This window comes from Talpa occidentalis, unplaced genomic scaffold (assembly GCF_014898055.3).
Source record: "Talpa occidentalis isolate TD23 unplaced genomic scaffold, MPIMG_talOcc4v2.1 talOcc4.4, whole genome shotgun sequence".
Lineage (NCBI taxonomy): Eukaryota > Metazoa > Chordata > Mammalia > Eulipotyphla > Talpidae > Talpa > Talpa occidentalis.
In genome coordinates this window covers 144,461,955-144,533,452 of record NW_023604295.1, presented here as the reverse complement: position 1 = coordinate 144,533,452, position 71,498 = coordinate 144,461,955, and the positions used below count along the sequence as shown (strand labels likewise).

Here is a 71,498-nt window from a genome sequence, read left to right as displayed (position 1 = left end):
TCCATAGGTCTGGTTTTATTGAGGCAGCACCCTGGGTCTGGCAGGAGCTAACGCTGGCTGTGCTAACCGTGGTTTTACACCATCAGGTTATTTCTTGCTCAAGGAACAACCCAGGTGTGGGAATCAGGCCCGTGACCCCTGGTGGTGTTGCTCTGCATTCGGTGGTGGAAAGGGAAATAATAGTGTGTTTTTTGAACGCCTGGACGAAGCTGACGCTCACAGCTTGGGTCGAAAGCAGCTGTCGGGCCGGGGCCGGCACAGGGGTAGAAAGGTGGCATCGGCGCCGGGAGGAGGGAGAGCCTGGTTTTGGCTTAGGGGGACATTCCTACCAGTGACCCTTTTCCATCCATCCCTGTCTGGGGTGATACTTAAGGTCAGGACAGCTTAAGTTGGTTATCCAAGGGTCTAAATCAGGAGTATTTCCTCTTTGCCCCCTCTCTGCTGTGTTGGGGTGAGACCACAGTTTGTCGGTTATTTAAATGACCGGTCAGTTTGTCCATCAAAGTCGCCTGACAGTGAGGAAAGATGACAGAGTTTTAAAGTATCGTTCAGTTTGTTAACGGGGATGATTTAGGTTTTCTGCTTCCGTTTTGGCAGGCTCTGCTTTGAAAGGTAGTTGATTCATTTCAATTAACTTTTGAAGTTCAATAAACCTGTTCACAAGGTTTTTTATTTCTGCAACATTGGGAGTGTTTCTAATGTCATCCTCTCCTTTTCTTAGGAAGTTATTTGAGGGTGTTCTCCAGCAACAAGGGGATAAACCAGGGAAGGAGAGACAGGAATAGTGTCTTTCCACCCTGAGGAGTGGATGGGAGAATTCTGGAGAGAGGCCTGTGGTAGGCGTTGAGTCACAGCCCCCAGGGAGCAGAGGACAGGGCGCTGTTCAGGGAATAAAAGGAGGGCGGGGACCAGGGATGGAGTATGGAAGCTTGGGGGGAAATGTGTCGATATACAGGCAGGGGAATGAAAATTCGAAATCGGAAGGGCTAACACCATGCAAGAAACACAAGGCAACAGAAAATGTGACATAATTTTAAGGAGTTAGGGGGACATGAAAATAGAAATTCTTCTTTCTCCTCCATGCTCAAGATGCGCCTTCAGGGGGCCCCGCGGCGTCCCGGGGGAGGCATCACTGTTAGCGTAACTGGCCGCACATGGGCCCGGCCTGGGCCGGCGTTTCCACGGGCAGTAATAAATGCTTGCTTTCCCCCTGAGTGGGCTGATTATGGACGGGGAACGCTCGGTTGCCGGACAGAAGTGAGGTTCAGCTACTAAGCGTTTCTCCCCCAGTGTCCCGCCCCCCGCCCCGTTCCCTTCGGCTTCAGTTCGCCTGGAGATCACGGATCTTCTGCGTGGGCTCCTGCTACAGATATTTCCCCCCAACACAATCTCTTGGATCATTTCAGAGGATTTTTGCACTAGAGGAGAGGGAAGAAACCCCTGCCAAGTTTTTTCAGTGTCGCTTGCCTCTTTCCTGATGATGAAAGTAGCGCACGCTCCCCGCAGGAACAGGTGAAGCCACGTGGAATCACCTGGAGCCTCGGAGCGCCTGAAAGCAGGAGAGAACCGGCCCAGCCTCTGCTCTGTGGAGAGAGGGGAGCCTTGGGGTTCTCACCGGCCAGGACTGAGAAATGGAAAAGAACCTCCTTTTCCCTCCTGTTTGCTAAATATTGAAAGACAAAGATGGGCCAGTCTGGGCCTGTCATGTGCCCAGGCGAGGCGGCCAGGCTCCGGGCTGGCATTGTCACTGAGGCTGCGATGATTTCATGTTCTCGAACACCTTTCTTTGGGCTGTGGCCACTCCGAGGGCACCCAGGAACCCCCGTGCGCAGGCCTGTCCCTTCATGCAGGGAGAGCACCTGCTGGGTAGTTAGACCTGCTGGAGACACGGTTGTGTGGATGTGCCTTGACTCAGCCAGTGCCTGGCTTGCCGTCAGCGTGGCCAGGAAACTGCAAAGCCCGATTGGGGCTTGATTCATACAAAAAACCCCACAAAAACACATGTCACTGGGGGGTCCTGTACCCCTTGAAGGTGTGTGGGGGGGTCAGGACTTGGCCCTGACCTTCCCACTGCCTGGGGCATTAAGTTTTCTTCCATGTTCGCCCTTGCACTTCTTGCTCCTCCTGCACCCCCTCTCTGTGTTGCAGCCCTGCTTCTGGGGCGTCTCGCGAAGTTGGTAACTGAGGGTCTGTCCGAGCCTCACTGGGGTCTTCCGCCAGGTCTCGTGTCTCCCCCACCTCCCTCCCTTCACACTGCGCCCCACTCTCCAGGTCTGTGGGTTTCCTTGGGAGGAACAGCCCATCCCAGGCCGGCTGAGTTACAGTGTCTCTGTCTTGTTTCACTTGATGGAAAAGAATTCCATGTGATGGTTGCTTCTGTCTGACAGCTTTGGGGCTACAACTTCCCGTCACTGGTCTACATAATGCCAGGAAAATGGAATGACGCCCAGCACGACACGTTTGGGATAAACCACAGTAGACGTCTTCCCTCGCTGGTGGAGATGACCTTGTCTCTCTGCTTCTGCTCTGAGGACCAACACTAAAAACATCCTCACCTCTCTCTCTCTCTCTCTCTCTCTCTCTCTCTCTCTCTCTCTCTCTCTCTCTGTCGCCTCCGATGTCTTGAGGATAATTCTCCTGGCCTCCCTCTCAAGTTCCCAGACACCCACAAAATGCAAAAAAGGGCATTTTCTACAAAACAGTGATCTTGGACTGTTAACATTGAAAGTGGGGGTCGTAGCTTGCTAGAGGCCTCTGGATGGATTCAGACCTCAGCGTTTTCAGATAAACAAGGCGAGGGAGTGGCGCCCCATCTCGGCATCCCCGCTGTGAGGCGCAGGACTCCGGGCTTTAGATGAGTTGCTTTTCTCCCTCTGGTTGCTGAATTTTATCCCAAGAAAGCGGGACCGCCTGCCTAGGTGACGCCTTCAGTTGGTGAAAGTCAGTCTCAGAGTAACTTTGCTCCTGGGTGAGCAGCCAGTGAGGGGTGGAGAAGAACTCGGATCCTCGATTCCGGGTGAACAATCCCGCGGGCAAGTGAGACGGTTGCTGCTCAGCCCACGTTTAGAGCAAGGGAACTGAGTCATGGGCAGCTCAGGCAGGGAGCATCTCTTTCATTTGGGGAAAAAGTCCTGAAGTTATAAATCTGTGTAAACAGATGTGCCTATAATCTCACAAGCAGGCTTCTGAGCGGCAGCGACACAGGAAGCCAGAGTTGCTGCGTCTGAAACAGTCACGGTCATCGTCACCATTCGGGGACGGTCCAGTGCTTTGCTAGGATCAGTCTCTATATAGGGTCTTTTCCTTAGCATCAGATGGCAAACATCTGGCTTACTGCAGAGTTTTCATAAATATTTTAATAATTGCATAATGCTCCATCGTGTCACTGCGCGGGGTTAGCCCCCCTGTTCAGGACACGTTTCTAGTCTTCCGCTGCGCAAGGAGAGAAGATCTCCTGAAGGAAATGCAAGTTGGAAATGTGACCATGTGATCCCCATGGGAGGGGAGGCCCAGGCTCCCTGCCCACCTCGGGAAGGGGGAGCTGAGCGGGACCCTTTAGGGGAGGCGAAAAAGGATTTTGCGCTTTTCCTTCCAGGCTTGCCGGCCCCTCCTGCCCCTTTCCTGGGGGTCCCCACCAGAAGGTGCCTTGGGCTTGTGGCAAGCACTTGGGCCTCCGTAGCTCTGCTTTGTGTCAACCCTCTTTGGCTGGGCCTTTCCCCACGAGGGCCGGGTAACTCGGGGTGCTTCCCTTGGCAGCTATCTGCCTTCTCTGCTTTCTGTTGCACACTTTCTCAGGTGTGGAAGGTCTTACGCACGAAGAGTATGTTTTGTCTTGATGCAGCAGATGCAGACCCCATTTAGAGCAGGCAGGTTTGGGGTGCTGGGGTGTCCCTCGGCATGCCACTAACAACTAGATTAGTATCTGTGGGTTAATGTATGTCGGAGTCCTAGGCTGCACTTGTGTTAATAGAGAGGTAATACTTAGAAACGATTTATCAGACTGATTCAAACCTGACAATATGCTTTAAAAGTCTCGCGTACGCTGGAAGGCGGGCTCTCAGCATTCCCGTCTGACCGCAGGACTTTCCGGAGCACTGCTCTTTCTTCACCACTCTCGCCAGCCCCTTTGAGGCCCATGAAGGCCTTCCAGCCCCATTTTGTCAAACCATCCTTTGTGTGGGAGTCGCTGAGTTAACTTTAACACTGAGGTTCCTGGAGTCTGGGCTGGGGCTGGGCTGGCGCTCGGGGGCCTGCGTGCTCACCTGGAGCCCAGGTGCTCCAGCCACGGGTTGCTCATCCCCACCCCAGGGAGCACCAAGCGTCTGTTAACGGAGTCGTTTCCGCCAGGCAGGTGGCTGAGGGCCCGCTCCTCTGTTCCCCACGGACTATTTCTATGACATCTCAGCAGCAGGCAATGAACAAGTCTTTCCCCACAAAAATGTCACTTACTCTTCCCTGCAGTTCACGCTGTACCCCAGGATTAAGTTGCAAATGATACCAGAGATGCCTGGCTGCCTCCTCCGTGCCAGGTCTATGCTGAGAACATTTTTCTCTGAGTGCTTGCTATTAAAGGGGCAGGACAGCCCTTTATTCCGCACCATTAGCCATCATCCTTTTGTAATGATTGAACTCTCTTCACGCGTGGCTGACGCTCAGGCCAGGTGGGTCATGATGGCGCAGGAGCGGTGGGCAGTGTCCTGTGGGCCTGGGGACACGGCGGGGGTGTGTGACAGAGCCTGCATTAAGGACAACGGGGGCCAGTGTGGAGTCCTCAGCCAAACAGACGTGTCCATCTGGCGGAAGGAACAGCAGTGGGCAGTGAAACTCAACCTGCACCTCTGGATTTCACTAAGAATTTGGCCATGTGGGCTAAGACAGTGGCCTCCATAACATAAGCATCCAGTTACAGAAAGAACATGAGACTTGAATAGACCCTTCCCTGGAGAGAGGCAGGAGACAGACAGTAAGCACACGGAGGAGGCGCCCCATCACCCAGCATAAGGGAAATGCAAAACCCCAATGACGTAGCATTTTACACCCATCAATACGGCCGTGACCATCACTGTCGTAGGGAAAGCTCAAGTATTGGTGAGGATGTGGAGAAACTGGAAGCTTTTATTAGTGAGAGGCAAAATGCTCGGCCACCGTGGAACATGGTTTGAAAATTCCTCAGAAAGCTCAGGCTAGAACGCCACGTCGCCCAGCAACTCCGCCCCCAGGGGTGTACCTGGAAGGATTGAAGAGAGATGGGATCAGGTACCTGCTTGCCCATGCCCACGGCAGCCTGTTCACGCCAGGCGACGGAGACAACTCCATGTCCACAAGACACTGGCAGGTGCCGCCCGTTGAGTATCCTCAGTCGGGAGGGCTGCCCAGTGCCGCAGTGTGGAGGGGCCTCCCAAGCACGCCACGCGTGAGAAGCCGGCAGTGGGAGAGCATGTTGGACCCCACTGACGTGAGGTGTGCCGTGTCCTGAGATCCCTGGGGCTGGTTTGGGGCCGGGGGGCACAGGGGAGATTGAAAGCGAAAGGCACAGGCTAGTCAGCAAAGCTGGAAGTGATGCTTGCACGACTCTGACTCTAATAAAAACCCCTGAATTATACACGTTAATGGGTGCCTTGCACGGTCCGTGAATTACTTCAATAAAGCTGTTTTTAAAAAGACAATTACTATTGATACATTTGTAGCTGACACTCCAGATTCAGAGGGATGAAAGGGTTTAGGGTAATTGCTGATGTGGAATCTGCTTATGACAAAAGCAGCACAACAGAACGCTCTGAGAGAACCAGGGCAAGAGCAAGCTGTGGCTGCGCGTGGCCTGCGGGGTGAGAAACACGGCGGCTGGCGTTCCGTGGAGATGCACTCGCTTACTAGTAAGACAGGATGGAAATGGGAGATATTTTCATTTTGGCTGCAGGTACGTGCTCAGAGCTGCTCCGATGGCTTCACTACACATGCGCCGCAAGCACATTTCTGTGTGAGCCGCGTGTATAATTTTTGTACAACCCAATGTACATGCAAGTTCGTGCAAACGAGCTTGACGCTTCATAGGCCAAGCAAGTCGCTGACCACGTCTGGCCTCCTTCCTCAATGTCTGCTCTTACCCGCTTCACTTGCTTTGCGTGGAGAGCGCCCCGTGAGGGAGTAGCCCGCCTCTGACCACTGGCCGGTGCTGGGGCGTCCTCAGGGCGAGCCCCTCTGGCCGTGCATGGAACAGAAGAGCGGCGTTTCATTCCTTCTAGTCCCAGCTTCTGTTTCCTAAGGTCTGTCACAGTCGGGCCAAGCCCAAGAACCGGGTGATAAAAATTTACATCTTGAGACTTAGAACAGAGCTTAGGAGACCAGGGAAGAAAACTACAAGGGAAAAGCAATTTTTCAAGCGAAATCACTGTTCTGCACGATGGTTCGGTTGCACCGTCCAGCGGCAGAGCCGGCACATGCCAGGGGTCTGGGGCCGTGGCCCAGGAGCCCGAGGCCTGTGGCGCTGCGAGCCTGCGCTGGGGCCTCTGCCATCCCCGCGGGTATGAAGCTCTCATGACCTTGAGTATTAACTGACTAAATCTTCCCCATTATGATTTTTAAAAGACTTTATTTTTGGAGCAGTTTTAGGGTTACAACAAAACTGGGCAGAAAGTTCCCAAACACCCCCACACTCCCAGCTTCCCCCCGATCCACGCCTCCCACCAGGCCAGAGCATTTGTTATAATCAATGAACTTCCATAATCACCCCGAATCCAGTTGGCATTTGGGTTCACGCTTGGTGTGGTCCGTCCCGTGGGTTTGGACAACTGTGTGGTACCATGGAGCCCTTGGGACGGCTGCACGCGGCCCGATTTCGCATAAACATCCTCTGTCGGCCTGTTCACCCCTCCCCCGCCCCACCAGCCTTTGTGTTTTCCATCCTCCCGCCCCCTCCAGGCACCACGTTGTTGGAATCACACCGCAGCCGTCTCTCCAGCTTGGCTTTGTCCAGGGAGTGACGCGCGTGTTTCCTCCTGTCCATTTCTTTTTAGCATAGAATGACACCCAGTGTCCGCGTGTGCCACACCGTGGCAGCGATGGACACGGCTGTCCATGTGCCCGCATGTAGGTTTTTGTGTGAACGTAAGTTCAGCTCCTCTGTGAGCTGGATGGCGCGTCCTGCATGAAGGGGGTGTTTAGCTTTGTACGGAACCACCGACTGTCTTCCAAAGGGGCTGGGCCGCTCCGCGCTCCCAGGGCGCGTGGCTCAGTGGTTCCGCGTCCTCCCGGGGTGGGCTGGGTCCGCCTTCCGGCTTCTGCGGGTAGAGGGGTCTTCCCTGTGCAGCCCCCTCCTGGCATGTGACGTTGAGTTTCTCTTCAGATGCGGGTTTGCCGTCTGTCGTCTTCCTCAGGGAGGCGGCTCTTAGACCTTTCGCTTGATCCTGACCGGGTGGTTTTCTTTTCGATGCGTTTCAGGCGGTCTTTGGCTGCCCGGGGGCGCCGGCCTGTGTCCCGTGCCTTGTGACTATCTCCTCCCGGTCGGCGGCTGTCGGGCCTCTTGCCCTGTCTTCCCCGGGCAGAAGCCGCGCGTGCTAAGGATCCCGGCTCCCCACGTCCTTCCTCGCCGGCCAGCCCCTCGCTGGCCAGCTCTCTCTGGGACGCCGTCACGCAGGTTCTCCTGTGTCACCTGCTAGGTGTTTCGTGGTTTTCATTTGTCTGTGACCCATTTTTGAGTTACTTTGGGGGGCGCATCTATCCAGCCCCTCCTGCTGTAGATTGCTGGGCATTTTTGAGAAGAAAAACTCACGTTTTAAGGAGTGTCGCGTCTCCTTCCATGGGCCTTTGCAAAGTCCAACCGTGCACAGAATTCTTGAACGGTTTCCAGGCGCACTTGGAGGGAGGCTCTTTCTGGGGCCCCGTGGCGGCCAGGAGCCCTTCGCGTGGAAACGGCGGGCTTCAGCCAGGCCCGAACCTGTTCTCCCGCTGATCTGATTTTCTCGCCTTTGCCCCACGGGCAGCGGCCGGGCACTGCTGGGCGTTGGTCGCCGACAGCTCAGGGCACAGCGAGCCGAGCTGGAGAAGCTGCGGCTGGTTGCGTTTGGCCCGCAGCGCCCGGGGTCCGGCCGGGAGCGCAGGGACGGGCCCTAAAGTGTGTCTGGAAGGGGGAACACAAAAAAGCGGCAGCTACTGAGCAGGGGGCAGCGGTGACTCAGAGTTTTATGGCTCCTTCTCGGTGAGTCACTGCACAAGCAATTGGCTCCCAGGGATGGTGAGGGCGGTTTGGGGAGCGGGGCCTGTAGGTCAAGCCGCACCCTGCTCTGCACCAGACACCGGCCGCGGCAGGCGGGTCAGGCTGGGTCCCCTTCTCTGAGGAGGTGGGGTCTGGGCCAGCAGGCCAGGGTTGTGGCTCAAGCTCCCTGGGGCCCTGGGGATGGCGATGAGCACCACGGACGTGACTGGAGGCTCCTCCCTGCCTCAGCCTCCCCTGGGTCTGCTCCCCCTGTCTCCAGGAGGCCCCCCACACCCCTTCTAGACTGGGGCTTTTCCAGTGAACGTCTCCCTTCATGACTAATTCCGGGGAACTAGACACTGGCTGGGCACCAGGCATGGGGTGCTCAGGGGAGCAGGGGGCACCAGACGTTTCTTACAAAGAGCCTGGAGGGAGATGCGGCCGTTCTGACGTCAGGATCGTTTTTTAGCATCGTGGCAAATAAGCTCAAGGTCCCAGGAGCTAAGGACATGCATTTCGTCGTGTCTGCTGTGCCATGGGTGTTTGGAGTGTCTTAGTCTTGCACTGACACCCGTTACGGGTGATGACCCCAACCCTGGGGTGGTCGTCGACCTGTGTCCGCCAGTCCCGTGTCAGGAGGGTGGACCTTCAGGATCCGGATCTCAGCTGATGGGCCTGCGGGTGCCCGAGTGGCAGCTGAGGGTGGGGTCAGTCGAGGAGACTGACTCTTGCCACTGATCCTTATACCTGTGGAGTTTTGTAAGAGGTGCGTGTTTATCCTCCTAAAACACCTTTTTTTTTTAAAAGTTGGGGGGGACAAGGTCAAGTCTGTGTGCCATGAGCCCCCCATATCCCCTCACGAGCACCCGCCAGGCGCAGGGAGAGGTCGAAGGACAGGGAAAGGGCTGGGGTGTCTGCTGTGAACATTGCCTGGGAGTTAAACGTGGAATAAAGGCAACCGTGCGCGTGTGCGCAGCCACGATGGGGGCTCCACGCCAGACGGCCCGTGGCCCCAGGCCCCCCACCTCCCCCGGGCACGTGCAGGGCAGGGGCACGGCGCCCGCGTGCTCAGGGGTGGCGTGGACAGTGGGAGCAGAGGCCACAGGGGGCTAAGGGGGCCCTGCAGAGGGACTAGCCGGGAGCCGGTGCCTGGGAGGACAGGAGGGCAGAGGATGGTGGGGAGCCGGGGGAGCCGGGGAGGGAGAACCCCAGGTGCTTCCAGCCGAGAGAAAGGCGAGAGCCTGGGGTGCTGAGACTAGCAGAGCGGAGCGGTGGGGGCCCCTCTGGGGCCGGATGCGGTTTGACCCATATCCTGTAGACCATGGGGTGCCCGTGTCACCCCGCAGCTTCCCACGCCGAGCTGTGTGTTTTGGGCAAGCGCCCTAGCTCTCGGTCTCAAAATTTCTCTTGTGAAATCAGAGTCACGAGAGGAGGCTGGGAGCGCCGAGCGTGGCACGCGTGGGAGCAGAGCCTGGCAGACGCGGCTGGTCGGCAGCACCCGCCGGCTGCTGCTGCGGCTCGGCCAGGCCGAGGGAGAAGCAGACAGAGCCGTTGGAAGGAGCAGAGGTGGCGTGAGGCTAGAACGTGGTCACGTGGTCACGGGGCAACAAGGCAGGCGGTGCTAGAGAAAACCTGAGGGACGAGCTGGTAGTCGCTGCGGATGTGGTGGGAGTAGGGGGAGGCGAGGCGAGGGGCAAAGCCCAGCGCAACCTCAGACCAGACCCAGACCTCAGGCCCATGGCTGGGAGCTGTGGAGCCATTAGCAGAAAGAGGGTCAGAGGCGACGCTGCTGCAGGGATGAGGCGCCAAGCTTCATTTTAGGTGACTTCGAGGTGACTGTGCACCCCTACCCTAGAAATGCCAAGTGCGCCATTGGAAAGGGGTGACTGGAGCTGGCGGTGGGGGCAGGGGGGGCGCTAAGAGCGTCACGAAGTGCCTCCGAGCAGGGTGGCTGTGGTGCCTGCAGGGGGGTGGGATCATCTGTGTGGGGTGACAGAAGCTTGAGAGGGGACGTGGAAGGCTCCCCATCTATCCTGGACTTTGGAGTTTAATGTGGACATTTGCTAGAAACTGTAGTTAAACATTTAAAATAAAAGCGTCCTGACTTAAGATCTTTTATTTTTTTAATAGATTTATTTATTTATACAAGCACTGGGTACAGTCAGAAGCGCGGGAGGGTGAGAGAATTCACCAGAGCCAGAGTGGGGAGCAGAACAGGCAGACTGACGAAATCCACTGCTGAGGGAGCAGCGGGCGTGACAGGAGAGGTCTGCTGAGCCATGTGGGACCCTCGCTGGCCGGCGGGGATCGAACCTGCGCTGCAGAGGCTGCGGACAGCTTCACAGCGCTGTACTCAACTGTGTGTGCTACCAGGGGAGGCCCCTATATTGAATTCTTTAGTTCAGTCATTGAAGTTTTCATCTCTGGGACTTCTAGTTTTTCTTTTTTTTTTTTGGAGGGGGGGCAGTGTTTATATTTGTTGAGCTTTTTTGTCCTTACATTGTTTTCCTAATTTTGTTTAATTATCTGTGCTTTTGCAGTTCACTGAACTTTATTAAGAGGATCATTCTGAACTCCTTGACAGCAGATCTCTGTTTAGGGTCAGTTAAGAGTTTTATTAGTCTTCTTTGGTGGTGACATGTCTACTTGGTGTTCTGCGATCCTGATTCATTATGTTGGTATCTGTGGGGCCCATTTTCCTGGCTTTACTTGCTTCCCTTTGGCAGAGGCAGTTCTTCGCCAGGCAGCTCAGTTTGGGTCTCTGCTGTTGTTGATGCTCTTTGGGCAGGTGGGGCTTGCTAGCTAGGTCTGTTTGGGGTTAAAGGCGCTGTCCAAGCTCTGAGGCTGGGGGTCCGCACCTTCTGCTTGAGTGTTGTGGGGCTACGCAGCTTCCAGGTGCCCCTGTCAAATGTGTTTAGGAGGGGCTGGGAACTACACCCGGCAGTGGGAAGGGCTATGACTCAGCTCCCCTGCCCGGGCAGGGTCATAACAGTCTCCAGGGCCAGCAAATCTCATTTGAGGACTCAAACTGGGCAGAATCTTCATCAGACCAAGTTCCTTGGCGACGCTGTGCCACACCTTGGCTCAGCAGTTGAGAAGTCTGCTGCGTGGGACTGCTTGGGTCCTGCAGGTAGGAACTTGGTCAGCTGAGGGCTAAGCACTGGCTGTTGCAAGCCCCTCCCTGCTTCTCTGTCCCTGTCAGGTTCCCAGTGTCAAGTCCCACAAATCCCCTGCAATGCCTGTAGGAGAAGACCAGAGTAGGGGCTCCCAGGAAGTGGCCCACAATCCAGAGGCAGCTCGATGCTCACCTGCCCTCTTCTCCCACTGGAGGAGTGAACTGGACAGACTGAGGGAGACCGGGCGGGGTGGGCAGTGCCAGCCTGGGGCGGGGTCGATGTGGCCATCATGTATTGGTTCTCATCTTTCTAACGAGGTCCGTATTGGTCTCTGTTGTTTCATCCAAGTGTCTCTATTGGGCCTCTTCAGAGACTAAGCCTGCAGACCCCAGCTGCTGAGGTGGGAATGGGGCATCGAGTACGGAGGCCTCGAAGGGCCCGTTCCCAGGCGTAGAACAATTTTCACGAGTCCTCCTTATTCTGACTATGTGTCTTCCCATGGATGGCGCTGTCAGCTCCTGGGGCTTTGTAAGTTTCTGTGGCGTAAATCGGTATCGATTGTGTCAGCCGTAAAAATAAAAAGATGCACTATTTTAACTTTAAAGTGAGTTTATTCAGGAATAACAAGAATGGCAACTCGGGGCTGGCAAACCATGGCGAACACATAGGTGAACTCACGCCGGGAAGGCTGCTTCAATGAGAGTTCATTGGAGAAAAGTGGGAGTTGAGGGTTTTATGGCGTCTCATTGGCTGAACTGTTGCTGGCCAGGGGGAAACTGTCTGGCGGTGTCTGCAAGCAATGCCCAGCGCTAGCGCAGGAGAGCTTCCCCTGCTGGTGCTCCAGCTCCTGTGAAATGAGGTTGCCTTTAATTTATTTCCACTGCTCTGAACCTTCTCCACTGCCCAGCCTCAGCTGCTAAGTGAGGTGCACCTGTCTCTCTGCTTTATGGCTTCCAAGATCTTATCACTTCTATCACTTCTTTTGTTCTTCCTGTCCTTGTGGATTTATGTGAGCTGTTCTTTAATGTCCCCTTTAGTCTTGTGTGAGCTTTGGGTGAGAACAAAACTAGATGTGTTTAAACCCAGAAGCTTCCATGCTTTCCTAGAACAGTAGCTTGAGTTACTTGGTTTGTTCTATCTTGAAATAGATTGATTGCCTGGGTTGTCTTCATGTTGCTGCTGCCCCCAAGTTCTTAGGGCCCAGGCCATGCTGTGGTGGTCACCACAGCCAGCCCAGGTGTGTACCAGGTCATTGCTGTGTTCCTCCAACAATGAAATGCCCTAGAGACATGTCTCGGAGCACAACCCTGTGGTTAAGCGCTGTGGCCGTTCTTGGGTGTTGCTCTTGGCTGTATTTTTGCATCGCGTAATGTTTCGAAGAAGAGCTCGTTGGTGCTTGTGCCAAGAACTGGTTGGCGGCAGGTGGGCTGGCGAGCATGCAGCGTCTGCTAGGAAACACAAATTCAAGGAAAAAAAAAAAATCCTTTTCCAACTCAACTGCCAGCCCCTCTATTTTAGAAACCCTGGTGCCACCATAGCTCACCGGTATTAGTCTTTGAACCTGCAAGTTGGCAAACGCAGCCTTTCTACCCAGCTTATCACTGGCACTGGGGCCTTGGCTAATTAGTTGTTTGGGGTTTGGTTTTATGAAACGCAGCCATAATACCACCTCAGAGCATTGTTGGGTGGCACTACCAGGTCTGCACGCTCAACAGATACCACTTCCCTCTCGCCCCAGTGTGCCTCTTCTTCTCTCCCCTTATGTGCTGCCCAGCACCCAAACATACAGTGCTGCAAAACTGTGCTAAGCTAGACAGAGGCAAAGCTGAGTGCCAGGCCAGCCCTTCCCGGGTGAGGGGTTGGCAATGCTAAGCCTGAGGCAGGGGCCCCTGGGCCAAGCCCTGTGCAGGGCCTCCCCTGGTGAAGGGCTCTGCCTGCAGGCAGTCACGCCGGCAGAGAGAAGGCAGCTCACCTCTAACCTCAGAAGGAGCTGCTCACGCTCCAGGGCCTCAGTGGGCTGAGCCTGACGATGATGGGGCCTTGCGGTCTCGTTCATGGTCGGGCTGCTGCCTTGAGCGGAAAAGGCCCAGCAGCCAGGCTGCTCCTCCCCCAGCCCGGAAGTGGGTTAGGACAGGAGACTTGGGGACGTAGAAGGGGCACAGAAGCCGGCGTGGACGAGTGCTTGTGCCCACCGTAAAGCTCTTCCAGCTGTCATGTCAGTAGCTGCCGTGGCAATGGGGCAGACCAGAAGGAGCCTCGAGGGGCCTGCTGGACTGCGGTGCCTGCTGACCAGACCATTAAGTAGTTATTAAAGAGGACGGAGGAGGTCTGCGCGTGCTGACTGGGGAAGATGCACCTGTTTTATTTGGAGTGAAAAAGTTGGCGAAGCAGCAGGGCCGGTGACGAGTCCCCGCAGACCCGGTCGCAGGCGTGCGTAGGGAGGGAAGGTTCACTGGCGCGGGCCACGCTGTCTCTGGTGGTGGGGTTTTAGGTTGTTTTATTTAAGTTTGTTAAAATGAGCACATGAGTTCTCAGACCCGGCGATGAAATGGTCAAAAAAGCACCCCCTCGATGGGCTTGCTGGCCCCCACTACCTGCGGCTGGGGACGGAGGTGAGTTGTGAGGAGGAAGACGGTGCAGACGCACCGCGCCACACCTGCTAGCCTTGTCTTTAAATGGTGCGAACAAAGGGGATGCGGGCTGGGCTCCTGGGGCCCTATCCTGTGCGCGGGGGGTCACTCCAGGGGTGTTCTGGCTGGCTCGGCCCCATCTGCGACCTCAGGCTCAGGATGAGGACGGCAGCCCTGTGTCCTCTGCTTATTGGGGGAGAACCTCATTCAGCTTCAGGACTGGGGTGAGGGGCCCCTAGGGACGGCGTAGGGCGGCTAAGCCAGACTGGCTTTCTGAACCCAGAGAGCCAGACAGACGACGGTGACTGGGCCGCTGGAGACGCGCAAGCTCCTGGCAGTGGCACGGGGAAGTCTGGGCCGACACTGTCGTCCTTTAAAATAGACATCCCAGGTGGACCTGCCTTACACTTTCACAAGGGCCTTATTTTACATAATGCGGTTGGGCCCATTTGAGTAAACAGGACAGAGGAGAAAACAGGCCCAGAGCCCATGGGGTAGCTACGCTCCTGCTGCTGCTGGGGGCCGGCACGCCTCGTTCTCTGCTCCCGCCAGTTCCGGCGCCAACAGCCCGCGCGGCGTACGCTCAGTTTCATACTTTGACTTTTAGAGAAAAGCAGCGTAATCGAGCAGCTTATTCCCTAAACTGCGCTCCTGGAAAGCCGTGTTGTGCCCAGCGAGCCCAGATGGAAGCTGCAGGCACGGACCGGAAACCCCAACCTGTAAGGCCGCAGCACCAGCACTGATTCACAGGTGGGGGAAAAACCCTTACATGGTCTTCCTGTGTGTTGACTATTTTACAATCTTTGCAGGATGCCCGGGCACTGAGGGCACAGGCGTGCTGAGTGTCACGCAGGCACTGACCGGGCCTGGGCCGCGTCTCCAGAGACCACTGGGAAGGGATGAGATAGGCCTGTGAACAGGCGACCTTCCCTATTTTTAAGGCTGGGTTCACATTTTTCTTTTTGAATAAAAGATTTATACAAGATCTGGGTTCTCATTCTTTTTAAAAAAGATTTATTTATACATAGAACTGGGGTACAGTCAGGTGCGGGAATTCAGACGGTGGGGGGCACAATGGGCAGGCGAGCCGAGGGCGCTGTTGGGGGGAGCGGTGGATGAGGCGGGTCTGCTGCGCCATATGGGAATCCCATGTGGGAATCTCCCTGGCTGGCCGGGGATCGAACCGGCGCTGCGGAGGCTGCGGGCGGCTTCACAGCGCAGCGCTCAGCCCACTGCGCCACCGGGGAGGCCCCCTCTTTTTGTTTTCATTTGACTTGCCTTAGCTCTCTCCAATAGCCCAAACCAAGCGCAGGTGAATGGTGTCTGGAAGCAAATACTGACTCGCGGCCAGAGAACCACAACACGCGGGCGTCAGACTCTGCCTTGCGGGCCGGTGCTGCCCACACCATTTTGCAGTGGTCCAGGGCGGGCAGCAGAAACAGAAGAAATGGGAAATGGGCGTGTGTCAAGGCCCCGCGTGGGTGGGCTCCTGCAGGGGAAAGGCCGCTTCACGCCTGAACAAAGCCTGGCGCCTCAACTCTCCCCACCTCCGTCAGTTACTTCCAGCATCAGCACAGGGACCTGAAAGGGCGTTTCTGTAACGCATGCTGGGAGGCACGTGCGGTTACAGCCAGAGTCTAAGCTGACTACCTGCCCCACGGTATACAAATAAAGAACTCCGAAGTTTACGCCTCAGATGACAACAGCCATGAATTATGGTGTCCAAATGGGCTGATTAACTTGCATTTGTCACTGTAGGCCTCGTGCAGAACATGGAAACTGGGTAATGACTGTGGCCTCAAGCTGCAGCGGTGCCCGAGGACATGGCAGGGGAGGCGGCCTGGAGGCAGGTCCCTGTCTCCTGGCCAGGCAGCGGGGTGGGCACTTGGCGAGGCTCAGCCTCTGCGAGTACACAGGAGCCCCCGTCTCTCTTCGCCGGTGGGAAAATGCAGCCAGGTGGCCGTGCGGGCGTTACTGCAGCGTCTTGACCATGTACGGGCCTTGTAGCCTGTAGCCAATCTTTCTGTAGTAGTTCCTGGTGCCGACCCCTGTGAAGCAGCGAGAGAGAGTAAGAAAAGCGCTAGGCATAGCTTCAGGAGCCCCCAGGGCAACGGACATGCCCCGCATCACCTGGACTAGCACCTGGAGGTCTGTTGCGGGGACAGCCTTACGGAAATGAGCTCTGACCCGGCCCATCTCCAGAAGTGGACCGGCTGTGTCAGAGCTGCCTGACGTGTGGGAACCCCCACACCGGGGGTCAGCGGTGGGCGTTGCTTTGGGAAGTCCAGTGCTTCCCCCTTCCCCCTCCCCATCGGTGGGTGTGGGTGCTAGTCTGTGCCCCTTTGCAGCATCACCTTGCTCGTTGCTGTCTTCCTAGTGTGGTCAATTTCATGCTCAGGAAACATTTACCAAATACATCCGTTTAGAGGCAAAAAGTTTCGGCATGGCATCAGACAACTGTTAGCTTGCTCAAATCTAGTCCAATTCCTTGGCTCAAACACTTACAATGTAGGAATAAGATTTCACCTTATTTTACCACTTACCGCCTTCGAAAATTTTAAAGTTTTAAGAAAACAGAACTGAAGCTGCCACAGTGGGTAACAGCAGCACCGTGTGTTAACAGACCACGGGAGGAGCCATTCCCTCTTAATGCCAGGACTGCTGGTGCCCGGTCTCACCGCCCCCTGGACTGGTGGCTCTACGGCTTGGGGCAGAGCAGGGAAGACGGGCACCTCCATCCCACGGCAGACACGCCACTCACATTCGTTCTGGGAGATCTGCTCTCAGTGCTCGGCCATAAGCATTTTTTCTGCCATAAAAGATGTAATAACTGGTTGGCAGTTTGGTTTATATCTAATTTAGCTCCTTAGGATACAAGTAAAATCAGTTATGTCTAAATTAGCTCAAGAGTTGGTAATTAACGCTGCAGACGATCGTGAATCACCAGCTGCTTGACCTGCAGGCGGGGGCCGCCCGTCCTGGTGGCCGGCGCCAGCCGCCCTCACTCCCCGCGCACGCTCCCAGGAAGTGCGGCTGCCACGGCTGACCAAGTCATTCTGTGGCCTTGTCACTCACTCCTCCAGGTCGCTCTGTCTGCTCATCGCTGTAGCGGCCATTCTGAGGGTGGAGACACCGCACCTGAAGTCCCGCGTCAGCGGACGCTAAACTGTCAACCTGTTTATCTTTTACAGCAACACTTATGGCCAAGAAGGCAGTGAAACGTCTGTAGCAAAGAACTTATGGCAAAACTACCTAGCGCCATCCCGATGTCCCCACACAGGAAATCAGTCGCAGAACGGACACCCCGGCACTGCCACACGACTGAAGGCCGCACAGCGCTGAGCGCCCACCTGAGGACACAGGCACTCGCACCACACCCCGTGCCCCCCTGCACACCACACCCCACCCCTCCCTGAGCACCTGGGCTGAAGGAGCGGGTGGAGGCAGCGCGCCTCAGGAGTGACCCGCTGCTGCCTGTGCTCAGGAGGCCTGAGGCACCGTGGCCAGCCAGAGAGCGAGGCCCGGGGCAGTTTCTCCCGCCCGCCTGGTGCAGTAACAGGAGCCCCAAGAGGGAAAGCTGTGTGTCATGGAGAAGGGCGTTTGCCCTCTAGTGCTTGAGCGAAGAGGCTGGCGTCCAGACTGATGAAGCCGTGCCCCCCGTGCGTCTCTCCGCGCCCCTTGGGTCCGGGTCCGGGGACAGGCCGCAGGAGCACGAGCGTTCGGAACCGGCCCCCTGGGCTGGGCAAGCGCGCAGCCTGCTCTCCCGGCGTAGCAGGGCCTCCCGACAGTCCCCCGTCACAGTAACTTTCCTCTTGCTAGCCAGCCAAGAAAAAGCAATTATCCTTCAGCTGACGTCAGCCAGCCTCCTGGCCTGACGTGGGCTGCTGCCTCACAGACCTCAACGTAAGCTGCTCCTGCCCTTGAGGAGGGAGGCATTGGGCCCTAGGAGGGGCCCAGCACGCCACCTGACCACCGTGATGCTGCCAGGTGCTGGGGGGCAGGAGTCACGTGTGCTCAGCAGCCGGCCTCGGGGTGCTGCAGGGGGAGAGGGAGGGGGAGCAGTCCAAAAGCCTGCTTTGTTGTATCCTCCAAGTTACTAGCCCACAACAGCGTTTACCTGTATCACAAGGGCCTTTAAATTGGACTGAGTATTGTTCCCCTTACCGTCTGACCGGCTCTGATGCAGGAAGATAACAGGAATATTGTGATTGGCGCCTGGAGTCACAGCCTGAGGTTCATGGCTGGTGAGCGGTCCTGCCTCTGGCCTAGGACATACACCTTTTCGGGGAAATAAACGTTTTGTATGGCCATGAAGTTTAGATATTGAAGTTGTTAAAAATGGGTGATGCTGCAGTCACAGGACGTTGAGGCCACTGCTGCCTCCACCAGGACAGAGGAGCAGAGGGCTCGGCCCATTCCAACCAGGACCCCGCTTATTGCTCCAAGGGGCTGCTGTGAGCTGGCCCGGCTGGGATTACAGCTTTTTTCAGATCCATTTTTGCTGCAATGTCCTCCAGCCCCTCCCTGTGGACAAAAATGCCTGCTTTCTGAGCCCCTCTGACCCCCCCACCCCGAAAACATGAGTCACTGAGCTTAAGGAGCTTGCTTCTCTAAATACTGAGGAAAAAATGAAATCACCCGAAACACAGAGGCCAACCTCCCCCAGTCACTGGCTACAGGAGCAGGTTAATTACGGATTTGCTCGATGCTCTTTAATGAAAGTGAGGGGCAAAATCAAAACCTTTAAAAGGTTAATTAAACATGAAAATGGAACAACCCGAGATGTTTCTGGTTCTGTTTTAGAAAACACGGAGGGAGGAAGATGGCCGTAAGAGTGAACGAGTCGATGTGGTCCCGAACTGGCTGCAAAACCGCCCCTTCCTTCTCTGCGTCCCCGACAGCCCCTTCTACAAGGGGAGTGCAACGCGGTGAAGCCTAAGAATGCTGGGGGTGCACTTTCTCTTTAAAAGAGAAAATAAGAGCAGGAAATGAGCCTGAACTGCACCTGCCTTGTGATCCTGACTAACTCTGTCTGGGAGGAAAAACAAACAACTTTAGGGCCGAGTGATACAAAGTGTAAGCTGCAGGAGGACGAGGCCACTTGCATTTCCCTATGTGCCAGTCACTGCACGCCCCAGTGGGACCTGGTCCCGAGTCAAGGTCACACAGCCAAGAGGTAGAGGAAGGCTGCTGGGCACCTCGAGGTGCATGGAGCCTGTCCAAGGGGCTGCGGCTGAGCTCTGCTCCTCAGTCTAGTTTTAAGCCTCAAGTCTGCCGGGGGGGACATCACGCCTGATAACCTACCGCCCGGCCCGAGCCAGTGCCGCGGCGCCTCTCAGTGCACTAGATGGGCCCGAAACAGGGCCTTGCGTTCCTAGTCCACTAGAGGCTCAGGAAGAAACAAGGCACAAAAGGGGGTGATGACACTGGCAGACAATGAAAGCTCCCCCCCCACCCCAGGTGAGAACTACTGGGGAGATGCTTCTCATTAACAAGCTGATGCAGCAGTCACCTGTGACAGTGACAAGAACTACAGCACACGGCTTAGAAAAAAGCAGCAACCAAGATGGAAACTAGATCCTAGAAGGAGGGAGGTGTGCTGGGAATGGGCAAGCTTACAGAAAGGTGGCCCTGGCAGCCTAAGTGAGCAGGATCCACCTTCCAGCAAAACACAGTTATGAGAACTGCCAGAGACTGCGAACAGCTATGACTCTCGGCGCTGAGGCGGGTCCGTGAGCCTCCCCTCCTGGCTGCGCCTGCTGGTCCCGAAGGGGAGCCGAGGTCCGCAGAGGCCAGGGAGACAGTGCCCGTGGACACGGCCTCCAGCAGCAGAGAACCTGTGGGACGTGCCCTCACCTCACCCCTAACTCAGAGGGGTGCCATGGGCACCTCACCGAAGCTGCCCCCGAGCCTGAGGGACTGAAATCAGAGGCTGCCAAGGCACGGCCCCGTCACAACAATCTCCATTCTGGGTTGTCTCTGGTGGGGTTGGCGCTGACGTGCAGGGGGCACTGCGCAGCCCAGCTCACCAACCAGATAAACCTTCAGCCTGTCCCTGGACAACCGCGCTCTTGGATACCCGGCAAAGGAAGCAGAGCCCCTCCGCGGAGGAAGCGACATATTAGGTGCTGGCAGTTTCCCTGGGCGCAAATGCACTTGCAAAATGCCCGGCAAATAAAAAACATGGGAACACACCGAGACAGACCTGCCAAGACACAAGAGGGCAGGGACATCGGATTAGCTATCGTTTGATGAAGATGGCAGAGCTGGGTTGAAACTTCACAATGCCTGAACGCCACGGGACGCTGAGCATGACGTTCTGGAGCTGAGTAAGAACGCCGCCGTCAGGGGATGAGTTCAGCGGTGGGCGAGACCGACGCGGGAAACTGCAGGGTCAGGCAGGGGAACCAGGACGCCTGGAGGACAGGCGGGACCTCTGCCTAACTGCACACCCAGGAGGCGGGGAGGGGAGAGAAGCGGGGCAGAGTCAGCCTGTGAGGGACAGGCTGAAAATTACTCGGAATTAACCAAAAAGCAACTCAGTGATTAAAGAAGCCCAATGAAACGTAAGCAATTCAAGCACAGGAAACGCACACCTAGCAGCAGCACGCTAAAACCAGGAGAAACAAAGGATAAAAAAATATGCTAACAGATGGAGCGAGCGCGCCTCACAGACCGACCCCTGGCGGCTTAACCACGTGCCGCGCCAGAGGCAGCAAAGTCAGCTTCCAGACGCTGAAAGAATATCGACAAACTCAGAATCCTGTGCCCAGTGAAAACCTCCTTCGTGAAAGAAGCCAGGACATTTTCTACAACCCCAACTGGAATCATCTGCTAAATTCTAATCACATTACTAAATTCTTCTGGCACAAAATAACACCAATGCCCACAAACCGTACAACCCTGCCGATGGCGAGGCAGATACATGGACACATGACGTCGCGGGGCCTGAGCGCCAGCCAAGGACGGAGGGCACAGAGGGCAAAACACTGAACACCGAGCGCACGGCAGCAGTGCTGGCAACGGCTACGTCTTGAGGATTTCACAAAACACATGCTTCGGAAGAGGAGGTTTCAATGGCCAATGACATGAGCGGTAGTGGACTCTGTCAGCCACCAGGAAAGAGAAATGAAAACTCTGAAGAAATACTACATACGCCTCACACTTGACTGGAGCTCACTTCCCTGGAGGGCTTAGCGCGGAGCGTGCGCTCCTGGCATCTAGCAGAGCCGCCGGGGCTTCTGGTCCACGAAGGTGTTTGCTCCAGCGCCCCAAAATACACATAGAAGAACACTCGAAGCTCAAGCTAGAAACTGCCCGAATATTTAGCAAGAGTAACAGAAAAACTGAGCTACGTGCACATCCTACGTGTCAGGGTGAATGAATGAACACAGCCACGCGCAATGTGACGCGACCTCACACACATTACACACAAGTAGCCAGAATTAAAAATACACTAAAATTATTCCATTTATCTAAAATGAAAAACAAAACTAAACTATACACTTAAGGGCTGTATAACTAAGTAGTGGAAAGAAAACCACGGGCGCGCTCGCAGCAGCCTGCTGAGGGGTGGAGCGGGGGGGGCGGAGGGGACTGTAGTTGGGAAGGGTCGACGGTAAGATTACAGGTAAACTTAAGTAATATCAACTACGTGAAGCCAGTTTAAGCGGGGAACTCATGTTTCATGTATATGGAAAGCAAATAAAACCTGGGTTTTGTGATTCCAACTAAATAAAGATGAACTTAATGTAAGAATTAACGGTTTAACTCGCCAGGTGTGTGTCGAGCAGACTAGGAGCCTGGAGAGTTAGTGTTTCATCTCCTGGAATTCTTCAAGGAAAGAAAAACTCTGGCCTAATAACGTAAATGTTTTTGTTTGAAGCAGGAAACAGGCCCAGAAATCGGAGGCGCCCCCTGCTCCTACGTGCCACCTGCCAGGGCACCAGGCTGGCCTGCACCACAGCTAAGCCCATACCACAGGGCAAAAGCCAAACAAGAAAATACACTCAATCTATCCTTTGAAACTCTGATCTTTGCTATTTCTAGTTAGATGCAAGAGATTGAGATTATTCATGATCACTGAAAAGTGAAATATGTAACATTAAGCCGTGTTTAAATTACTTTTGGGTTCAACTAATCAGTCGCTCATTGAGCGCTCCATCTATGCCTTCAGCGTTGACAGAGGCACTGTATTCACCAGTTTCGCTCATTTGCTACTGAAATGACACTTTATTACATCTCATTGATCCTCGAAGCGAGAGGGTAACAGCTAGCTCTTCAACAGCGCACGACGACATGAGTGGAGAGGGATTTTTGAAAATGACCCTAACTCAACCTTTAAGAATGCCTTTTCCTGTTCTATTAGGAAAAAAAAAGGTTACTCTCATCATCTTAGTTCTTCAAAGTACTGGGTCAGTACAAACTATTAAAATAGCACAAAGCACATTATTCTCCATCACCTCGGAGAGACAGAGAATAGCTTGGGAGAGGCACAAGATCCAACCTGCTACCCAGCAGCCTACTCCGCACCAGGACAACAACAAAGCTGCACCAAGATAATACAGGGACAAGGACTGCTGCAGGGAGACAGGATGTAAGTAGAAGCTACTGTGGTGAGTTACACGGGATGTGCTGGTGGGTTTTCTCAAGCGCTTAGATTTTGCTCCTGACAGAGTCTGATGGAGGAGCGTCCCCAGCATGTGGCGTACAGTGGCGTGGCTGGTGCAGAAACAGGCGGCGTCACACAGGTCACGCTCACCCCTTTGCTCAGGTCCCAGATCGTTAGTTTGTTTCAACAGATAGGCCATAGGACAATTTTTAATAAACTTACAAAGTATGAAAATAACTACAAAGGAGAGGGAAGACTCCTCGCTAAGATCAGAAATGATAGTGCAGGCACCATGCTGCTGTCACAGAACACTGAGCAACGCTACGTGTATGCATAGCCCACGCGCGATAACCTGGTCGAAATGGAAATTCCTAGAAAAACAAACTATAAAACTGACTCAAGAAGAAACAGTCTAGACCGCCCCAAAACAAGTAAGGAGGCTGAATCAATCAAAAGAAAAACCCAGAACCAGATGACTCTAAACACCGGGTAGCTATCACCAGTAAGGAATTATATCAGTCCTCCTCAAACACATCCAAGAGCTTGAAGAGGGACACTTTCCAGCTCCTTCTATGAGGCCAGCAATACTAAGATACAGGAGCCAGATACAGCTCTGAGGACACGACAGCCCACTGTCCCGTATGAAAAGACACGGGAAAAATACCTGCATGTCTCGTCATGGTCTCGTATCCAGAACATACATTAAGAATTCCCACAACTCAACACCAAAAGATAAACAACCTATTCAGAAGTGAGCACGGGACTGGAGGAGGCGCGGCAGACCAGCCTTGGTGTTGCTAAGAAGGGCAGCGTCAGGGTTTCCCCGCGTTGCTCAGGTCTCTGCTCACCCAAAGGGGAAGAACCTGCCCCAACCTGCCTGCTGCCCCCAGACCTAAGGAAGAATGCCTTTATCTCGGTCCCTGGGCAGACTGTCAAGTACTGAGGGGAAAACAGGCTAACTGTATGGAAGTCAGGCTGGTAAGGACCGAGCACTACAACACACTAGGACGACTTCCTGATCAAGGTCTCTTGGGAGGTTTCCTTCCTCAGAAAAGAGCCTGTGAGGTGACTAACTTTACAGCGAAGGTGGCCATTTCCCTTGATGCCCCTGGACCTCCCGGGGCAGTCCTAGGCCACAGCAGTGCATGGGCCTTGCAGGCTTAAGCACCCACCAATATCCGCAAGCCAGGAGGAACAGGGGGCGCCACGAATGTGAGCAAGGGGCCACCAGCGGCCGCCCCTGACATCGAGTGCTCACCTTTCTGGGACACAAGGAGGCTCAACGGCACCTGCCAAATGCTGTTCCTTGGGGCCAATAAGCCGCTGCCAGCCATTAGCACCAGCTTCTGCCAGGACACGGCACCCAGATTCCACTGCCCATGAGAGCCACGTGGTGGAAACCGGCTCATGGCTTCTCTGGGACTATCTGGAACGTGTGTCAGGTTAACACAGACAAGTGATGCTCAGGGAGGGCGGGGCCAGCCTGGGTTGCGAGGGCCTGCTCGCCGGGGCCCCACCCATCCACAAACACCAAGTCAAGTCGTGAAGAGCTGCAGGGCCCGCCAGCCAAAAACTCACCTGCTCCCTAGCAAAAGCAAATTCCGTGTCATCCATGCTAGTCTGACTAATGATGCAGAAATTAATGTCCTTATAATAAAGCCATACTGTTGTTACCTTTAAAAAGACATTAATAATAACAACAAACCGCACAAGACTCACAATGGAAGCAGGCGCACACGGAACCAGGCAGCATGCACTTAACCAGGGGTGATTTACTATAAGGATAAATCACTGGAGGAGGAACCGTAAGAGCAAAGAGCCTTCCCCTCCTGAGCGACCGTCAGCACCAGCACTGGTGCGCGGCGTGGCGTGCATCTGGGGGCTTCCTGCGCCCCGGCATTAGATGAGCCACAAAGAGGAAAAGCTCTCCGGGCAGCCTGTTAAGGACTATGACTCCATGAAATGCACCCTCCTTTTCAACTAGATCATAATACAAAGAACACAATCACCTTCACCTGAAGCTAAGGGAGAGGCATGTAACTCAGGGCACAGAAGAAATTTCTGGGGCCCAGGGAGAGAATCGGCCTTCTGTGGTTTCATGAAACTAACCCATTATTTTCTGCCACGGAGGTTTTACTCATCAGGGCTGGTGGTGCCAAAACCGCTCGCTCCAGCCCCAGGCAGCGCTGGACGTGAGCATGGGCTCCTTGATTTCTGTCACTCGCAGGGGCTGTGGCTTTAGTGCGCACAGCTGAGCATCGTGCTTAGCAGGACTCCATCTCCAGGGACTCTACCCCCTGCGTTTGAAGTCCTCCCTGCTCCCCCTCTGCCTTTAATAGGCTTAAATAAAACGGCCCTGGGTGTCTGACTTCAGTGATTTCTGTCATCAACCATTCAGACATTTTCCTCATTTCTCACCCTCATTGTGTGATCTCTCAGCCTTGTACAATTCTTGGCCAATGGCCATATTAATTTTCTACTTGAAAGAACACAAATAGAATACTGCTTATGACGAAGGTAGTGGGGCGCTTGGGGAGTAGCTGCTCGTCTTGGTGCATACCAATTAGCTTGGCAAACAGGAACAGTAACATGATTAGATCGGATACCTAGCCAGAATTGCCAAAAGTGGCATTAGGTGGCTTTTTAAATAGTGGCTATCAACAGTTACATTTGCCCTTTTGGAAACGGAACGGGCATTGTGACACAGAGATCTCCAGTTTCCATGGTGATTATTAGTGACAGCATCTCAAATGTTGTGGTTAGGTTCCGTGGTACAATCGCTTGCACTTTACCCCATAAGAGAGGGAGGACAAACAGCTTCATCTTATTATTTTTAAAGAAAAGAATGCTAATTATCCCAGAGGATAAACACCCTGGCGTGTAAGTAAATATGATTGTTAATCTTAAACAGATTTGTGGTGACAGAAGCTACATAAGTTGGTAAGAGATACTGAAGCACTTGGACTCAATAGGGACTAATTAATAGCTTAGATACTTAGCAGGAATTAATAGCCTACACATTATTTTACAAGCTGGTTTGCTCATTTTTACATGCAGAAAAAGAGTATTTTCTTACACTGAAGCAAATTAATCCTGAATTGAGAAACAGGCTAGGTGGGGGGAAAAACGTATCTTCCAGTGCAGTTCGAGATGGCCTCCAGGCGAACACTTGTTAGTCCCACATGCACACCCTCCTGCCACCCACAGGGCGGTGCCTTGGGCTCCCATCGGCCTGCTCAGCCCTAGTCCCCTGCACACAGGACATGCTGAGAACACTAGGTGACTCTGATGGTGGGTGGTGATGCTAAGCATTTCACTTTTTGCTCTAATTTTTACATCTAGAGTTGCTTAACTGTAAAACACATAATTTACATGTAAGATAATTCCATGTATTTCAACAATACAGAATGAATAAATGTAAGCCTCTAAGAAAATGCTTCATTGGAATCTGATAGGTATTTTAAATTTTCTCATAAAGATGTAAAAGTAATCTCAAAAAAGATATATCAGCTCTAAAATATACAGTATATATAGCTCTAAGTATACTGAGGTAACAGATAATCAATTTATAATTAATCAATTTATAATCAATTTATAATTAATCTAAGTATACTGAGGTAACAGATAATCAATTTGTTTAATAAAGAAAAACAGAATACATGCAGTCTTTCTGACAAGTGATTTAAATCAGATCTACTGTGTAGTTAATATTGTTAGAGGGAGAATCAAGGATTGTAAATCCAGCTAATGGAAAAAATGTGCAGGTAAGATGAAGGGAAGTCATAATGGATCAGAATGTAATTAAAAAAATTCTACTTATGTGCACTGCTCTGACAGTCGGAGTAACCCGAGTGATAAATGACCTCTCTCTCCCTCAAGCCACTCAGCTGGCAGGACCGAATACATAGGCCACATTGTGTGACTTACACAAAAACTACAGACCAGAACAAGGACAGATTTACAAACCGAGGACAAGGTCACAGAACCACCAGGTGAGACTCAAGCTAATGCACATCCACAAGGCATGGACTCTATTAAATGTCCACCCTAAAATGAGACTGGGGTCAGTCACGGATGAAATTAAAGGGTCTCTTAACATGGCTTCTGGAGAGAAACAAGTTCAAATGCAATCAGAAAAACACAAAGAAGAAAGGGGCAGAATTCTGGAGTGCTAGAACTGTGAAAGATTACCCAATACACTTGTTTTTGGTAAAGAAATACAGGCCCGCCGAGAACAAGCAAACCACCTAAGATCCCAGGGAGGGCTACTGTCACAGCAGGAGTGCAATCTGCACCCCCCACCCCCAGGGTCTCTTGCTCGTCCATCTAGGAAAGAACAACCAATCAGTGTGAAGATACACCAGGACTCTCACAAAGAGATTTTAATTCTGTCAACTTAGAATAAGTTGAAAAAAAAAAAAAAAAAGCACACACACCCTCTTGTACGCCAACCAGGAAGACTGGATGAAAATGAACGAACTTGAAAGGATAAGAACAATGGAAAAAACACGCTACAGTCAACACTTTGAATCTGCTCTCCTGGAGTCTAAATAATGGACATCTCAGATATCTGATGCAGAAACTGAATAGGTCAGGGACATATTGCTAAATTAGAGAAATAAAACGCATCATACATTGAGCAAATATTTTTGGTTTTCTCATTTGCACGGTGAGCAGATCTTGATTCAAACAAGAAGGTGGGGTGCTCGGCGGTCTCCCTGCAGCGAGCAGCGGTGGGGCTTACAGACCATGGTGCTAGAAGGTGACACGTCTGTCCCCCAGAGAAGCTGCCTGAGCTCCAGAAGTCGCTGCAGGGCTGACCCTGGAGGAATGCTCTGGCCACAGGAACAGCCAATAGAAACCCAGGAGCCCTGCTGGACCAGCTAACAAGGAGACAAGTTCTCTCATCATTTTGAGCAAATCTCCTCTTGCTTTACAATGTCTACAAGCAGGCCATCTGAAATCAGGCTATTATTTAAGATAATGATAAAAAGTGAGAAAGAAAAGAAGTTCTAAAAAATCTCCTGCTCCTAAAAAGCAGAACTGAGGCTCTTTGCAGTAACTGGATGTGGCCTCGGGCAAGTCAGGGGCTCTGCGTTATAAAGAGACCAATGTCAAAAAGGCAAATGAAACTGCAGAAGCTCTTCACTTTTAAAGTTGCCTCAGTTCCCACTGACAACAGAAACTCACGTGCGTGGTCTAAGAGATGGGCGTGGAGGCACTGCCAGGGTCACATGTGCAGCCTCCCCTTAGTGATCTGGGAAAGAATTCTAAACCTTCCCACTTAAAAAGCAGTCTGAAGCCAATCAGCGCAGGTCTCCCCAGGAGGCAGTTAGCAATGTGGGCGCTCAGGCCCCACCCCGGACCTAAGCAGGTGAAATCTGCCTCTGAAAGAACCTCTGGACACCTAAGCACGTTCCAGCTTAAGAAGAGCGATACTGAAAACGCTGGACTGCTCTCTGGCAAGAGTGTGCCCTGATGTTTCAGGGATCACAACCCTCCAAGATGCAGGTGCAGAATGAGTTCTGGGTGCTCTGGTCAGCCACAGGTTACAGTCCAGAGGTTGATGTTTTTCATGACCGATCTCAGTACTGCCAGGTGAGCCTCAGCCAGTTCCCTCTGCTATAGTGAGATTAAAACAGAGGGAAACACACAAAGCCAGCCCATGTTAAGAAATGCTTTATTACTGCCTGGCTAATGCCAAATGCCAGAGCCAGACTAAATGACTAAGTGAGCCTGGGCCGTTACATTTTCATAATTATAATCATTACAACCCGGGCAAGAGTACTGATTTATTGATTGGCAACAACTTACTGATTTTTTTAATTCTCATTTCAGTTTTCATTTTCAGAAAAGGTTATAAAAAAACAATCTGCCTTCAGAAATGCAGTAGTCTCAGGAGAAAACAAACAGCAAAGGGAACTTAGATCTGATCACTGTTTTGCCACGTCAGTTTCTTAGTGGGAATAGATAGCATTTTTGCATGGATGCAATTTACTAAAGGACAGAAGAAAAGGGTATACAGCAGAGCCTTGAATCACAGCATATCATCAATGTACCTTCATTATCTATGCAGATTATATGTCGAAGAGTTAAAAAGACAATCCTGGCCAAAGTGGAATGCGCGGCTGTCACCTGAAGGACCGGCCTTTATGATGCATCGTTTTGCTTCAAGTTGGTTTCCAACAACCTCTCACTGTGATAGGAAGGCTATTCCACTCATGCCAGACTTTCCTGCTCATGCGTGGTCCTCAACTATCTGATGTTCTGATGAGGAATGAAGACGCTTGCCAACAAGGGAAAGCTAGTCCTCAGCAACTAAGGGAGAACAAGATTCAAGCAGCAAGTAACTCTGCCTTTAAACATCTTGCTTGGACCAGCAAGGGAGGTTCTACTTTAAATCTCTGAACAACAGTATCAATTATCTCCACACTGGTTTACATTTTTCCTGGCTCAGTATCATCAAATTCCACTTTCCCACAGAGAGCAATTGGGCACAAAGCACCAAGGGGTCAACCATGATGACGAGTGTGACAGTGGGAAGGTGGGACAGAGGATGGGCCTGCCGCGCAGACATGGGGTGCTGGGAAAGCACCACCCCTCCCCCCTGCTCCGGGACTGCCTGCAGGGCAGGTCTGAGCACAGGCCCGCTGATTCCGCCCTGTCTACGCTTGGACAGTATCATCATAAAGAGGCACAAAAGCAGGGGAGACTGTTTCCACTGCGGTACCAAGTTAGAAATGTGACTGCATCATGGAATCTGCCCTCCCCAGTTACCTGAGATAACAGCAATTTTCCCAGATCCATGTTCATCTCTCGCTATCCTTTCTGCTTCTTCCATCAGCAGCATGCCAAATCCCTGCAAGGAGCAACGGGGAGGTGAAGAGGAAGTCACTCAGAGGGGCCCATGAAACAAGGCGGCTGCTATTTAGTAATGGTTAAGACTCAGTGAAATCAACATGCCACTCATGGGCATGCGGAAAAGAGAAGCCGGCCCACCGGACTGGAGTAAACTGCAGCAGACCAAGGGGAAAAGGAGCAACTTTGCAACAAAGGCTATGAGAGGTGCCTGCGGCTGGCACGCTCTGGTCACAGCCAGGGGGAGGTGCTCTCACTTCCTCCTCTTACACAAGTTCTAGGAGTCCCAGATTATAGAAAGGTGGCATATCTGATCTCTAATTTTTTTTTTAAGATTTATTTATTTATACAAGAACTGGGGTACAGGCCAGATGCGTGGGAGGGTGAGAGGATTCACCAGAGACAGAGTGGGGAGCAGAACAGGCAGACGGACTGAAAACACTGCTGAGGGGAGCAGCGGGCGAGACAGGAGAGGTCTGCCGTGCCATGTGAGTATCTCCACGGCCAGCGGGGATGGAACCGGCACTGCAGAGGTGCAGAAAGCTTCACAGCGCTGCACTCAACCACCCGCGCCACCAGGGAGGCCCTAATCTCTAATCTGGGATCTATCAGTCACCCCTTCAATTTCTAAAAGGCTTTGAAACCAGGCAATATTTCCAAATCACCGATTCTATAAGGTGTCCACTATCCACCATTAGTGGCTTTAACCCATTTCCCCTGAAATTTAAAAATGTGAGATATTTAACTAGGTTAGGGGGGTGTGCTGGGATAGCGCTCTGGCATATATGAGACAGCTTGCATTTGTGAAGTGCTGGAATATTTCCTAAATTTCACATCATCATCTCCTCTGAGTCCTTAAGAGTTGAGTCATGTGAAATTGCCAGCTTAACCATTTCTGACTTTCAAAACTGCAACTTTTTGGTTTAGTCTAGTATCATATTCCTCTCGCATCTAAGGTGTGTCTTCCCTGTCCCCTCATGCCCAAAAAGGTGCAACTTAGAGAGAAAACCTCTCTGAGCAACTAAAATACTGGCTCCTTTGCGTCGAAGCTTTCCTGTTCCTCTCCTCTGGTCCCCCTCCCCAGCCTTGTCCTCCTTCGGCAATTTCTTAATCACACGTCACGAGAGCGGGGACACAGGATACCTGATGCTGGAACTTAGTAGGGTCACGGCTGCTCACAGGGACGACACTTCCGTACACATGCAGCTCCCGGACGATGGACACGCCTCCCACCAACTCAAAGCGGAAAGTTTCCTCTGAACACTTCCGCAGCCGCAGGAGGCCGATCAAAATGTCCTGATCCGGGTCTTCATAGGACAAGAACGTCTCCCAGCCGCCATTCGCGACATAATCTCTCCTCACCAACTCTACCTATTTAATAAAAACCACCAAAGAAAAATTTTAATGACAGAACAAAGTTGACTTTTAAAATTATGTGTATGTAATTGGGCTAACAGCCACAATTAGGGATAAAGAATGAATCATCAAGAATTTGGAATTTTTTTAACTTGTCTTCTCTCAAAAATCACTGATTGAGAGTTCGCGCCTTCTTCATGGACTGTAGTAAAACAATTTTACAATTTCAAAAATATCAGAACTTCATTAACCTTCAGATTCTTACAGAGATATGGCTAAGTAAATACTTTCAATATATTTAAATCTTTGATCCTCTGCGAAGTCCCTAAATATGACAAATTATGTCCTATCTGTAGCGCCTGGGAGCACTGCTGAGCTCCAGAACTGTCAAGTGTTCAATGATGTCATTTCCCAGTCCTTAGCTCATCCTCTAAAACCTGCCTTTGGGGAGAAAAATGCTTTTGGTCATTTGTTCCTTGAAGAGATTTTGACAAAATATGGCTTTCCACAGAACCTTTAAAACATTTTATCCAGTAGTGGGATAAAAATAGAGAAATTCAGTCAGTGGAGAGTAGCTTTTCTGGGGGAAGCTTTTGTGGTATTAATCTACACAGGCTTTTGACTCTTCAGCTCATCATTCAGAGTGTCCCTATAGTTTGCATGAATTCACACAACATGTAACATGCAGACACACGGAAACTATAGACGTGGGCATGGTCACATCTATACCGGCCACAGACAGGCAGGTTGAGCCCACAGTGAGGCAAACAATTTGGACTAATACTTGCATTCCTTCTGGACTCAATGTTTACCAAATGACTGGATAGCACAAGAATCTGGGGCCTCTCTGGTGGCGCAGCGGTTGAGCGCTGGGTTGCAAAGTTGCCTGCAGCCTCTGCAGCACCAGTTCGATCCCTGGCCGCTGGGCGAGGATCCCACATGGCGTGCAGACCTCTCCTGCCGCCCGCTGCAACCCTCAGCAGTGCACTTTGTCAATCTGCCTGCTCTGCTCCCCGCTCTGGCTCTGGTGAATTCTCTCACCCTCCCGTGCTTCTGACTGTGCCCAGTGCTTATATAAATAAATAAATCTCTTTTTTTTTTTTTTTAAAGTACAAAACGATTAACTGTGCTTGGATCTAGTTTTTCCCCGAAAAGATCCCAAAGGCAAAAAAAAGTCAAATAAATCATCCATTTTGGAATAGGAATATCAATGCAGTATCATCTACTCTAATCTTTTTGAAGTGGGACTCCACAGGGGCACTACACTGCACAGAGCTCTGACGCGCAGCCAGGCAGGGTAGGTGTGCGGGAGGATGGTTCACTCGTTATGAACGTGGATGCTTCCAGGCATTTGCAAGTCTCGAGGAACTGCTGCTGGAGGGAGTTGGCTGAAGAGATGCACACCCAGCTCAGCCTGAAAGTAGCCATTAGTCACATGCGGCTACTTATATTTGAGTGGAATAAACAGGTTGAAAGTCCTGTTCCTTGATGGCCCTGGTCACCTCTCAAGCACTCCAGCGTGATACATCACCAGTAGCTGGTACTTCACTGGGTGGGGCGGATTCCAGAACACTCACAGAGCTGCAGAACACTGGACAGTACTGATCCAAATGGAGTGCAGATCACCTCACATCTGGCTTTTCTGGCTGGACATCTGTATGTGACCCCCACTTACTCTTTGCTCCTCTCCATTAATTTCTAGAGTTTGGTCCTACTATTAAGAAGGTGGGGGTCTAGGTTTGACAAAGATCTAAGAACAGGACCCAACTGCTCTATAAAATGAAGATACTAACCTGGTATGGCCGTACTTTGTGGTGAATTTCTTGGATTCCAACCTCCCTGGTTCTCACATCACGACACTGCAGCAGAGGAAAAGGTGGGGAGGAAGACAGATATAAAACCCTGGCTTAAATTAAGATCAGACATAACAGTGAGATAAAGAACTGAACTTAAAAATGAAATCATTTTTAATAAACCTAACAGAGAAAGGAGAATGTAAATGTATGAACTTAGCATAGTATTGTTTTTAAAATAAGCTCAGAATTCAAAGGAGATAAATACATAAAAATTATCTCGGAGGTAAAGAACATAAACCATAAAATCTGGATCTAGCTTTATACTTAGGGGTTATAACTATTTTGGAAACTGCAATCCAAAACTATGTATACATAAGAGCAAATCCCTATGTATACATAAGAGCAAATCCTTGATTTTTCAGAACCTTCACCATTTTATGGCAATTAACATTTTTAGCATCACCATATTTGTATCATTTTATAAACGTTGAAGAGACAGATGTTGAAGGCTGCTTTTTTAAAAAAAAATTATTTATGCATACAAGAACTGGGGTACAGGCCAGTGATATGGGGGGTTGAGAGGATTTACCAGAGACAGAGTGGGGAGCAGAACAGGCAGATTGACTGAAAGACACTGTTGAAGGGAGCAGTGGGCGAGTCAGGAGAGGTCTGCTGCACCGTATGGGTAGCACTCTGGCAGGGGATCAAACTTGTGCTGTAGTGGCTGGGGATAGCTTCATAGGTTGTATCTTAACCCCTTGCACAACCAGGGAGGCCCCTGCTTTTTTTTTTTTTTTTTAAAGATTGATTTATTTATGCATATAAAAACTGGGGTAGAGGCCAGAGGTGCAGGGGGTGAGAGGATTCACCAGAGACAGAGTGGGGAACAGAACAGGCAGATTGAAATACACGGCTGAGGGGAGCAGCTGGCAGACAGGAGAGGTCTGCCGCACCATGTGGGTTGCTCCCTGGCTGGCTGGGGATCACACTCTTGCTACAGAGGCTGCGGACAGCTTCACAGTGCTGTGCTTAACCCCCTGCACCACCAGGGAAGCCCGAAGACTGCTTATTTTTGCAGAGAATGGGACTGTGGAGGAAGGGACGGGAGAAGGGGAGTGAAAGGATGGAGGGAAGCAGTAAGAGAGGCGGGGAAGAAAGCTATTTATCACATAATCTGAACCCCAATCACAAGTGTCCTGAGAGTCCCAGGAGGCACAAAGCTGCCAGCAAGTGAGGTGGCCGAGAGCTGATCTGCACCGCCAAGCACATGTGCTGTGATTCTCACCTCTGCTCATGACCTGCGTGCACACTCCCCAGCCTGGCGTTAACAACCCAAGGCTGTGTCCTATGGTGACCCTGCTGAACTCTAAACATTTCTTTCAGTATTCTAACACTTTCCACCAGTAAGGAAAGATTGCCCTAGGAAATTCCACGGTGTAATGCAATCTAGTTTACTAATAATACATTTATGAAGGCCTGTCATGTATGTACAGCAGTCCTTTAGGAGGAAAAAAACGTTTATTATTCAGTTTTAGAAAACAAAGCTACTTCCTTCCATGACCCAGAAACAGGACTAACATAACAAAGTTCCGCTGATGTGGATGTTACAAACTCAAAAGCTGTACACCAAACATGGATCATAAATAGCTGTAATTACAAATCTATTATATTTAGATACTGTCTTAACTTCCGCAGTTCTATATCGCGTCTTGCACGTGAATGTCCTGGTTATATGTTCTTAATGAATCCTCGTGAGCTGATTTTTCCTTTTTGTTTGGGGGATGCCTTCTTAATAGAGACGGACGGGCGCTGCTTTTCTGGCAAAGACCCTGCCTCTGGGTGCACACTGTCTCGGGGTTATGACTGTCTTCCAGCTGCTGTGAGAGGCTCTCACGAAGGGTACAGGGCCAGAGTCGGCAGCTGGCTGACGAGGTGACAGGATAACCAGGCGAAACCAACAGTGGCCAGTCTCAGAGGAGAGAGGAGTTGGGGGACAGGGAGAGCTGGAGACTGGAAGCAGAGCAGGCACAGAGGCTAAGTTTAATACTGAAAATATCTTTGCTGTTCCCTTTACTTCAGTAGAATAAGTCAAGAACAGCCACAACTCTCTTTTGGAAACCTACTTAAGAATTTTCTCTGCAATAATCTGAGCACAGAATGCCTTGGTCAGTCCACACATGATGCTCAGAACAATTCCACTCAAGGCCGGGTGTGCCCTGTGCCTGACCCAGTGGGGCTGAGTCTCTGCAGGTGGAGAGAAGAAGTCAGTGTCCAGCTCTAAGAAGAAATTTCTAGGCACAAGTGTCAAACCTCATTGTGATTTAAGAATCATTTGCAGAGACTGTAAGATTGTAGATTCCGGGGCTTTCTGTATTTCCAGGGCCAGCAGAGAGGAGGTGCCTAAATATTTGTGAGAGAACAGACATGGGGTGGATGGGGACCTGGGGACAGGTCTATGCAGACAGTAGCATGGTTTTGTAACTATTTCTTGCAGGTAATTCTTGTTTCTTCAAATGTCACCACCTCACATTCTTCCATAACCACTAGTCAAGACTCAAACTCGGTACTTCAAGAGAAAACATGTTTTTCAAAAAGGGAGGTAGGAATACATTTGGTAATCTGAGTAGGCAGGAGAAACCACCATCAAGTAGATGAACCTACACTTTCTGGTGAGAAAGCGGAGGGGGTGAGGGGAAGGAGGCAGCCTTTACACCCCTGGCTTCAACTTCACAACCTAATACAGAAGTCGGGTCTTCACTCTATGAACATTTTTTGACTGAACTGCCAAGTCTGCCAGTGGGACAGAAGCCAAGTGTTTTGTTTCACATCATCAGTCACGGTCAAGTGCTTACCTGTATGCCAAGGTCTTTCATTCTTGTGAACGCCAGCTCTCTCAGATTACCATGTTCTACTCCTGAGGTGACTAAGGGCATTGGAATATCTCTGCAGGAGAAAGGGTGGTAAAATATAAGTCACTCTCCACAGGTAATGATATTAAAAAACAACAACAAAACCCTACAAAGCAGACCAGAGAGAGCAGAGGCTGAATATATATTCTAACCATGCCCCCACCCCCATCTTCCCATCTATGAAATGATTTTCACCTAACACTAGGGAGAAACCTAACACTACTGCGAGAAACACCCAAGTGAAAAATCACTTTATATGATATGATCATAAAGTACAAGACAAATGTCCAATAGCCACCAGTAATGCGTTTTGGCTGAAGAAACACCTATAGTAAATATATATATTTTTTTTTTTACAAAATCCAATTTTTTAAAAAAGACTTATTTATGCATACAAGAACTGACTGGGGTGTAGGTCAGAGGTGTGGGGTGTGAGAGGATTCACCAGAGACAGAGTGGGGAGCAGAACAGGCAGATCTACTGAAACACACTGCTGAGGGGAGCAGGAGGCGAGACACTGCTGCTCCCCGTGGGTCAGCTCCCTGGCCAGGGATCGATCTCATGCTGCAGTGGCTGGTGATAGCTTGATAGTGCTGAGGCTTTAGCCTCTGCACCACAGGGGAGGCCTCACAAAATCCAATTTGTTTCCAGTGGAGAAATAAGTCACCATTAGTGACCCGTTCCATAGCTGCTCAATGACTAGTAACCAGGAAAATCACAACCTGGCTCACCAAGAAACAATCTCAGAGAAAATATTCCCTGTTTTCCAAAAACGTACACCTGAAGTAATTCTGCAACAGAAGAACAGCTTGCCCAAAGAAGAGAGAAGAGCTTTATTTCCTGGCATGACGTATTCAGTGTAAAGTGCTGGCCTCAGGGACAGCTCCAACAAAGGCTGCCATCACAAGTTCCATGTTCACGGCTCCCCACCTTCTTCGAGACAAAAACCAGTCTCTGAAGACGTCAGAAAGAACACCTGAGTAGGAAAATGAGCAGCACGCCTGCTTTCTAGTCGAGGACAAGCCCCCGATCTGTCTGGCCTGTGATCTGGCTCATCAGACAACCACGGACTAGGCCGGTTAGCACTGCTGCTCCTTTTTGCTTCGGAATCAACTTAGTTTTCTTCCTTTCCACTCACCCCTCCACTGCCAGGGAGACAAACAGCCTCTTCACCCGCTTGGTTCTTATGAATCCTCACTCACTCAGAAGTGTCAAAAGCCACTCCAGCAGCAGGCTTCATGAAGACATTGTACAAGCCAACACTCTTTAGGACCGTGACACCAGGAAGCGCAAAGTGAGAAAGATAGGGGAGAGACATTTTGGAGTGATTAAATTAGCTTTGTCTCTTTGGAACGATAATTTATTTAAACGTTTTTAAAATTAGTAACCAGATGAAACTGAATGAAGGCTCTTATAGCCAAAAAATACGGTTTATTTTAGCAAGGAATGGGCAAATATGTTTTAAATAATTGACTGTTTAAACATATTACATAAGCCAGAGAAAGTCTTTTTCATGCCCTAATACCCTGAAATATTTTGTAAGCAACTAAAAAATATATGTATAAATAATCTCACAAGTTAAAATTTAAAAGTGTTTTATATATGACGTTAATCTGATAAAATTACGGGCAAGCACGTGGTGTCACTGCCTCTGTATTGAGTCCACGGCTAAGATACGCATGTGCACAAACGTTCACATACACTTCACCTGAACATACACTTGTAACTATTTCTACACATAAATTTAAAAACCTGTGAGGAGTCCATCCTGAATTACGATTCCAGTCCGGCGCCTCCTGTTCTCACCCTTGCATCTTTCAGGGTTCAAGAGTGAGAAAGTGCTCTCACCTTCAGTGTGTTTACCATGTGCTCCTCACTGAGCTCCCGACTACTCTAGCTGTCCGCCCCTCTCCTCTTCATTTCTTCGGATGCCTGCCCCACTGCTAGCAACGCTCCTGTGGCGTGGTCTCCACAGGCAATGAAAGGGCAGAGGGGGAGGAGGGAAAGGAAGAAGAGCTCTGCAAAAATGTTCAGTAATGAAATGGACCTTTGGAAAAACTAAAATTTATTTATTATTTTTTGAAGATTTTATTTATTGGGCCTCTCCTGGTGGTGCAGGCGGTTGAGCGCCGCGCTGTGAAGCTGTCTGCAGCCTCTGCAGTGCCGGCCGGCTGGCGAGGATCCCACATGGTGCAGCAGACCTCTCCTGTCGCGCCCACTGCTCCCCTCAGCAGTGTACTTCGTCAGTCTGCCTGTTCTGTTCCCCGCTCTGGCTCTGTTGAATCCTCTCACCCTCCCGCGCATCTGGCCTGTACCCTGGTTCTTGTATAAATAAACAAATCTTAAAAAAAGATTTTATTTATACAAGAGCTGGGGTACAGGCCAGAGGTGCAGGAGGGTGAGAGGATTCACCAGAGACAGAGTGGGGAACAGAACAGGCAGGCTGACTGAAATACACTGCTGAGGGAGCAGCTGGTGAGACAGGAGAGGCCTGCTGCACCATGTGGGTATCGCCCTGGCTGACCGAGAATTGAACCCATGCTGCAGAGGCTGCAGACAGCTTCACAGTGCTGCACTCAAGCTGCACCACCGGGGAGGCCCAAGACTAAAATTTTCAAAAGAAGTAAATTCAAAGGACTAGGCTTACATAGTGATGTTAAACAGAACTGGGTGGTAGAAAGACAAATACTAGCAGGGCTAATAATTTGTAGGGTCCAGAGCAAAATGAGAACAGGGGGACACTTGTTTAAGACTCAACAGTTTCAAAATTGTGACAGCAGAGCCCACACAGGTCACGTGTCCCGGAAGCACCATTCAGCGAAGGGCTATAACTCTGGGCCTGCCGAGGGTGCTGACACACAGCGCTGTCCTGGAGGCTACGTCTGTCATGACGAAGATGCGGCTCAGCTTTCTGGTCTTTGGTGGGCGCACACCTAGACTTCTTCTGCCTTAGGGAACAGAAACGTGGCGACTGCTCAATGGTCATCTTTTTCACAGACAGCGAAGGGAGATGCGTACCCAGCGGGGCGCGTGTGTGTGCAGAGCAGCATGCTGGGCAGCCGGGCCCTGAACAGACACGGTTGCAGGCCACCAGGAGCTCAGACTTGGGTGAAGTGACTGACCATCCCGACTGGCTCCTTTCATCCAAGAGGGTGCTGAAATTAATTCTAGCTGTGTCAACTTCAACCTAGCTTCACATTCTTGGTGTGAAGGGAGATTACATTCAAGAGCCTCTCCTTTTCTCTTTCAGGGGGTAAACATTTCAAGCTTAGAAGTGTTAATATTTGCAATTTGCTCATCAAAAATCTTTCAAAATGATATCCACGGCCATTTTTGTCTGACGTTTCACGCTTCAGAAACATTTTGGCTGCAAATTGCTATTCCTCGTCAATGCTTCCCGGTGACTTCAGTGGCTCACCCAGGCAGACAACGGGCAAGCAGCGGGCAGGCAGCAGTTTAATGGGGCTCCACATGTGTCCAGGCATCCTAGAGATGCTGCACCCTCCGGGCCGCCACCCAGAATCCTGATAAGCCAGACTTTCTGATAAGCCAGACTTGCCAATGTCATAAAATTACCAGTGTAAATTAGTTAAGAAAAAGGCTGGTGGGGTGGGGAGGAGGGCCAAGTAAAAATATCAAGTAATCAATCAGGAAAACACAGTTTTTAAAAAGGCAAATGGAAAACTCTGCTTCACTTGAACTATCTTCCCTCCTCCTTTCTCCTGTTTTGTCCTCCCTCCTGACACACCTGAAAAGAGACCCCAGAAATCTTGTCCATGGTGAGTTCAGGTTCACTGGTCACCGCTGAGTATACTGCCTACGACTGGGAGAAGCTGACACGAGGGAACCTACACAGATAAGCCAGGTTTTCTAAAGTCATGCATTTCCTTTACTGTGATTTAGAACACTAAACGTGATTATCATCTGGATTAAACACTACGGGAGGAGGCTTTACTCCGTCATCAATGGTTTCTTTCTAGCCAGACAACAGGCTGCTTCCAAATTAAACACTGAGGGTGCTTAACTGCACCCTCCTGCTCTTAGATTGCTATTAGTTTACAATATTCTCAGATAGCTCTAGGACTTTCAGACTGAAGCCAGAAGAAACACTGCAGAGGTAAAACCCTGCAGTTCTCTTTTCCCTAATCAGGAGGTCCTCAGACTTGACACTTCTAACACCCAGCTCTCTCCTGCACACACCTGTAGATGGCCCTTAGGTTACACATTAACGCTGTCCCCTTCAAAACTGGACCATTGAGCTCTTGATACAAATATGTTTCATTCTAGAAGTCAACATAAGCCAGACTCCTGCCATGTCTGGGTAGAACTATAAAACACTGGGAAAGGAACCGAAAGTTCTTAGGCAAAGACAGGAAGCCATTTGACCAGGACACACCTGTTGAGCTGTATTAAACGGCGAGCGTACTACATGAACCTGGGCACAGCCTTTTGGTTTCCTAGTTGTCTTATTCGTCCAGGAGAGGGGAGGTCATTCGACAGACCTCTGAGACAGGTAAAGTTTATGAAGTTTTTTTGAGACAGCTCAATAAAATCACACATCTCCCTTATGACCCAAATCAGTGATAACAAAAAGGAAGTCAAGATGAAATAAATCTGAATCATTTCCTACACTGTATATACAGACAAAACATGCAAACAAGATGGAAAAAAGGCAAGTAGTAAAATTTAGTCAGGTTGACTGAATTCCTACACAGGTAGCCAGGGTAATAATAGTTCAGCAATACTCGGTGGGAAACACTGAAGTGTGGCGCCCTTGCTTACAGAGAGACAGAAGTTCTACTGACATTAGCTCATAGTTAGCCACATTGAAAAACAAATTCTAAAGGAGCTCTTCGGCAACATCATGGCTATGTAAAACACATAAAAATAAAACTAATGGAATATACCATGCAGGTTTTAATCTTTACACTAAAAAAACAAAAAACAAACCAAGCCCCCTCCCCCAAAACGACCTCATTCAAAGCCAAGTAGCTTATGCGCCCAGACAGACCGTCACGCCTTCGGCCCCCTCTGAGCACCTGCCGCCAGACCCCGATGATGACGCCACCGAACTGAGTCGTCATTCTCTTCAAACAAGCCATCCTCAGACTCACGAGGACATTACTGGTTCCACATCTTTAAGGAGGGCACCCGTTTTACAGTATTCCATTAGGTTTTAATACGCCAACACAATGGTGAAGAAGCACTTCAAGGTCTTAAGCCCCCATTCCCCTGTAGGGCTGGTCCTCAAGAACAAATGGAGGATGGGCTGGCTGCCTGGCATTCCAGCTGGGGGTCACTCCAGGTGGCAGACCTCCAGGGACTGTCGAGGTCATGACAGGAAGCCTAGTGCACAGACAGACCATCACGCCTTCGACCGCCTCTGGCTGCGGGATGTCCGCTGCTCCCGTACGAAGGTTCCTTGCAGTGCACTTCTTGCTCCTGACTGCCCGTGTGGGCTGACCTTGTGATTCTTGGTAAGAAAGCTCTGGGGTCCGCAGCTATTGCTTTTTTGTCTACTCTGTGATGTTTCCGGCCATGCTTTGCTGCTGGGCAGAACTTGCACTCTCCTCTGGCGGCTGGCAGCAGTGCTTGACATGAAGACCTTTTGATTATAGTATAAGTGCCTGAACTTAAGTCTTTATGGGCCGGGCATCCATTTCAAAAGGCATGCATCTAGAAAAGCTTATTACAGCTATAAGACACAGGTACTAGCAGAACCTCTGGAGAGGAAAGGAAGACACCCCCATCTTCAGAAAGTCCTGGGTAACCTGGATACCTGAGCATTCAGGTGACCCCACTTCTACCTTCCCATGTGCTAACATGCACTCTTAAGCTTTAAATCAGCCAAGACAGAATGAACTCTGACACCCAGCACACTCCACCTTGGGACCTTAATAAAAGCAAAGCTCCAGGGCCTCTCTCCCTTCCTCTCCCCCTCCCAATGACCTACTGTATACCCCTAAAATGTGCTATGTATCCCCGAGATGGGCAGGTAGTAAATTTCTTCCAAGTTCTCTGATGGCTTCTGCAGAAGCTTGTTTCTGCAGCCCTAGCAAGAGCCACAGGGGCTGGCCGAGCACAGGATGCCAGGACTCTCACAGGTTGGGCCAGCAAAGACGATGCTGTCTGCAGCCCTGTGCCGGGGACAATGCCTTCACTGTCCTGTTGCCCAAATTAAAGACAAATGATCCTTTTTTACAGTCATTGTTAGTGCAACTACTTGCTTTGCTGCTTTCTATTGTATTCACTTGTTGAAGCAGTCTCAAAGTTAAAGTCCAAAGTGTGGTACAAAAACCTATTCTCCTGAACTATGTGCAAGCAAACTGGGAAGATGCCGCAACACCCTGGAGGAAGGACTTCCTACAAGGAAATTCTCTTACGTAACCACAGTCCACCCATCAAAATCAGGAAAACACGGACCCGACCCAGACTCCACCGGAGCCTCACTGGTGTCCCAACAACGTCCTGTACAGCAAAAGTCCCGGTTAGCTCTCTTCAGTCTCCTTATAAATAGGACTCTCTTCTCGAGCCTCAGACATTTGAAGACTACAGGTTGGTCATTTTTATAGACTGTCCCTAACTTTAGTTTTGTCTGAGGTTCCCTCATGATGAGATTCAGATTATGGAGTCTGGCTTAACACACTAGTGATGCTGTTTTCGATACACACTGTCAGCGGCACAGTGATTGGTACGATTACTGATGACATTCACTTTGCCCAGCTGCCTGCCTCTGTACTCAGTACGCATGCCAGAAACAACACCCAGTCAATTCTCGTAATTTACATCCCACAAAGTTGCTGTGGGTACCGCATCAATGAATGTTAAAGCATCACTCCTTGGGGAAAAATGAGGTTAGGTTCCTGAGAGTTCCTGCCCACAATATTTTCATGAACTGATCAATACCTCGCCTTAGGTGTTTCTCTTTAAAGACAACCCACGTGTATACAGGTGACTTGTTAACGCGGAACTCACACCAACAGTGCTAAAGCGCATGTGTGTACAAAGCATATGGCCGCGTCCCCAGGAGGCACATCATAGCCTCCATGCACCGGACACGGCAGACTCAGCGCTGTGCTTGGGGCAGTGAAATCACACCCTGAAATCACAACGGAGCACAGAATGTAAAAGCTGTGACACTAAACAGACTGTGAAAAGGACACTCGCCCATTATACTTCCTATACTAATTTATTATATCACATATTACGTACGTAACATGTATCACATGTGAAATATATATGACTTTATTACATTTACTTATCTGTTGATAACCATGAACTGACACCAATATCTCCTAGTCCAAAACACAACAGGATTTATTCTCCTTATAATATTTGTAATCCCCTTTCAGGTAACAAAAAACCTAGCTCCCACGGTTCTCACTGTACCTGCTTACTAGGCCAACTCCTGCAAATAACCCCCAATCTCTGTTGCTGTCTTCCTCCTGCCACCCAGCTGTGACACCCTGTGCCAGGCCGGGCACTGTGGAAAGGCCCGCTTCACCACATCTGGGCCACACACACCAGCCTCTCCACAGAACCCCTGTGCACACGCCCTGGGCCCGTGGCTCCTGTGCTCCCCAGCAAGGCCTGCACCATTCCGCCCCCCCCCCCCAATAACTTTTGGACTGAATTGTTCCAGAAATGCCTGGAAAACAAGGGGAAGGAAAATGCAAACAATTTCAACAGTTCAATTTTCTGTTCAATATCTCCTTAGTATTCTTGGGTGTTTTTTAAATAACAGAGATAATATAGGCAATTTAGATCCTTAAATTGGGCCAATAAGATAAAAAAGTTAAGAAATCGATGTTGTCGCAGAAATCTGTTATAAACGTTCTTTGACCTTTAAGCAAATCCATTTTTTCATATCCTTGGTAATTTCCTCTGGTTGATACTTCTTGCTTTTAGTATTCATCATTTTATGTTATTTGTCAGTTTTCCTGACAGCAACTGACTGTACAAACAGTAGCTAACCAGTGGGACTCGTAATATTGGGATCGGCAGCTCAGGGCAGGGTGGTAGAAATGACCAGCAAATACAGGTCAAAGCACACCTGGAGGACAAGTCCCGATGAGACTGTAAGCTTCCGAAAGGGACACTACCTCCCAGGCCTTCTCAACTCCACCTCCCGACTCCTGAACGAACGGAGAGAGAAACACGAGTGTGATACTAGCAAAGCAGCTCGGCTCTCCTGTCTCATCATTTCTATTCCTCTCCTCTTGATTTACAGAGAGCATTCTAAATATCCCGTTTTTAATTAAAAATAACTCAAAACCCTCGATATGAAATCAGGCTATTCTCCTTAGAAATCATGAACAGATGGCTTAGTGACTGATTCTGAGTAACAGGAAACACGCTACCTCTGCACGCGGTACACTCGCGTCCACGGAGGCACGAGGGCCAGGATCCGAGCCACCAACTCGACTAGGTCGCTGGGAGAGTAACTCTTATATCTCCCTGACTTCCACAGCTCATAAAGTCCAGTTCCGCGAATCACTAAGGTAGGGTAGAGTTTCAGACCATCAGGACGAAAAGCAGGGTTCTCAAAAAATTCCTGTGAAAACAGAACAGAAAATTGTGTATCCATCAGTGATGCAGAGATCACCCAAGGGGAATTTTCCTCCCGGGCCGGTGTGGCTTGTGCGGCTAGATTGCGAAGCCCCCGCAAGGCCGGCCTGTGCGCCGCGGCCATCTCCCCTCCCGCAGCCTCACCACCTTGCCTTTCTGTCTGTGCAAAGGCAATTTCCTCTGCCTGGAAACTTCATCAATTTTTCTTTGTCTAGCTAATCTTCAGGTCTTAGTTTGAAGTCCACTTCTTCAGAGAGGCCTTCCTGACCCTCAAAGATAAATTGCCTCACTTGAAAAAAAAAAAAAAAATCCCACTGATTCCTTTGTTATTGCTTTCTTATCATCACACTGACCATTTATGCAGTGCCTGCTTTCACCTCTCAACGGTATCCCTCCTTGAGTAACAGAATATATTTGCTTAAACTTTAAAAAGTTATGACAGAGATCATCATCCGGCCTGCAAATTGACAATGTTCACTGTAAGGATCTTTGCGGAAAAAGTATGCTGAGCCCTGGGTGAGCCCATTCTGTCCTCCAACCAACTGGTAGCACCTTCCCTAACCCAGGGCCCACGCTCCATTTATTATCTGGACACTAAGTGATAGTCTGATTCATCTACTCTGACACAGTCATTTCCTGTCCTGCATCACCCAGCCGGCTGCCTTATTTCTTCAGAGGGGATGTAGCAGAGAGACACCAGCACTCTCCTTTCCAGAACCCCCGCCTGCTGGGTGACACAGGGACAAAGGTGGACTTGTGCAGTCCCCTACCCCGCCTTGACACTCACATCTGCACGCTCAGCGGTGCTACCTTCTGTGAACTGGAAAGATGCCTGAGCTGGAGCTGCGCTGTTCTTGCAGAGCTTTCCACTGTTGAACTTGCTTTTCAAAACAACGTAATCATAGCTTTTTCGATCTCATTGATTTCTGTCATATTTTTACATAATGTATTGTTTGTGCACCACTGGGGCTTCGGGATATTTTTCTGTAATTCTGTGTAATTTCCCCTCTAACATTTATATATTGAAGATTCACATGCCTTTGAAAAATATTCTACGGCTCACCACACAGTGCATGAATGCAAGTCATTCTTTAGATCCCTGGAATCCACACTGGAACATGGGGCTTCTGCTCGTGCAAAATAAGTTTAGGAGAAATGTGGGCTGACACATTCTTTTGTTAAGAATGGAACTAGATGGAACTGGTTCTGGACTTCTGGTTAAACATGAACAATTTAAGTGTTTATCTTTCCCACCAAGCCCCCATTAAAGTACGAATTTCAAAAACATAAATCCAGAAAAACAAAGAGAACATTAAAGGGCATTCAGGAGCAGTCTAATTTGTAAGAGAGTAAAACACCAACACAGCTAGAAGTTATTCTGGGTAACAAAGTCCTCTCTGAGGCTACCTGGAAAGGATGAAATGAACATTCTCTTATAATAAGGCCTTTCAGCTTTATATAAAAAAAGAAAACTGCATTTCTAAAACAAGTCTGAGTTACTAGAAAATATAATAAGCAAAGTGCTGTTTATCACACACAGCTACAAGCTCTGCACCTATTGCTAGGACAGATGCCAATGAGCAGGGTTACACAGTGACACAGCAGTGATCTAAACCACCAGGTCTGTGCACTAAGCCAATTTACAGTCGGCACACACAGGCACACAGGCCCGAGGTGAGGCTGTAGGCATCTTAGGGCCAGGGAGTGCCCACAGGGACCCCAGCCAGGCCAGCATCCTGCCCCCACCGAGATGTGATTCTGTGATTATACCAGCAGACCTCTGCCTTGGCAGGATTCCTACGGAACAAAAACCAAGAGGGAATATATCTGTGGGCTGCTAATAAGGAATTCTGGGTAGATGTAACAATAAAAAGATATAAAAGTGTGACTTATACTGTCAACAATTCAGAAAAGGCTGTGGATTCCAAATAAGCCCAATTTTCTAAAAAAGCTTTGAAAAGTTCTATATAAACTTTTTATTGAAGTATGTCTTAAATGTGAAGTACACAAACCACAAGTGTACATTTGGACAAATTTACAAATCATGAACCAGCACCCAGGTGCTTAAGTCAAGAAAAAGAACATTATCAACATCTCAGAGGATCAGGTCATGCTTGTTTCCAGTTTTAATTCCACCCAAGTCTCTGAACTTTACACTAACAGAACGACACTAGAGGCAGTATCTGGCTTCTCTGTCTTAACATTAAGCTGAATAGAACCAGCTCTCGCTGTCGCATGAAGCTGGAATTTCTTTATTCTTAGGGCTTTACAGCACTTCCCACGTGACCACACCACGGTTTACTGTGAAGGGACATTTACTGTGAAGGGACACTGAGCTCTTTCTGCTTTGGTGTTACCAGCAGGCATTTGTACACAGGTCCCTTGGTACATATTTGCATGCCTTTCTGCTGGGTAAACATTTCAGATTGAAATGGCTGGCCAGGGGTAACCTTTCTCCAGCTGCGGTGAGGATGGACTGCCTTAATGACGGGAGAGAGCAACAGTGAGCTGGACGGATGCATGTGCACGGGCCTCGGGAGACAGCGCTCACCGTGAACTGCTCGATGTCTCTCTCCAGCCCCACGTTTGGCAGATCTGGCATCATGTGAGCCACGACTTTGAAACCGGAGTCTTTGGCCAGGTGGAAGGACTCGCACACGGCCTTCACGGTGTGGCCCCTAAGGACAGAAAATTCGCTGGGTAGTACATAAAGGGCGATACAGCCAACCCACGGAATAGGGTGTGCTACCTCTGGAACATGTAACAGAAATTCTATAATGAAGAACATGGTTGGGGGAGAAAAACCTCAGTCACTTTGACCTCTCCACCCTCTGAAAACAAATCCTTTTACTTGAGTGTGCTCAGAAGTTCCTTGTGCACCCACTCAAGATGCCGGGTGAAGGATGGGGGAACCACAGCTAACATCTACTACAATGACCCGATTTAGTAGATACAAGCTTACTACTGTAGGTATCTAAGTCAAAAACATGGACATGGGCTCAAAACCATGTAGAAGCAGCAGCTTGATAGGATCTTTCCTTTAAAAAAAACTCTTGAGGTGACTGGGAAAGAGACTGACTTGTAGGCAAAAATGGATTTCCCCTATTGGGCCCGGCAGGTCCTTAGGAAATGAAAAGAGATTATTTGGTGACAAGGCAGAATAACTGGGGGCCAGGCAGCTCAGTCATCTTAGACTGGCACCCTCCAGGGCACAACCCAGCAGGAAGCCAGCCCTTGTAACAGCTGGGGGCACCCAAGCACCGAAGCCATGTGTTACCCCTTCACTAACACTACCATTCACTGCAGAGGGACCCTGGAACTAGGACTCCACCCCATGGTCTCTGGATATTCCTTCATTTCCACGGCTTCAGTCCCTTCTCTTTTTGCTAATGGCTTCCAAATGTGAGTAGACGAGGGCTCTCCTGCATACTACACCCAAATATCTAATAGTTGCAACGTATAATACGGTAGCCAGAAGGCACACGGAGATACTGAAGTTTGTATTTAAAATAATTAAAATAAATTCAGTTCCTCAGCTGCACTGCTGTCTTGGACAGTGCAGGGGTACAAACATATCGGTTATTGCAGAATGTTCCACAGGGTGATGGAAAAGCAAGCTAGAGGAGTGGCAAAAAAGGATGAGCATGGATGTAGCTATTTCTGGGGTGGGGGAGAAGGCAGCTTATGCAAAGTCATTTGCTGACATCTTACCTGTTGGTATCTCTGGCCACGTCTTCGTAGACACTCTGCACCCCAATCTCCAGTCTGGTGCAACCATAGGTCAACATGTCACTTAAATGCCGCTTCATACAATAATCTGGCCTGGTCTCAATAGTGATTCCAATGCACTTTGTGAGGCTTCTCTCAGAATACCTGCAGAGCAAACCTGAAAGTAAACAACTACCACAGATGCAGGCTATTTGCTGCCATCAGAGGGACTGTGCTCTTAGTTCTCCCAATGTAGAGAGAGCTCAGAGCACGGGCTCTGGGGCTAGGCTGAGTGAGTTCAGACCCTGGCATTCTACTTCCTAGCTCTGCAATCAGGAGCATCATTAGCCTCACCAGGCTTTGGTCTCTTAGATGCCAAATGAGGGTAACAGTGCCTGCACCTCCTGGAACTGGGGTGACTGCACCAGCACACAGCGACCGTCATTTTCATTATTATTCCCCCCACATGCTACAATCATCGACTCCTTGAAAGCAATGATTTCAATTGTGAGCTTTCAATTTTTCAATTCCTAGCAATTGTCCACATAAGTGAAAACCAGGCATTATTTATTTTCTACTCCATATTTTAGATTCATGTTAAATAAAAAGAGGGGAGACAGTATGTCTCTGAATTATAACAATAATTAAAAGAAAGGTCTTTTATATACACAGAAGTCTTTCTGTGAAGCCTATCAATCTTAGCAATGATTTACAAAATTAGAAGTTATTTTTCTCTCACAAAAACAAGATCTTGGAGTAGTGAATGCTATTTTAGTTTCAAAGCTGTTTGAATTAATGACCTTAATGGTCAAAAAGCCAGAGTCAAAATCATTTGCTAAGGAGGCTACTGATGTGAGGGGAGGGGAACTGTATCCAGAGGCCCCTGAGGGGCAGGCACAGCACTGGGCGTGCTCCAGACAGGGAGCGATGCCACGAACGTGTCTGGTTATCTCTGTTTTACAGATGAAGACAGTGAAATTCAAAGACATTGAATACTTTGTCCAAGGGTCCAGAACTCATAAAATCCAAGCTGGCCTGTCTGACTGCGAAGTCCTTGCTCTGTATTTTATCACAACTCCTTAGACAATTCAGCAAGGGACGTCAGCTTTCCCTCCTTTTCAATGCCCCTAATGTCCTAGAGGTCAAGAATTGTCAGTACACCCTTTCCACAATTTTCTATTCACATGAGGGAAGCCCTTTATGACCACTTAGCTTCTTTTCAAAGAAGTTTATAGGTCTTTCTTGCAAAGTAAAAATCACAAAATTTCCATATTTTTTTTTAACTACTCCTTTAGGTTCATACCTTCATTAATTATCAATAAAGTCTGAATTATTTAATGTTAATAATAACAAAAATAAGACCGTAAGGAATCACTGACTTAGAGAACTAATTTTGAAGTCTTTCATTTCAGACATTCAAACTCTTTTGCACTACTACTGCCTCCCCTGCCTTGCAGAGGAAGTCGTACTCCCACGGGATCACCCCCACAGTGCTAGCCCCACAGGGTAGTGGCAGTGATTACACAGCCACCAAAACTAAAGGGAAACAACTGGTCCAAAGTTACTCAAAGATGAATCATAAACCAGGGGGAAGAAGGGCTCCGATCTTGTCAAATCTTGCCAAAGATAGTAAATCTCTTGGCTGCTCTGAAACAATCAAATCATAAAGTCCCACATCTGCTCAATCAGGCAGATACCAAGACACATGGGGCAGAAGTACATGACGTCACAAGGACATGACATATACTTGACCTCTGAACGTCAATTACTGAATCTGAGGAAAACAGCTTTTCATACTAAGCGCATATATTATGGAGAAAGCATAAGGTTGATTAAATATCCCAAAAAGGAGAACTGTAAATAAGTATATTTAACAAAGTAAATGAGAACATCTTAAGACTAAGGCATTCTGAAGTCACATTGTAAATTTCCCTTTTAATGGGTATTTATTAAAAGCCTACAGCATTTCTTAAAAGATGAGCTAACTCATCAGCAGAACTGCAGCATGCATCTCTGGGAAACACACAGGGGGCAGGCAGCTGCGTACACGGGAGTCCACCTGGAGGAGAGAGACCTTTGCTGTGGTCCTTCCGCTGCACGGGGCATCCAAGGCCCAAGGCAGGGAGGCGAGTTGCTGCAAACATGCCGAGGCCTCCCCTATGTGCCCGGAAGAGGCAGGACACAGGGCAAGTCAATAATTTTCAAACAGCAATTTAACTCCATTCCAAAAACAGCTCCGCCAGGGACAGGAGTTCCATTAGCTTTTACAGGAGTAGAAATGGAGGCATAAAAAAATTCAAGTTTTTGAAATTAAATATTTTACATTTACATGAAAGACTTTCACCACTCTGCTTTTCAGAATTGTCACTTTTTAAAATTGAGTTAACACTGGTTTATATCATTATTTGTGTTTTAGAAATATATGCTCTCCCCCGTTCAGGGGTGCCCAAATATGGAGATGTATTTTCATCCGAAATGCAATTAAGCAGAAATTCTTATGAAATTTGAATGACCAAAACCAGACAGCACTTCCCTAAAGAACAGCCTGTGAGCTCCGCTTTCCTGTGAGACACCACACTGTCAGGGCTTTCTGGTAATGTCGTGTTTAGTCTTACCTGGCCCTGAAAGACCCTCTTTGAACAGAGGCACCTGCAGGACTGCTCTTCAGCACGCGAATGTGGACATCCAGGCTTCCTACTGATCTAGGAAACTACTTGCGCTGCCTTGTATGGCCTGTCATCAGCCCGGCTAACAGAGCCGCCCAATGACACTTCACACTAGGGCCCAGTCTACTCCTGAGCTTTCCCAGGCTGCAGACTGAAGTCCGTGGGCATCTAGGAACTAGACCATTTTCCAACTGTGATGGCAGGTTTCTAAGAGACACAATCAGGACTTGAACCTGGGTCTTCTGAATCCAATTCCACTGCTCTTTTTTGTGGTATCACGGGGTCATTTTAAATAAGCTTGTACAGCCCACCCATGTGGGGCTCTGTGGAATCCTACACTTTCTGGTAAGCCACAGAAGTAGGGCCGACTATAAAAGATGCTAATGTTCCCTCCAAATCATAATTTAAGCCAATAACTTTAGTTAAGAGCAATTTTTATAATGGGGAGGGAAGGATGGGACAATGATCTGAGAATTTAAAAGGAAACAAAAACCAAACGCTACCCAGCCTTCAAAACTTAGCTTGACAGCATTTCTCTTCGTGTACTATCAGCCCAGCGCCTCTTAATAAGAACTATGTGCTCCATCCCCAAAGCATCTCGCCCATACAAATGCAACCTGCCTTGGAACGTATGGCTACATCTGTCCATCAGACCAGGAGATCCTGGGAGGCAGAAAGCTGGAAAATGCTTAGAGGTGATTGTTTAAGGGCTTTAGCACAAAAAGAGCACAACATAAAAAAAAAAAAAGGATGAATAAATGAATTGGGCATAACTGGGGACACAGGAATCGCTCTTCACTCTCAGAGCAGCCTCTAGGTAGTTCTACCAGTTATCTTTCCCTGGTAAGCCCTAAGGTGTCCAGCCCTAGCCAGATACTCCACAGAGAATAAAACAAAACAAAATAAAGCAAAACAAAATAAAACAATAGCTCTTGGGCTTCCCCTAGTGGCGCAGCGGTTGAGCTCTGGGTTGAGAGGCTGCCCACAGCCTCTGCAGCGCCAGTTCAATCCCCAGCCACCGGCGAGGGTCCCACAAAAAAAAAAAAAAAAAAAAAAAAAAAAAAAACAATAGCTCTTGTCTCAGAGACCCTTAACAATGAAGCTGCAGGGATAAGTCACACAGATAAAACTAAGAACCACTTAAAAATAAAGAGCTAGAAGTGGGGGAAATGAAATGCATCAGATTATTTCTTGGGAAGGATGTTTCTATTTCTGGAAGAAAGTGATCTACAAAAGTGGATCTATAATCACTTCCTGTCTCCCGGCACTGAGGGCTGTGCTCGTGGGACAGAAGATGGCAGCAGATGCTCAAGTCTCTTTATTATCGCCTGGAAACTGTTTTCTGACTCACTCCAGGAAAGCTGTGGCCTCTAAGAACACTGCTCAGGACTATCAAATCCTCCGCAGTCCTCTGTAAGAATCTCTGTGGTTAACAGAATTGGAGGGCTTGAGTCTAGCTCTGTGTGGACTCTCACACGTGCTCTAGGATCCACGGCCTGAAATAGGAAACTTTCAGGTCCTCAACCTCAGACTCAGCTCCTCTCACCAAATTGGTAAGTAATAATGATGAAATGTTAATTTAATTTCCATTACTCACAAAGTACAAAATCTTTTCTGCCTCCTTCAGTCCCAAAATCTGGACCAAGATTTATCTGAATTGTCCAATAACATCTGGATTTTGGTGTCAATCCTAAGGACACCAAATGCAGAACGCACATACGTGCGCAGGTGTACATTCTCTACTATCATCAGGTTTGGAAACACCTCACTAAAGTTTCCTGCCTGCACATAAATGCCATGCCAGCCACAGTCCTTACTAAGAAATAATGAATTGGTTATTTGGGGTGCTTTTTTGGGAAATGTTCATTAAGTTTGCCTCCTGGATATTGATAGTTATGTCAAGACAGTCTCGGAAATAGGGTTCTGCCCGACACAACTGAAGAGAGGCACAGATTTTGATTTTTAAATGAGCACAACCCTGAAAAATGAGCCAGATGACACTGCAGCTAGGAGGTCAAGCAGGACTCTTGCTCCCTATCCTGCTCATCAACAAGGTTTAAAATATACAAAACCCACCATAATACTTTGGGTTTTGATTCTTCCAATTGCTGAGAAGAAGTCTGCCATTTTATATTTCTAACCAGAGAGCTGATGAATCAACAAAACACACTGATAATAGAAAATATGTCATTCTCAGAAAGTAACTGCTGGTTTTTTTTTTATGTTTAAGAACTTGCAAACATTATTTTTCTGGTAAAAATTCTCATTCCAATAGAATTCAAATTGTACAATATCAGAGAAAATAAGTTTTTTTTAATAATCTATTCTCACCTGTCATGATGAGGACACTAAAGCACAAACCCGATAAGGATGCAAGGTAATACCAGAAGTAAGTCCGGAAACCTAACTCTCCTGATGCTTAACGCACAGTTCTTCCCAAAGTACTCAAGTAACATTTACTAAGAACTGTCCATCCTTGAGGCCCCATGCTAGAAATTAGGATCCTCTCTTTCAAGAAGACATTACCTATTAAAGGATGCAGGGAAAATGCAATATATAGAATCAAACTGTAACAGTATTTGCTGCAACTATTATTCTTGGCTTCTGAAAACCAAAGTGAGGGGGTGAGGCAGCTGTTAGTCGGGATCCAGCTAAAAGTGATTCTTAGAGAAAAAAAACTAAAGCTTTAAATACATTAAAAACAATAAAGGTAACAATGGCCAAGCTGCTTAGTCATAGAGAAGCATAAAGCAAAACCAGAAGTAAATGAAGACATCAGTGAAGTAGGACATAAACAAAACCAAGTTAATTCTGTGAAAAGAAGATAAATCCCTAACTAGGCCAGCCAAGGGAAAGGGAAGGGCTATCACTGTCATCCCAGACTCTGAAGCCTCACACGCGAATCTCCCCAACACCCAGCACAAAAATGTTTGGCAATCTGGATGAAATAGACAAATCCCCTGAAAAGCATCTCTTACCAAATCTGATGTAGATGTAACAGAAAATCTGAATTTCCTGTATTAAAGGATTTTAGATGAATGAATCATCTAAAAATCTCTAAGGAAAACCTCGTCTCACTGGTTAATTTTACCAAACACTGATGGGAGAAATACATTCATCTTCTATGAGCTTGCTCAGAAAATGGAAGGGGAACGCTTCTGCACGTGTTTTCTGAGACCAGCATAACTCTACTAAGTATGGGTAAGTTGATACAGCAATATAGAAAAAGGATAACACATTATGACCAAACTGTTTATCCCAGGAGGGCAGGTAATCTGCATTATCAGAATAAAAGAGAAAATCATATTGACTATTTAAACAGCTGCAAAGAAATCATTAGACAAATGAGCTAGTGAGAAAACTTTTCGTAAAATCTCAGCAAACTCTGTAATGGTATTTACAAGAAAATGTCACCAATAACATTGTATTTCATACTGAAACAGTAGACATCTTCCCTGTGTTACATGAATAGTGAAGAGGTTTGCTCTCATCACTCCTGTTTAATAATGTACAGAACATTCTAGCCATTTCATTGAGGCGAGCAAGCATGTAAACTGAAGAAGTTAAAACTCACTGTACTTGCGAATGACATGATTGTTTATGAGCAAAAATCCTAACAGATTTACAAAATCAACCTTTAAAACTAAGTAGTGAATTTAGTAGCCATAAGGTTAATGTAGAAATCAACTGTGTATCTACTAATGCTAACTATATTTTTTTTAGAATTTCATTTGCTATAGCATCTATAAACAAAAATATTCCGTAAAATATTTAACAAAAGGCTTACAAAATCTCTATACTGAAGGTTGCTATGATAAATTTGGGGAAAGACAAGTTAATGAAGAGGCAGATTATGTTTGGAAGACTATTATTAACTTTCAATTTTCTACAAATTGTTCTATAGTTTTAATAGTCTCAACCCCACTGTACTTTTTAATAGAAATGGACAAGCTGACTTTAAACTTTATATAGATACAAAGAACCTAAAATATCCAAATCAATCTTGAATAATCAGTGACAAAGTTAGAAGACTTATACCACCTGACTTCAAGGCACACTACAAAGCTACAGTAATGCACATAGTGTGGCAATAGGCATAGGAATTGGAAAACAGATCAACAGGACAGAGATCAATTACAGTGTCAGCCAATTCTTGACATAGGTGTCAGTACAATCTAAGTGCGAAAGAAAATCTTTTAAATAATGTTAAAACAACTAGAAACCATATGGGAAAAAAGAAGCCTCAACTCCAACCTCACGCTGCCCATGAAAATTCAAGATAGATCCTAAGCCTAAACATGAGACCTAAAACTATAACCAGGAGAAAACACAGGAGGGTATCTTATGCCTTGGGAGCAGGCAAAGGTTTACTTGAGACAATACAAAGTAATAAATATGTAAGAAAAAATGCTGTTAGACTTCATCAAAATGAAAAACCTCTGCTCAAAGATTTCATTCATATAATGTATAGTCAAGCCACAGACTGGGTTTTCAGATTTGTAAAACACAGGATCTAACAAAGGAATGGTATCCAGGATAAACAAGCCAATAAATAAAGGAAAGACTCACAGACACTTCATAAAGGAAATATGAAAAGCATAAGCACATAGTAAAAGTGTTCAACATCATTAGTCATCTCATCAGGAAAATGCAAATTAAAACTACAATGAGAAACCATTATACACCCACTAGAACAGCTAAAATTAAAAAGACTGACAACACCATATGTTGGTGAGGATGTAGAATAAGCAAACACTCATACGTTATTGGTGGGAATGCAAATGGTACAATTATTTTGGAAAACTCTCTGGCAGCTTCTTATAAAACTAAACAAATGATATACCCATTCTACTTCAAATTATTAGCCAAGAGAATTACACATATTCACAAAAAAATTTGTGCACATATGCTCCACCAAGTTTCTCCCGAACAGTCCCAAATGGAAACAGCCCAAGAGCCCATCAACAGAATGACTAAACAAAGGGTGGTTGATGCAAACAATGGAGTACAACGCAGCACCAAAAAGGTGAAATACCCAATACTGATGAACCACAAAGCATTATGCTCCGTGAAAGAAGCCTCACACGTAAGAATACATGCTATGTGTCCATTTATATGAAGTTCTAGAAGAGGAGAAAGTAATTTACGGAAGGGGGAAAAAAACATCCCAACAATGGTTGTCTCTGGGGGGGGTGCAGGTGAAGATTTGCAGGGATGGGGCATGAGGAAGCCTGGGATGACATAACTCCAATTCTCAGCAGGGTTTCCTTGCATAGGCATATGCACTCGTCAGCACGCATCCAATGACACATCTGCCATCTGAGCACTTAGCTCAAAAGAAACCAGCACAAACAGTGAACACTAGTAAATGATGCACTTGATGGTGTACTTGGGGCACAGTGGGCAGGTCTGCAACTTACTCTGCAGAGTATTAAGACAAGGAGGGGAAGCGGGTGGATGGAGAGAGGAAGCACAGGTAGGCAAGTGTGAGACACAGAAGTCCTGTGGATCCAGGGGTCAGGTATGTAGTGTTTGCTGGGAAAGTCAATTTTGTTTCAAATAAAATGTTGCAAGAAAAACAACTAGTATCTCCTTCAAGGTGACTAAGACTGTATCCAAGGTTGGACTGCCAGCGTTAAGGTTCCTGGTCAAGGCTATGAAAATGTGCTTGGCAAGGGAGGGAGTAAAAGTGGTGACCATATAAAGGGAGGGGCGACATATAGAGTCTGGACACAAAGCTCGCCCAGGGAGGCCCGGAGGCCACCTCCCGCTGGAAGCCAGGCCCAGGCAGCAGGCAGGAGACAGCTCCTTCAGGCTTCTCAGGTTGCTTCGGCTTTTCCTTAACTCTGCAGGCCTATGAAATTATCTTCCCGGTATCACCTCGGCTTCTAGCTTTTCCAAGACACATTAAGGACAGAGGTGGAGGACTTAAAGTCATTGATGGGGTGGGGGGGGGGGGGGCGGGAGGAAAGGGAGGAATAAGAGGAAAGAACAGAAAAGAATTAAAAATCCCACAGGGAGAAGGTCTGACTCAGACTTCTTGACGGGCAGCTGCCCTTTGAATCTACATCCTGTAAAAGCAGCCAAGGAGCATAAAGATATTCTCTAAGGTTGCTCCAAGTTCTCCGGCATCACCTGCATGCCGAACAATAGGTGACTCAGAACCCACGCCTGGTCCTTTTCATCTCCTGAGCCAAGGTTTTTAGGGGATAGTGGTCACCAGGACTGCTGCTCCGTGGAGCCTTGGTCTGTCTGAGGGGGCAAGTGGTCATCACTCGGCTTGAGCCAACGAGCCTCCAGGGAAGCCACGCCTGCCTGGTCCTCAGGGTGCTGGTGGGGCCACCCAACTCGTCGATCTGTGAGGCTCCAATGTGCTGCTGCTGCTAGCAGCATGAATACTAGCCAGACTCTCCCTGCCAGGGCTGCTCCTGCCTCTAAGATAATCTTTTAAGAAAGAAGCAGCCAGGGAGCAATCCACATGGCGCAGCAGACCTCTCCTGTCTCGCCCGCTGCTCCCCTTAACAGTGTATTCCAGTCAGTCTGCCTGTTCTGTTCCCCACTCTGTCTCTGGTGGGGCCTCTCACCTCCTGCACCTCTGGCCTGTACCCCAGCTCTTGTAGGCATAAATAAATCAATCTTAAAAAAAAAAAAAGTTATTCAGGCTAGACAAAGGGGTGGGGGGGGGGTGACTGAGCAAATATACACAGACCTTGGCCCGTTTTACCAAAGACTTTTAACCTGAAACACTGTTAACTCATCTGTCACAATATGTAATTTTAAACCCAACTTAAAATTAAGTTTAAGAAAACACTCTGCTAAGCTATGAAAGTCATCTGTGTGACTGACAAGCAAGCAGAGACAACTACTATCAATGACATGCGAACATCAAGCTCATCACTAGACCTCAGGGAGGTGGGCCCTGTGCACTCAGTTTTCCTGAATAGTCTGTCCAAGGTAAGGAGAACAGGCGGCGGGATAAAAATCTCACCCTAGCATGGCGAAGAACCCCTCACGGCTGAAACAGCATCTCTGGCGCCATCTCGCTAAGACACTAACATCTGAAAACTGTTCTCCGTGTCTCCAGTTCTGGGTTACAAACCACTGTACCCCAGCTGCTGCCTCAAACCAGTTTCTCTACAAACACCAACTCTTGTTACAGGGAGCTGGTGGCAAGAGTTCACCTCGAAGATGCCACCCGCAGCCTTTCTCTGACTCTCAGGCCAGTGTCCAGAGCTGCAGAAAAGGCAGAACGTGCCACTGCTGGGCAGGCAGTGCTCAGAGAACACAGACCCTTGCGGGCGGTTCCATAGCTCCCAGACTGTACTCTGTTACTCCCCAAGAGCCAGCCACGGGTTTGTTGTAAAGATGACTCAGGCCAGACAGAAACGTTATCTCAAAGCCCAGTGTGTGCTGCCCTCTCACGGCGAAGTCAAGGAGACAAACACGCAGCACCGCCTCACCTAGGCCAGCGGCTTTCTCCAGCAAAGGGCTTTGTCCAGGCACGTCACGGTGGGAAGCTCATCAGTGTCATGGAAGACTGCACTTTCACCCCCAAACAGATGACCTGCCAATACCACCAGGCACTAGGACATCTTGTAAAGATGAAGCTAAAACATTACACCAAGAGTAAGGCAGAAATTTTAAAATTTTCATTGATGAAACTGTCAAACTAGCTGTATTGTAAACATTCAATATGCAGATTTGAGCTGCCTGGCCCATGACTCCAGGGACCCAAAATGTAGACCGAAAAGCTTTGGGGCCAACTTTTATGGGGGTGGGAGGCGATGAGGAAGTTCAAGATATTTACAGCCCAATTCCACTAAGTATGAAAGGTCTTCAACATAAGAATAGCAGGAGTAAGAACACAGGACAGACATGCACGCATGGGGAGAAAAACTTCCTGGTGGTGACAGGTCATCCCGCTAGGGAATGCTCAGAGGGGAATGAATTTTAGTCAGCAGCTCTCTGAGGTACTACTGACATTCAACATCATGGGGCTTGAACTAATTAAGGTTGTCTCCTCAGATTACATTTTATTCTAAGCTATTATTTGGTTTTCAGTACTATAAAGCCTGGAAGACCTCAGCCTTCAGCAAGCATGACTCACACTCAGGAGCAGTCTAGGCTCTGAATGGGCAGCGGTCACACTCCCGCGGCGACCAACACCCCAGGAGGATCACCCTGGCCAGCGGTGGCTAAACTTCTAGGTTCATGGACATAAGCACGTCTCTGGAGGCAAGCAAATGAAATGGGTTGCTCACAGACTCCCAGTTCCTGAACTCCTCACTCAAGTCTCTCAGGCTACCAGGATGGTATGCTTCCATTAAAAACCTCTATATTCTTTTCATTTTCACAAACCCAAAGGACAAAAACATTAAGGGGAGAGAGGAAGTAGGGAGGGCGCAAAAAGACATCTCTCTGCAGGTGCTCAGCTGTCAATACTGACCTACACCTGATCCTTCACTCAGCATCCATGCATTGCTGACTCGGGCCTCGAGGTGCTAAGAAGCACTTGCAAGATGGGGCACGCAACCCACCCTTAGGGCCATTCAAAATTTGGTCCCGTTCATCACCCTGCTTAATTCTCCACGTGGCCACTATTTGAACAACTTTAAAATTATCTATATTCCCTGCAACCTCTCCCTCCTCCACCTTCTAAAAGCCAGAAAAAAAGGCTGAGGAAGAAGAGGATGTGCAAGAAGAGAGACCCATTTCTCCCAGGGTTCCCCCGCTCTGCCGACGCACCGCGGCGGACACTCTCACCCAGGACATCTCCTGGCACAGCTCAGGCCCTGAAAGCAGAGCCGCCAGCTCCACAGCCACCACCACCAACTGTGTCACTCTGGGCAAGCTGCTCAGTCTCTCTGTACCTCAGTTTCCTTACCTGTAAAACAGGAATGACGTAAATACCTAACTGGAAGGCCTACTGTATTAAATGACTAACACAGCTCTCACAGTGCCCGGCACACTGCAAACAGGAAACGTAAACATTTTCTCTTTTCCCTCTTCTCTCGTCTAACTAGTGCTATGTGGCTCATTGTCCTGGACTCCATGAGCATTTACACACGTGCACAAGGATGATGGGCTCACACTCCAAGAGCTGCTGTGAAGGCTGCTTTCTCACGCAGTCTATCTTATGGCGGTATGACTCTCCTGTGGGGCCTCTGGCCCTGTGAACCCCAATTCCATATGGCAGCCCCAGTTCTGTATGGCAGCCCAGCTGTCCCTTACAGAGCCTCCCTGGCCTTGCCACCCCATGTGTCAGAGACGTTTCAAACAGCAGATCCACAGCGAGACTCTTGATTCCCTTCCACAAAGCTGCTCCTCCCCCCTCTACCCTCACAGAACAGGCACTAACAGTCGACCATTTCCTATAGCCAGAACCTGGGTGCCTTCTTACTCCTTCTCTATTCCCCAAACACCCCAAGTTCCATTTGCCCGGACTGACCCTTATCCTTCCTTTAGGTTGCAGCTTAAATACCCCCACTCCGTCTAGACGATCATCCTATTTATTTTCTATCACGGGAGTCTACCTGCATCGCAGCTCCTGGTGTTGAGGCAGACTGTAAGCACCAGCATCTATAAGAACACCTGCCATGTTCACCATGCTGGTCCCGGAGTCTAAGCCAGAGCACTAGACACTTAGTGGGCCCTCAATGCACATTTCAGTGAATCACAGAGAGCAGGAAGTATATAGGCGTTCCTGAAACTTCTGAAAATCTTAAATCACTGAACTATATGTGAAAACCTTAGTGTTCTTTTTTGCTAAAAACTAAGATATGAGGTTTCAAAAGACTGCATAATTCTCTTATCTTGTCAACTAGAATTTGGAATAATTTCATAAAATTGTCCCATAACTAGTAATGAAATGATAATTATTTAGTAAGTTAGTTATTTTGATTTTATAGCAGCTAAGTGTTTTAGATAAATAGTACTACTACACCCTTCTTGGGGGAGGAAGTATTGAAAACTCAGCTGACCCAATCTCAACGGCTCCTGCATTTTAGATGAGACCCTGGCCAAAACAATCTTCACAGTGATTCTTGTGAATCAGTCTCTGAGAATACTACTATGTCAGTGGACATCCTTTTTTAAAAAAGAGATTATTTCAACGAAAATAATCCTTGCCCACAAAACAAGTAGCTGGAGGAACTAGGAGCGGAGCTGCAGAGCACAAGTCCTCACAGGCTGCTGCTGGGAGGAGAAGGGACAACCACCTGGAGAATGGGGTAAAAGGAGGATTTCTTACTTGACAGCCTCGTAAATATTGTTGGACGTATGTCCTGATAGAGCATCGTGTAAATTTCGAATAAAGTAATCTCTGTACTCTTCTGGAAGGGCCATAAATGTTCCACCCATCACGATGAACTCCACTTTATCCACACTGTGGCCAAGTTGTTTTAACTGAAAGACAAATACATCAGCATTAGAAAGGCACAGGCAACTACTCTAAGAGGACATCACAAATTTCTAACTGTATTTTGCAGTGTTTCATCAGTATAGTTTAAAAATGCGAAGCAATTAAATGTATTAGCCAATTCTGTGAACTTAAAGAAGACAGAGTTTGAAAGAACAAAAAACAATAGCCCAAAGGAAGAGGAGAATTAAAAATAATCAGCTTGACATCTATACTTACAGAATTTAATGGAAATTTAAAAACACATATAAGCCAGAAAGGGGTATAGGCAGCTAAATGGTAACAGAACACTATGTCTAACACAGCAAATGACCTAATGATGATGTGTCTTATGCCCAATTTAGCGGTGAGCCCAGAGGCAGAGAATAGGATACACGCAACACGGTAAGGACTTAATGCAAATGAAAGAAAGAGAACACTAGGTCAGAAAAACTAAGAAGCAGATTTAAATGAAAACAAAGTCTCAAATTAATTGTGAAGATTCTGGTATATGGGCACCTTGAGCCTGCTTTATCAAAAAAAAAAAAAAGGAAGTAAAAGTCAGGTAAAATAATGTCCTCTCTACCAGGGGGAGAATAATGCACCTCTTTCATTCTGTCACCTGCAGTAAGCCAAGATTTCAATTTGTACAGTATCTTAGGTTTGAGAAAAACAGGCTCAAGCAGACTCCCAAACCATGGCTCAAATTAATGTCCTCTTTGAAGGGCATGCCTACCATTAATCTTGACAAAAGGCACCTTTTAAAATACATTTCTGAAAATGACAATTTATACAAATGTAAGTGTGTGTGCATATTTATTCACACTTGTGAATGCATAAGAGCACACACGTGCAAACACATACCAACATGAGAAGGATTTTCGTACCCATGGTTGTTCACAGGGAAACAAACAGAATCATCCTGGCAGTTTTGTGAATTACCGTCAAGCAGACTCTAATGAAAACCTCCCAGGGTGAGTAACTGGAAAGTTACTCAGTGATTCTTACAGGTAGGAAGAATCACCTCTCTTTGGCAGTCCTGTTATCTTTTAGGACCTCTGCCCCTTTTTGGTAAACAAACATTACACTGTTTTCTTTTCTGGAAAGCAAGCCTGCAGTGCAATTGATTTTCAAACATTTCAATGAATTACGGATCAAGACTAAAAAGAAACGGGAGCGATGCTCCATTTAGAAATGTTTTTCCAAACTACACAGCCCCTCCCTGTCGCCGCTGGCACCATGGGGTCCTCCCCTATGACAGACAGCCCTGGTTCCACACATGCTGGTGACAGCGGAGCATAGATGAGAACTGGCTGCTCACGAGTAACACCAGCTCCATAACCCAGAAGCGCCTCCCGCCTGGGGTGCACACACCACCATCTGCAGTTTTGTTGCTGTCCCACCAGTGTTACTGTGACACTGCAAACAGGACTCGGGTTTAAACACTGAGTTAAAATAAAATTGTAAAAAAAATTGTAAAGAAGAGATTTTGTGCTCATGTTCAGATTTCTTGAACAGAGCAAGGTCATTGTTGTATTTGATTTTACTCAGCTATATTGAGTTATAACTTACACACAATAAAGTCCATAAACTTTAGACATGTGGTTGGATGAGTTCTGGCAAGTGTTTGGAGCTATGTAGGCACAGCTTGTGATAGAGACCTCTTGTGATAGAGACCCCTTCAGCCCCAAAGTGCCTCGTAGACTCCACAGCCAGCTATGCCTCCACCCCAGCCCAGCACTCACAATACTTCTGCTCTGGCTCATGGAGCTAAAAATTCATCCACCCACCTGGCTGAAGTTTCATGCATGCACATTTGTAAATTTCATGCCATAAATGACTGTCTACACTCTGAAAGAAATTTAGAGAATATAAAACTGTTAAAGAATTCAGTCCCTAAAAAAACAAACAGTGCTTTTGACCCTGCTAGGTAATACAAAATATTCTCCCTCCTTCAGAGGGATAAGAAAACTTACAAAAGAGAAAAATACTCAGTTCTTATTTGTACCATAATGATAATGAATTATTCAACTCAAATCAAGCCACAATACCCTGTAAGTACAAAATCTCACTTAAAATGCATTTCAAAAAACTCACCTGCTCTATTCGGTGTCTTGTCTGTAGATAAGGGTCATATCTAGCACGGATAGCTCGCATGGAGGTTGGCTTAAAAAAAAAAGAAAATTACCATTATGCCTAGATTGAAATAAACACAAATAGCACTTTCAAAAGGGTTCTTTAAAGAATATTAATTCTCTATGATTTCGAATATCAAAAACTGACGTGTGTTCCTTTCTTCCTTTCTCCATCTCGTCAGGGGTTTGAAACTGTCTTGTGCAGCATCTGGCTAGTCTCCAGACTCTGTCCTGAGTGTCTCCTGGGATCACACCTACCTGGCTTTACATGAGCACTTAAGAGTCCCCACAATCACCACATTGTTACACTACTCAGACACAGGTGTGCCCACACATTCTAGAGTCACCTGGTAAAATGAGTTATCACAAAACCTTATAAATTATACAATGGAAGAAACAATTTAAAATGATCTCTAAGATACACTGTTAATGAAAAAGGCAAGGTGCAAGGCTGACACACTACTGTACGTGTACAAGGCAGGATGAGGCCTATGAATGCTTGAACAGCCACACATTGTTGAAGGATACAGAACAGGAGGGAGATAATACTAAATGTCTGTTGAGGGGGTGGGGCTGGAACAGAAGAGTGGCTAGGAGACAGGAACGAGAATCATGTATTTTTAAAGATTTGAACCATGGGAAAATATGAAAAACCATATATAAGGAAAAGAAAAAGGCACAGGGTTTGCTGGCTGCCCAGCTCTTCTGAAGATGATGACTGCTTCCAAAGCCTGCTCACTGGTCTCCTCCTCCACTCCAGCCCATGCCCCCCAAGGCCATCAAGCCATCCTGTCAAACTGGCATCAGAGTATCTCTCTCTCTCTTTAAACCTCAGTGGCCCGGATTACAAAACCTTCCCCCACCTTCTCTCTAGGCTCACCCTACTTTGTTCCAGAACACACCACATCATTCCTGCCAAGGATCTTCTCTCTCTGCTAGGACTGTTCTCCTGACATACTTGTGACCAGCTCCATCTTGTCATTAGGCCTCAGTTCAAATCTTCTCAGAGAATCCCACTCACCAGAGACAGGGCGCCCACTTGGCTGCTGCCACTACACTCAGTTCCACTTTTCTGCATAGCAGGTCCTAGTACCTCGTATTTTGCTTGTTTGCTTGCTTACTGTTTACTTCCCATTACGCAAAGGTAGTTTCTGGAAGGCTAGGGGTCCCGTCTAGTTTTCACAGCTGCAGTGGCAGCACAACGTGGTGATGAGGAGCTGAGTTTAACATGTGGCTGTCGCCTACCAGCAGGTGCCTCATGGCCACTTAAGCCTTCCTGGCCTCAGTTTCCTTACCCCCAAAACTGGGGTAATAATAGTGTTGCCGTCAAACAATGCTGTAAGGTTTAAAATTGTAAAATTGTAAAGCACTTAAAATAGTGTTTGACACATGTTAACGGTAAGTGCTTATGAAAGTATTTCTCCAGCAAAGACACTCAGCAAATATTTGTGAATGAACAACTTTTGCATCAGGATAAAAATAAAAATTTTCACAAGGTAGTACCAGTAAAAAAGCACACTACAGGCAACAGGTGACATAACACTCTGGGAGACTCACATTACCTCATATCCCGTGTAAGACTGGGTCGAATACTCAAAATCTGAGTCAGGTCCACCGGGGCAGTACCTACCGAGACAGGAGCAGGAGGAAGAGGTCAGCACAAGGCCAGTCACCAGGCTAGCTCAAGGATCTACAGTTTCCAAAAAATCTTGCTAGCCAATGGGCTTTCTTTTCAAATCCCAGAGTCTACCTTTGCAGTATCTAAAAATAAATAGTTTGGACTAACAAACAAAAGCACATAAAGGACTATATTCCAATCACCTTCAGATTCAATAGTCACTAACATGTGAGCTTCTGAGGCAGACGAGCAGATCTACATTTTTCTGAGTGTGGCCTGAGGCTTACAGTGTTCTTGATCTCTGCTAACTGAAAATAAATCTTTCTCCCATTTCATTTTCCCACCTAGAATCCAGGATAAACTTTTATTTTGATATTTTCCTGATCCAAATTTATGTTAAATTTCTGACATCTGGATTTTAGGCAGCCCATAGTTCCACACTTCATTTACCGAGTTAACAGAATGCTTAGTGTTTTGAGGTTTAGAAATGAAGTATATTCATTAATATTGCAACAAATTAAAAATTTTATATGTTCCATTTTTAAGGCACTGAAAAATCCTATTAATGGCCGCATGTTGCAAAAAAATAACTTATGAACCTATTAAATCAAAATTTTAAATACTACCAGTATGCAAGGTCAAGACTCTAAGGAGCTTACTAGTGTAATTAAAAACGTGCATACACACACACACGCATCAAAATCATGTACTTACACACATATATTTCCTGTAAAACTGATGTGTGGACATCTGTGGGGCTTGCACATCACAGCTACAACAGCAATCTAGGAGAGAGTAGCAAAAGCTATTATAGAATAACTGACACTGAATTCTGGACAGCGGTTCTCTCTAGGAAGGAGGGAAAGGATGCAGAGAGTAGATGGCAGGGTTTCCAAGGTCCTGGCAGAGCTGTATTTTTCAAGCCTTGCTCCAAAAGAACATCCATAAGACAGGACAGATGGAAACTACAAACACCCCCAAGAGGGCACAGGAGGACACGTTATCACTGAGACATGCCGGCCGCGCATAAACTGAATCCCAGGAGGACACCGATGAAGCCAGATCAAGGGCAAGCAACAAAATGACTTGCATGAAATCTTCCAAACCGAAAAACCAATTAAGTCAAGGAAGGAAAGCCAGAGGAGTGTCCAGCCTGAAGAGACAAATTCTACACCACATGTTACCCGCCCCCTCCAACCCCGCGGTAGGTGCTACACCTGCACCAGGCCCTGCGGGTCACCACTGCACAGGTTCCCATCATTCTCTTTCTTTGTGGGACACTGAAGATCTTTTACAAGCTGATCCCAAACTCACCACTCACAACCCAAGATCCTATGGATTTCCCAAAGGAATAATCAACTCCCACAGTGTGGGGCTGCGCTGAGCCCTGCACACACCACCCATACTGCCCCAGCTCCTGTGCCCTGGCTCCCGTGACTCCTCTGCTAAGGTGAGCGCCATGTGTACGTCAAGCAAGCTCTGCGCCTGCTAGCTAGTCCCTTTCCTGCAGGGCCATCTCGTCTCCCTGCTGGGCCGACCATCCGACATGATCTTACAGGGACAGACGACTTGGCACCATTAACTACCTTTAAAGGTAACTTTGGAGAGTATCAATTATATGGGAGTTCATCACAGGCAACAGCAGTTACCACACTAGGACAGTCATCAAGCCTCAATCTGTATGTTTGAAAACACCAGGGTCACCTATTCCTCCAGCACAGCACTGTCCCTCGCTGGGTACCACGTACACTGCACGTCTCCACTCCAGCAAAGAGTGTAACATGCGGATTTTATTAGTCTGGACCCCCCACTTTCATCTCCCTGGTGCTCATGGCAGCAGACATTTCTGGTAGACTGGACACACAATCCACAGTTTATGACACAAATCACTTACCCCACTAGCAGTTCTGATGGGTTTTGCCTTTAACTTGGGCACCAAAACCTTTCGATACTGAGGTGGGACTGCGGCAATGAGGTCCACCAGGCGGGGCTGTGCTGAAAGGCCGTATTTGGCAGCTGTCCTGTTTTTCACCCTGGAAGTAAAGCATCTAGCACTCTCAGGACCACAGATTTCAAGGACAAGCTATCACAAGGATGACCCACATATAACACCTATCCTCTCCCCAGATGACAGCAGCAGCTTTAACATTTGTGACTATCAGGGAAACAGAACACAATTCATGAATGAATAACATCCTCTTCTCACCCTGGAGTCCCAAAAAGAAAACCAGATGACTCCAGGGAGATGACACAGTGGAGGTCTCATCAAAATGGCGCTCCAGCCTCCAAGTCCTCTTCAGCCTTCCTTGAGCTCTGCACCGCTGCATCTGGGCTCTGACCAGTGTGCGGGCTCTTCAGGAGCTTGCAGGATGCACCGAGCTTGGCCTCTAGCCATTACAATCCCTTCCCTGCCATGACAACTACAAGTGCTTCCAGACAAGGTGGGAAAATCAGTAAAATGTGACCTCTCCATAGTCAAGATAGGGATGACTTATTTCCATCACAAATGTTAACTAAGCACAATGTTCCAAGCAAGAGGAGTATGTAGCATTTCAGTGAACAGGAAAAGGGTCTTCATGTGGTGATTTGGTCATGGAAAAGTTGGGGGGAGGGGGAGGAAGGGACAGATCCTTTTATTAGAGCAGATGTATATAATGAAGGAAAAAAAGAACGCAGATGTGAAAGATCATGCTTACGTAAGGGTTTGACAAGCTCAAGGCTGAAGGTGCCTGGGCAGAGGAGGACGATGAACATTGTCAGAGAGGTTCTAGAGCGGAGAAGGGCTGGGTTAGATCCAGGGTCCTAAAGGGAGAGTTTCCTGGCAGAGAGCAACTGCTTCCTTGAAGCAGCAGGGAGGGAAGAAGGACGTGCAGTGACATGGAGGAGAATGAGCTCCAGACACGGTCCAGGTGACCTAGGCCCCAGCCCCGCTCTGCCCATCACTAGATCTTCACTCCTGGCAAATAACCTAACTCCCCACGCCTCATGAGGGGGACAGGAGTTGCTACCTCATGCAATGTACTCCAAACAGTGAGCAGAACACAGCACACAATAGCTGTTAGAAGCAATATGATGCCATGAGACAATTTTGCCATAAATATGTAACAGGGAAGACAGAAAACTAAAATCCTTAACTAGAAAATGAAATATAAGATAGAAAACAAGCAGTATTTGACAATTCCATAAAAAGATCCACTGCCGAGCCAGAGGACCTTCGTTGCCATGGTCACTTACTTGTTCAGGTCGATGTCTTTCCCCTGTTCATGGGCTTCAATGAGTTGTCTAATAACATCTCCTATGGTTAGCATCATTAACTCAGCAGGGCTGAGATCTCCTGGAAAGAGAATATTTGACAATGTAAAAAATCATATGATTCAGTAACAGTTTATCAGCTGGTCTCCTTCCAAAATCATTCCAAATATGCCAAGTGAACATTCAAGTTCCCAAGACACTAAATATCTATTGTTTACAATTTGAGCATATCTTTTGTCTTTAGTTTAAAAGAAATCAGGCTTCACCTATAGATGGGAAAAGCTCACTGTGGAAGCACAGACGCCACGAGGATGACAGCAGAGGAGACACAAGCCTGGGAGAAAGAACCTGTGCACACAAGCAAGGGTCATGGTAGTTAAAAATCGCTTCCCCCTCTCTCCAGATTTGATATGACTGATACTTGCATGACACAACCCACAAGGTACATTAAGGTGCATCATTTCATCTGATTCTCAGAACAGAGTAAGAGGACTACTTATCTGGCTCATAAAAATTCCCCACCAAGGGGACAGTTAAAACTCAAACCCAGGTGTTTGAAACAGTACTCCAAGAAGGGTTGCGGATGCTCTACCTGTCTAAGGATCTTCATGCCTCTCCAAGGTACTATCTGGCAACCACCGCGATTCTCCTGACCACTGGGGCTCCCCTTCTCATCTAAAAGGCAGCTGCAGAGGTGGATACTTCTTCCAGGACTCCACATTCCCAATCACAGTTGCCAGATTCAAGGGTGGGCACCTGTAAGTCAGGCCAATCTGGCTCTTTTCCTCAAGGCAAAAAATGCCAATCTCCCCACAGCAGTAACAGCTGTGAGCTCTCGGCTTGTGCCGCCAGCATGCAGGCTGACAGAAAGTTGGTGGACAAAGTCAACGCAGTCATCAGAGAGAAGCACACATGAGAACGCCCTGGAAAGTCTGAAGTCCTTTCATCTACTTTATCTCACGTGAAACCTCACACGAATACTAAGGCAGGAATTGCGTTTCCATCTTACAGATCTGGAAAGCTACGGCAGTGAAGAGACTGCTGTAAGTACAGGGCAGCGTTAAGACTCACATCCAAGTGTTTTCTCCACAACTTTCAGGTTTTTTTTTCATTGCCTCTAACTTAATGAGTTCGAGTTAACAAACACAAAATAATCTGAGAGGAAAAAAATAAACCCATCTATTAGCAAAGGTTAAATGCTTTCTGAACCATGTGACTCAGCTCTCCGGAGCTCCACAAGGTGCCTTGGGGGCCATGCACAAGGTGAGGCTGGTGGTGGTAAAAGGGGAGGGGGAGACAGGAAACAGAGGGACAGGCTTCTCTGTCCATGTCAACCAAAGAACGCCACCTTTTTGTTTATATATATGGATCCTCAAATTCTTTGGTAGGGAAGAGAGGACTCAGGTGACTAAAATAGACAAAGACCAAAAAGCCACTTGTATAGCCTATGAAAGCATCAAGAATTAACTGTAAGAGTGAATTGGTAAGACAAAGCTTCATGAAGGAAATGGCAGGGGGGTCTTGAAAGAAAGGGGAGGAGGTGGACAAACAAAGGAGAGGGCAAAACAGAGGAACATCAGAGAAGGGAATCGCCTAGCTTTGTGAGGAAGCGCCTCACCAGAATGCAGGCTTCCCGACAGGGCTGGGTAAGGAACCGGTCACTGTATCAAGTACCCTGGCAAGGCACTGAAATAGGATGCAAGTGATAGTGAAAGTTATTTAGGAATAAAAAGATTAAAACACAGTTTAAAGAAAGTATGCAAAATATACTGAAATGACACAAAAAATTATTCAAGAAGGTGAAGAAAGTATACAGAATCTGGATACAAAATAAAAGACTGTTGAAAGGCAGTATTAAAAAAAAAAAAATCACAAGATTTAAAGTTGAAAACTTGGACACAGTCCCCAACCCCTCCTCCAAATAAATCCCTGCTGTTTCCTGCTAACAAGATCAACACCTCTTAAGTTCCCCTCTGCTTGCCTATAAAATCAGTATAATGCGCACATCACAAGACTGCTGTAAGAATCCATCGAAATAACGTAAACAAAAACCAAAATATTATTAAAAAGTCGTTACTGACGAAGCGGGGTTAGGAGAATGGCAGTCAGAATGATGGGGAATAAACTATCCCGAGAGGCGACTTCTAAGTACCGGCAGGAGTTGGTGGCAGGTAAATGAAGAGGAAAGTTGCCTGGCCTGCGAGTGAGGAGCATGTTTATAAGGGAAGACATTCATTCAGGACAGGCGGGGTAAGACGGCCGACTAATGAAAGTAACTCTGCACACCTGGGGCTGTTGCTGGAACGAGAAATAGCAACTGATGCCAGAGGCAGCTGATTAAGGACAGATTATTTCCTCCATAGTGGGGATGGGGGGAGGTCACAGAGCCAGCCTGACCAACCAGCCCCACTTCCTAAGTATCATTTTGGGCTAGAAAAAATTAGTTCATTCTTTGCATTTTAATGTCCTCATTTGTAAAAACGGAGGTGATACCCACTTCGGAACTGCTAGTAATCGCTCAATAAATGGCAGTGGATAGTTCCACGACCATCATCTATTAGACCGAGGGCTCCAGGGAGCTACAGAAACAGGCCCAGAGGCGCGGGCAGCACACCCGACCGCCGACTGCATCCCGCTGAGAACTACGGAGGGAGCTGTCCCGGGCCAGGTCCAGGGGGAAGGCGAAGGAGAAAGGCTGCGGGTCTGCCCCGCCGAGTCGAGAATCCCCCGGCGTTTCTCTTTCAACGCAGAGTTAAAACAAACCTCGAGTTAAAGAAGCTCAACTCGTGGGACGCGTCGTAAAACAAATCTCAGCAGGTTGAGGCCGAGAACGTGAACTCCTTGGAGGCTTTTCTGCCCCGTGAACACACCAGACGCCCAGTGACGGCAAACGGCGGGCACGGGCGGGACATAAACAGCACAAGAGTAGCCCGAAGGCGGGGGGCTGCCCCCCGCAGCAGGCCGGCGCGGGCAGCGGACCCCCGGGGAAGGTCCGGCTCCGTCTCTGCCCGTCCAGGTGCTCGCCCCTTCCCTGGCCCGCCCAGACCCCCAGTCCCGCCCCGGCCTCCCCCCCCGCCCCCCTCTCCCGGACCGGCCTCCCTGTCCGTCAGGCCCCCCCTGTCCGTCAGGCCCCCCAGTCCCGCCCCGGCCTCCCTCCCGGGCCTCCCCCTCCCGCCCCGGCCTCCCCCGTCCGTCCGGCCCCCCTGTCCCGCCCCGGCCCCCCAGTCCCGCCCCCCTGTCCCCCTCCCCGGCCTCCCGCACCTCTCCGCTTCTGCTTCATCTCTACGCGCCGGAGCAGCAGTCCCAGGGCCGGTGCAGCTCCCGCGTCGGCTCTCTGGGTCACTGGACAGCCGCCATGCCTGCCCGCCAGCCGTAAGCGACGCCACGCCGTCGTAAAATGACGTCGCGTGGCCGTAAAGCGCCTCCCAGAAGCCCGCGCGCCAAGGCCCGCCCCGCCCCCGGCGGCGGCTGCGGGGGGCGGGGGTGGGGGCGGCCGCCGGGGGGCGGGGGCGGCTGCCGGGGGCGGGGGGGGGGGAAGCGGCGGCCGAGCTCCCTGTTCAGGCGCCAAGGCCGCGGGTGCTCCGAGCTCCACCCGGGCGGCGCGCGGGGGAAGCTAACGTGCAGAGGCCGCGCCTGGAAGCCCAGAGTGTGGCCGTGGAGGTTGCCAAGAAGGGGAGAGAGGAGGTGC

General features: G+C 48.6%; 1 protein-coding gene across 3 annotated transcripts; it reads right to left on the bottom strand.

Moving 5' to 3' along the window:
* Positions 1–14,930: 14,930 nt before the first annotated feature.
* Positions 14,931–71,183, bottom strand: ELP3 (elongator acetyltransferase complex subunit 3). 3 transcript variants are annotated; one of them, XM_037526515.2, is made up of 15 exons: positions 71,072–71,183; positions 67,793–67,892; positions 66,453–66,591; positions 65,273–65,343; positions 64,503–64,566; positions 62,903–62,971; positions 60,659–60,813; positions 47,747–47,908; positions 46,587–46,713; positions 43,828–44,021; positions 35,411–35,501; positions 32,556–32,621; positions 30,550–30,777; positions 29,326–29,407; positions 14,931–15,985 (listed from the first exon to the last, which is right to left on the bottom strand). In XM_037526515.2, exons 1-15 carry the CDS (start codon positions 71,088–71,090, stop codon positions 15,909–15,911), a joined length of 1,644 nt encoding a protein of 547 aa, XP_037382412.1. In that variant the 5' UTR covers positions 71,091–71,183; the 3' UTR covers positions 14,931–15,908. The 3 variants fall into 3 exon arrangements, with proteins under 3 accessions (XP_037382412.1, XP_054557053.1, XP_054557054.1); XM_054701078.1 differs by lacking the exon at positions 71,072–71,183 and adding an exon at positions 70,574–70,723; XM_054701079.1 differs by lacking the exons at positions 66,453–66,591; positions 71,072–71,183 and having other exon boundaries at positions 67,793–67,828.
* Between the last annotated feature and the right edge of the window lie 315 nt (positions 71,184–71,498).

Excerpts from the sequence above, each read along its gene's own strand:
- ELP3 (XM_037526515.2), bottom strand. Across the intron at positions 47,909-60,658 it reads AATATTTACGAGGCTGTCAA|GTATTCTGAGAGAAGCCTCA; the intron begins GTAAGAAATCCT and ends TTTGCTCTGCAG. Across the intron at positions 29,408-30,549 it reads CTACTAAGTTCCAGCATCAG|GGATTTGGCATGCTGCTGAT; the intron begins GTATCCTGTGTC and ends TGCTCCTTGCAG.